Source organism: Pelecanus crispus, chromosome 7 (genome assembly GCF_030463565.1).
Source record: "Pelecanus crispus isolate bPelCri1 chromosome 7, bPelCri1.pri, whole genome shotgun sequence".
NCBI lineage: Eukaryota > Metazoa > Chordata > Aves > Pelecaniformes > Pelecanidae > Pelecanus > Pelecanus crispus.
The window spans coordinates 25,877,867-25,948,340 of NC_134649.1; the positions used below are offsets into that span (position 1 = coordinate 25,877,867).

The window sequence follows — 70,474 nt, forward strand, 5'->3', positions numbered from 1 at the left end:
CTTGCCTGTTGAGTTCACTCAAGATGAACCTCTCCATAATCTTTCCCGGCACCGAGGTCAGGCTGACAGGTCTGTAGTTCCCCGGGTCCTCCTTCCAGCCCTTCTTGTAGATGGGCGTGACATTGGCAAGCCTCCAGTCATCAGGGCCCTCCCCTGTTAACCAGGACTGCTGATAGATGATGGAAAGTGGCTTGGCATGCTCCTCTGCCAGCTCCCTCAGTACTCTCAGGTGGATCCCATCTGGCCCCATAGACTTGTGAGCGTCCCAGGTGTCATAGCAGGTCATTAACTGCTTCCTCCTGGACTATGAGGGCTCCATTCTGGTCCCCGTCCGTGTCTTCCAGCTCAGGGGGCTGAGTACCCTGGGGATGACCGGTCTGGCTATTAAGGACAGAGGCAAAGAAGGCGTTAAGTACCTCAGCCTTTTCCTTGTCCTCGGTGACAATGTTCCCCCCCACATCCAGCAAAGGACGGAGATCCTCCTTGGCTCTCCTTTTACTTGTACTTGTAAAAGCATTTTTTATTATATTTTACAGCACTGGCCAGATTGAGTTCTAGCTGGGCTTTTGCCTTTCTAGTTTCCTCCCTGCAGGACCTAACAAGATCCCTGTACTCCTCGTGAGTTGCCCGCCCCTTCTTCCAAAGGCGGTACACTCTCCTTTTTTCCCTGAGTCCCCGCAAAAGCTCCCTATTCAGCCAGGCCGGTCGTTTTCCCCGCCGGTTGGTCTTACGGCATGCGGGGAGAGCCCGCTCCTGTGCCCTTAAGACTTCCTTCTTGAAGAACACCCAGCCTTCCGGGACCCCTTTGCCTTTCAGGACTGCCTCCCAAGGGACTTTCCCAAGCAGCATCCTGAACAGGCCAAACTCTGCCCTCTGGAAGTCCATGGTAACAGTTTTGCTGCCCCTCCTCTTTACATGGCCAAGAATCGAGAACTCTTATCATATCGTGGTTGCTAAGCCCAAGACAGCCTCCGACCACGACATCTGCCGCAAGCCCTTCTCTGTTAGTAAACAGCAGGTCAGGTGAGGCACCTCCCCTGGTAGGCTCGCTTACTAGCTGCATCAGAAAGTTATCCTCCACACACTCTAGGAACTTCCTAGACTGTTGCCTCTCTGCTGTGTTGTATTTCCACCAGATGTCTGGCAAGTTGAAGTCCCCCACGAGAACAAGGGCTAGCAATTGCGAGACTTCTGCCAGCTGCTTGTAGAACGCTTCATCTATCTCTGCATCCTGGTTGGGTGGTCTACAGCAGACTCCCAACAGAACATCCGCCTTGCTGGCCTTGCCTCATCCTTAGCCATAAGCACCTGACCTAGTCGTCACCACTGTCAAGCTCCATACAGTCAAAACACTCCCTAACATACAGAGCCACCCCGCCGCCTCTCCTTCCCTGCCTATCCCTTCTGAAGAGCTTATAGCCATCCAGTATGCCTCTCTATGTGCAGGACTTTGCATTTCTCTTCACTGAACTTCATGAGGTTCCTGTCCGCCTAGTTCTCTGTCCTGTTGAGATTCTTCTGAACGGTAGCACAACAACTGCTCCCAGTTTTGTACCATGTGCAAGCTCACTGAAGGTGCACTCTGCCCCATCATCAAAGTTATTCATAAAGATGTGAAACCACATCAGACCCATTCTTGAACCCTGAGGTAGTAATGGCCTCCAGCTGGATTTTATGCTGCTGACACATCTTTGAGACCAGCAGTTCAGACAGTTTTCAGTCCCACTCATTGTCCATTCATCTAGCCCATACGTAATCAGTTTGTCTATGAGCATATGGTGGGAGACAGCATTGAAAGATTTCCTAAGATCAAGATAAACAACATCCACTGCTTTTCTCTCCTCCACCAAGCCAGTCATCTCATTGCAGAAGGCTATCACATTGGTTAAACACATTTTTTTCCTTCTTATATCCATGCTGACTACTCCCAATCATCTTGTCCTTCATACATGTGAAATGTTTCCCTGGATCCTTTTTAACGTCATCTTCTCAGGGACTGAGGTGAGGCTGACCAGCTTGTCATTCCCCATATCCTGCTTCTTGCCCTTCTTGAAGATGAGTGACATTTACTTTTTACAGTTCTCATGAACTTGCCCGAGTCCCCATCAACTTGCAAAGATAATCAAGAGCGGCCTCTTAAGACATTGCTCAGCTCCTTCAGCACTTGTGGGTGCATCCTGTCAGGTCAGAAGGACTTGTGTGTGTTCGGTTTGTTTTAAAGTTCTTTCAACCTGATCCTCATCAGCTGAGGAGGACCTTGGTCTTCCTTGCTCTGGACTTTCCCACTGACCTCAGGGGCCTGGAATTCTGACGGTAAATATTATTAATAAAGAATCCAACAAAGGTGGCATCGAGTACTTTCAGCCTTTTCTGTGCCCAGATTCATCCCTAGGTGGGCTTTGGCTTTCCTATCCCCATGCCTGCATGCTTTGACAGAGCCTTGTCTTCAGAACAGTCTTTCATGGTTTATTGGGCATAAATTTCAGGGTTTCGCTAGCAAGGTGCTGCAGGGGTGTCCTTTGCGGAAGGAGGCCATGTACTGCTCTGAGCCTGTCACAACTGGTTCCAGCTGGCACTGAAACAGATAAAACCAACCCGCCAGGTGTTAGAAACGCAACCAGTCAGAGAAGCATATGGCATCTGTGCTCAAATATATTTAAGAGAGGTTGCTAGCTGTTAGCTTGCTGGGCAGGGCTACCTTGACATGCATTGAATTGTTCTTGGCCTCCTTTCTCTATTCTTTCTTTGGTTCTGTTGTTGTGCTTGGTCTGTGTGGCTATATTTCTTTGTGGCCAACCAGAAAAATTAAATTTTTTGAGGGATGGGTCATATCCTGCATCCCCATCTCAATAAATGACACACAACCAGTTCAGGGTTTTTCCGGGGCATTCCCTGTACCAGTTTCCTCCAAACCTTGAGTTGTGAAGTTTTCCTATACCAGGCCGGACACCATCAGCTATAACTGCAAGATGGCATCTTTGGAAAAAGAGTCAAGAAACCATTCTGACCACTGGAGGTGAACAGACAATGTGTGTTTGTGTGTGTGTGTGTGTAGTCAGGAAGACAGAACTTTTCCCCGGTATTCCCCCAGCCTCTGCTTCCCTTTTCAGGCTGGGGAGGAGGAGGCAGGGGAAGGGAATAATGGACACGTCCCCAGTCATTGGAAATAGATGGCAGATACTCCTAAGCAGCTTATCCTACACCTTTCAGGACTGCCTCCCAAGGGACTTTCCCAACCAGGGTTCTGAAGAGGCCAAAGTCTGCCCTCCGGAAGTCCATAGTAACAGTTTTGCTGCCCCTCCGCTTGGCATCACCCAGAATTGAGAACTTTATCATATCATGGTCGCTAAGCCCGAGACAGCCTCTGACCTTGACATTTCCCACAAGCCCTTCTCTGTTAGTAAGCAGCAGGTCAAGCGAGGCACCTCCCCCGGTAGGCTCGCTTACCAGCTGCGTCAGAAAGTTGTCCCCCACATGCTCTAGGAACTTTTGAGACTGCTGCCTCTCTGCCGTATGGTATTTCCAGCAGATGTCTGGCAAGTTGAAGTCCCCCACGAGAACAAGGGCTAGCAATTGCGAGACTTCTGCCAGCTGCTTGTAGAACGCTTCATCTATCTCTACATCCTGGTTGGGTGGTCTATAGCAGACTCCCAACAGGACATCCGCCTTGCTGGCCTTCCCCCTCATACCTACCCATAAGCACTCTACCTTGTCATCACCACTGTCGAGCTCTATACAGTCAAAACACTCCCTAACATACAGAGCCACCCCACCACCTCTCCTTCCTTGCCTATCCCTTCTGAAGAGCTTATAGCCCTCCAGTGCAGCACTCCAGTCATGAGAGTCGTCCCACCACGTTTCTGTGACGGCGACTATGTCATAGCCATCCTGCTGCACAAGGGCTTCCAGCTCCTCCTGTTTGTTGCCCATGCTACGTGCATTGGTGTAGATGCACTTGAGCTGGGCTATCGATTTCACCCCCAATGTTGCCATGCTGCCCCTGGGCTCCTCACTAGCGGGCCCGTTTATATCCCCATCCCCTTCCCCTTCCCCCTTCAAACCTAGTTTAAAGCCCTCTCAATGAGTCCCGCCAACTCATGGGCGAGAATCCTTTTCCCCTTTGGAGACAGCCGATCTCCATCAGCTGCCAGCAGGCTCGGTGCCGTGTAAACCTCCCCGTGATCGAAAAACCCAAAGTTCCACCAATGGCACCAGGCTCTGAGCCACCTGTTAATCAGGTGAGTTTTCCCATTCCTTTCAGCACTCCTAGCTGCCATTAACGGGATTGAGGAAAACACTACCTGCGCTCCCGATCCTGCAACCAATCGCCCCAGTGCCCTGAAGTCCCTCTTCATTGCCTTAGGACTTCTATGTGCAATCTCATCACTGCCAACCTGTACAACCAGCAACGGGTAATAATCGGAGGGCCTCACGAGGTCAGGGAGTTTTCTAGTGACATCCCTAACCCGGGCCCCAGGGAGGCAGCAGACTTCCCTGTGGGATGGGTCCGGGCGGCAGATCGGGCCCTCAGTTCCCCGCAGGAGGGAATCACCCACCACAATTACCCTCCTTTTTTTCTTAACAGGGGCAGTCGTAATCCATGGGGTTGACTGACTGGCCCTCGGCAACCCCCTGGCTGGACCTTCGCCTTCACCTCCCTCCCCGCTTGCCTGGCCCTCGACTTCCAGAGCCCCGTATCTGTTGTGTAAGGGCAGCTGGGAAGGTGAGGGAGGCCGGGAGGGGATTCGCCTGCCACCCCGGGCAGGGAGCTGTTTCCATTCCCCCCCATCTCTTGGATCCCCTCCTTCTGCTTGCTGGCAAGAGGGCAGGGGATCCTCCGCTCCTTGTGGGGCCTCCGCCTGCTGCCCTGGGCCCAGAGACGGCAGGGTGTGGCTCCACCAGTCTGTCTCCCTCTCGCGCTCCCTGATACTCCTTAGCCTTTCCACCTCCTCCTTCAGCTCTGCCACCAGGCCGAGCAGATCATCTACCTGCTCACAGCAAAGACATTTGCCGTCTCCACTGCCCTGCGGTACAAGCGACAGGCTCAGGCACTCCCCGCAGCCGGCGACCTGGACGGCTGCGTGTTTGTGCGGGAGCTCCGTCTGGGTCGCCACATTCCTTCTGGCAGCGGCTTTCGGGCGGGTGGTAACCATAGCTGACAGGTGTTCTCCTGGGCGGACGATGACTACTGCCTGAGTTTCCCTTTGGAACTAGGAGGGGAGGACTCGGCCCTCCCCACGCGCCCTGCTCGCGCGAACTGACGCGCCACGCCCTGCTTACTCGTCCTGGTCGCTCGGGCTCCCTGGGGGCTGCTTTTATAAGTGGGAGGGTTTTAAACTGCCGCCGTCACTCCTGGCCCCGCCCACGCTGCGTCAGAGCTGCTGCACGTCAGCAGCTCGCCCTTTTCCGCTCTAGGCTGGGGGCTGGGCAGCCCGCTCTCGCCCTGCGCTTTTTGCCGCCTTAGCAAGGGTGCCCCGGTACGAGCGTCCGCTCCGGAGCCCTTCGCCTCGGTGACTGCGAGAGGAAAGGGATTAGAGCACCTGTGATTGACTGAGAAAAACAGGCAGAATCAGAGGAGGTTACGGAACACACCTTAACGGAGTAATGCCTTTCTGCAGATGGATTTCAATGAGGTGGGATTCGGTGCCTAAAGGTGGCAAATAACGTTTAAGAAACTGAAGCATTTGTATTTCATAGATAATTGCATCTATATTTCTTCAAATGCAGGTGACTGACTTAAATTTTGATGTCTATAATATTATCAAATCTAATTTTTCCAGTAGAGCTTGTTCAAAGATCAGACTAAAAGTATTTTCAGAGAAATATGATCGGTTTTTTAGAGTGGACACATATGTGCGTAAATTACTCACGCTCATGTTCTTTTACTATGAAATCAGTTTAGAAGTTTTCTGTTTGTTTATTGTTTTCATGCTGAAGTAATAAGCTAAAGAAGTATGGGAAAAAGAGTGACTGGGTGGAGACTTTCAAAAATCACCTGTTTTCAGTAAAAGTATACAGTACAATGGAATGGACAAGAAAGGCTATGAAATGCATCTATATGTGTTTTAACCTCTTTACAAGAAATATTTTGGAAATAATTATTTTTTCATTAGTTGTATTCATCCATATCAATCATCACTGCACTGAACGTACAGAGAAAACTACTTGTCTTGTAGAATTTGCAGTCTATATTGTAAGCTAGAAATACCTGTGCCTACCTGCCCTAGTAAAATAATCTCAGGACTTTGTTCTTTATTGTATATGGTTGAGACTGACCCATAGTGGTAAACAAACTTACCTGAAACAGAAAAAAAAAGTGAGAGCTTGTGCTTACTCATTTGCACTTTAGAAGACCAACGATACTGGCAGAACTGATCATATTGTCTCAGCGGGGCAGTACGATCAGCTTTCAAGTGGGATGAGCCAATTTGTCTGGAACCTGCACCAGCTAACTCGGCTCCTGCAAATTCAGTCTTGCTCCGTCACAGTACGTAGGAGATGAGGTGCTGGCTTTTGTCCCATTCATCTGCTGCTGCTCAACAAGAAGATATTCTTTAGGTAAAGTATACAGTCCAATAACAAAAACAGTTTGTGATCACATGCTAAAACACCCTCTTCCTTTATTCTCAGCAACATACAAAAGAAATGCTGATGGTTGTATGGTACCTTGGAGCACCTTCTGGTGGCTGTTGATAAAAAAATGGAAACTGCAATTTTTAAGATCAAAGAACTGTCTGGACAAGATGGTAAACATTAGAAATGTGAAAGTTGAAACTGGCTTAATGTAGTGTAGGCACAACAGTAGAAAGAAAGCATCGGGGGGGATTCGCATTAAGAGTTAGAAGCTTTATTGATGAGATCAAAGGTTGTAGCAGGAAGTTACAGATGAGCAGAACTGAAATATGAATGTAGCTGAAGGTGAAGAAGCAGCAATGTTTACATCTTACATATTCTGCTGTTCTGCATAGGTGGAAGCTTTTATTTTAATACTTTCCTCTCTGTAATATTTTACTCTTCTCTTTGTTCTAGACAGAAAGTAGCAGACTACATGAAAGTTATTTTTGCCCATGTCAATTTCTTGAGTTTCTATGCAGCTTTTATGTTTAATTACATGTGTTAAGTTTTGCTCTTTTCTGCATTTTTTTGTATTGAAATAGCACAGAAACAAATGAGTTTTGTAATGCTATTACTCCTCACAACTGTGGAACCTTGACATTTTTGCCTTTGCTTCTTATTGATCCGGCAATGCTGAACCAGACAGAGGTCAGCGAGTTCATCTTTTTGGGCCTCACCGATATCCAGGGGCTGCAGCACTTTTTCTTCATCTCCTTTCTGTTGCTCTACTTGACCAGTCTTCTGGGAAATGGTGTCATTTTGACCACGGTGGTATGTGAGCCCCGGCTCCACACGCCAATGTACTTCTTCCTGGGGAACCTGTCCTGCCTGGACATTTTCTACTCCACAGTCACTGTTCCCAAGATGTCAACTGGCTTTCTCTTTGGACATCAGCCCATCTCTTTTGGTGGGTGCTTGGCCCAGCTCCACTTCTTCCACTTGCTGGGCAGTACTGAGGCTTGTGCTCCTGGCCACCATGGCCTATGACCGCTATGTGGCCATTTGCAACCCTTTGCGCTACGCCCTTGTCATGAGCCCACGGACTTGTCTGCTGCTGGCTGTGGCCAGCTGGTCCATTGGTTTTGTACATGCCATGATGCACTCAGTCATGACCTCTCAACTGAGTTTCTGTGGCCACAACCGCATCCATCACTTCTTCTGTGACATCAAGCCACTGTTGCATTTGCCTTGCAGTAGTACCAGCCTCAGCTTGACCCTCCTCAATGTTGTCACCACATCAATTGCTCTAGGCCCCTTCACTCTCATAGTCCTCTCCTACCTCTATATTATCTCCTTCCTCTTCCATAAAGTTTGGTCCCAGGAAGAAAGATGGAAGCCCTTCTCCACCTGTGCCTCCCACCTCACCATTGGGGCACTGCTTCACATACCAGTGCTCTTCAATTATACAACACACTCCTCAGGAAGCTGCCCTAAAAGGGATGTGCAAGTGTCTCTCATGTACAGTGCTGTTGCCGCAGCTCTGAACCCCTTGATCTACACTCTTAGGAACCAGGAGGTGAGATCTGCCCTGAAAAAAATGTTAGGGAGAAAACCCTTTCCTGGAGGAAAGTGACTAAAACAAGGACAAGGCTCAGAATGTGGTTACTCCACCTCTCATATTTATAAGGAAAGAGGTCAAAAGGACACTGTATTGCAAGAGACTGAAAAACTACTGAATATCTCATGTAGTTTAACACATTTAGAAGTTAATTGCGTAGACCTAAATCAGGGGAGATATTCAAGGACTTGATGCTTCTTCCATCATTTTAAGATGCCTTATGGTACCCCATCTGGTCTCCGGCTTCCAACACAGAAGCATGTGTGTCTCTTGCAGGACTTGAGGCATAGCTGACAGCCCCATGCAGTTGTCCTGGATAATGTAAGGTATTAAATAATTACTTGACAACTATGCTTAGGCAGCCGAATGACTCTCCTGTCATCCTTCTGTATAGCTGAAGAGAGCTTGCATGTGTTACATTTTGGGTGGGCATAGCCTGAGAATGATATTGTCAACATCTGACTTGACTCAGCCCTCTGGAGGGATTTGTTTCTTTCCATTAAGTATAAGGGGAACCTTACTAATGAACCTAGATTTAAATGTAAACTTAAAAATGGATGTGACCTTCACCTCTACTAGCTTTAGCAGTGTGGCTTATCTTGCCTACATTTATATACTTAAATGTATTTATGTGTCTAGCTACTTTTCCAGATTCACATTATGGTCAATGATAAATCAATTGATCTGCATTTACACCGACTACTACAGACATGTTAAATGTCCTCAAGTATCCTACCCAGACTTTGCCTGTGGATCCCAAACGGAACAGGTCTGTGGCAGGTCCTTTGTCATACTTCATGCCTGTGAAGTATGGACATTTCTAATAGCACTAGATACCTACTTATATTTAGGTGCTAAATCCTAGTTTTAATGTGGGGTGCGGCGGTTTATAAGTGCTTCATTTTTAGGTGCTGTGGTTCTTTACACAGACATTCACCACCTTCAGTCTTAGCCTGGACTGCAGTTCTGTGTTGAGTTAGATGAAAAACATATGACATTCTCGGACACTAGATGTGCCGTGTCTGCCTTTGGATTACTGAGGACAGAATTAAAGGGTACTCTGAATTGTCTGCACAATGGCCTAGAAGCAGAGATTGGAGGGCAAACTCCTGTCTACAGATATGATTTCTGGAGATGATACCTGGACCCAGTTGGCCATGCATTTGCAATACGCAGATGTTAGAAGGATGTCGTCCTTTCCAGCTTGACAGTTCAGATCCACGCAATAGCATTAAGCATCTGGCAGTGAGAGGCATTTAAAACAATACTCGCTATAAGAGCACGAATGTGATTTGGTTGCCTAAGAAAAGGCATCGATAGGCATCGTGTAAGAGACTTGTGTGTCCTCCACCTGATGCTCTAGAAAGACACGGGAATCTATTTGGTTCTGCTTCATATGTGCCAATCCTGTGGAACATGCAAGGTATCAATATAAGATGTGAACAGACTCCTGGATGTTGGCAACAGACCCTGAAGAGCTCCAGGCTTGGATGTCCCCATGTCAGCTAAGCGTCTAAATTCCATGAGGATACAAATACCTCAGTGTAGGAGCTTGCTGCCAGTTCAGATGCTTAAAGGTATCCTGCACGGCCTTCAAGTTGCCACTTCAAAATGACACGAAGGTCTTCTTGGTCCTTGAACAAACCTACAGACTTGTTCTAAAGGCTTGGGTATAAAAGGGTATCTTTAACGGCATCAAGTGCATATATTCAGACAACTACATCACGTGCCTTGAGCTGAGTTCCACTCGCCTGCCCATCTTACTTAAACCCTGACTGTGTCAAATACTTTCCTCAAGACTTCTAAAGATGGTGACCCCAGCTTCCAAAAAGGGCATTGCAAACAACATAGACATTCTTCCTGTCAGCACAATCCTTTCTCACTGAACAATCAGGCAGCACTTCTGCACCTGAGCACTCACAAGCTCCTTTTTTAAAGGAAACGTCATTGTTTGGAAATTAAAAATACACAAACCTGGTAAACATCAACATTTTTCGTTAATTTTAATCCATTAATTTAGTCACTCAAAAATGTTTTCCTAAAATGTACTGAAATCTGGTAAATATTCCCCATGCTGCTACAATTATATTTTTCATTTGTTGAAAGAAAAAAGTCTGTGTGTGCATGACACTTACTTGTTTTCTTAATGCTTTAGCTAGCTCACTATCCACTAAATTTTCTTCTGCCTTTTTCTCCATTTATGCAAATGCTTATTTGCCTGCCTGTATACCTATCAAATGTTTTTCCCATCAGCTTGAAATTTGTCCCACCTAATATTTGTCTGTTTAATTCTTGGCCAAGTACCATCACTGGATCACCGCCTTTGATCTTCTCTCATCTTACGGTGCTCGCATCTATGTATTGGTTTGTGTGCCTTCTGATCATATGCCTGTCTCTAGTAATGCGGCCAGGGTTAGTAGTGTTGGTATATCTTGTAGTCAAAAGTTAAAGAGTTTGAAAACCCATCTTCAAAATGTTATAAAACGTTATTTCGGTTTTGAATAATTTTATATATGTCATGATTTCTGGTACCTAAATGTATTTTTCATGCTAACTGACTGTGCAGGTAATTTTACAAGAACAGCACCAGAGGGAACTGGAGCTGTCACTAGATTTGCAATGCAGTGTTGTTTCTGAAGGTGGTGAGAGGGCCAATTTTACCATGGACAGCTTTGCCCTTCGTGACTCCTGAGAGAAACAGCTGAAGACACACAGTCCACAAAATGCTTGACCACAATGATAACATTGTTTGGTTTTCTTTGACAGCATCAACCTCTATTGGAAAATGATGTTTATTAAGTTCATTTGGAGTATATTAATTTGACACCATCAGGCTTGAATAAGAAACAAGAAATCCTCTGTTGCATCGTATGCTCATTAAAAACTTGAAGTCTAGCAAAACTCTTTGTCAAAGACTTTCTCCTATTAGACATCTCATGACTGTACAGAGAATTAGCAGCAACAAAAATAAAAATAAAAATAAAGGAGGGAATAAGTGCTTTCACCAAGCAGCCCCTTTGTGTCCTGTCAAAGAAAGGGGACAGGTGCTGATCCCCAGCAGGACCTTTTCAGGCTTTGCCTGCCTCAGGCTTCTTTCCGGTCAGTGTGGGGCATGCAGAGGAGACACCCAGGCTCCTGGGACGCTGCAGCAGCTGCACAACAAAGGTACCTGGGCAAAGGCATATCAGACTGGACCACACATCACTGTTACCCCAGAGGTTGCCCTCCTCCCCTGTGTGCTTCAGGCCCAAGTGCTGCTGCTCAGTCCTGAAACACAGTCCTCACCACGTCACTTTTCCTGATACCCCTCTGGCCAAGCTTGCAGGTCCCTGGCAGCCCAGCCGCATAGAGGTGGTACCCAGCTTCTCTACTCAGAGTACCTCCTGCCGCAGACCAGATCTCCACCCCACCAGACACCACTGCTTCAGTGGTGCCTCATAGACTGCCCCTGCAACCCCTGAACTTCCACTCTCTGCAGACCATTCCCCTAGCTTTCCAGAAATGGATGGGTGCTCTTCAGCCATGAAGAACATCTTCTCTCTGGTGGTGACAGCTTACAGGTCCCAGTTGTCCCAGCCCTGCCCTCCAGCCCTGTTCACTGGGTGCCCAAGTTCCCACTCTCAGCGGCATCCCCTCTTCCCCATCCCAAAGCCTTGAGCAGTTCCCTGAAATACTGTCCTCTCCAACCTCCCCCATCTTTGCAATACTCATCCAGCTCACCCATTGTCCCTCACTGAACTGCCATCACTCTTCTACAAGTGTCCCCAGTGGGATGTTCAATGGAAATGATTCTGTCAAAGTGTCATTGTAAAGGTTTTATGTGTCTGAGATCAAGGTATGAGTTCCTCTCTACTGAACAGAGTTGTTTTAACAGTAAAATGGACATGTACTCATGATGTGGGTGCTCAAAAACTACAGTTCGAACTTGGAGCACTGCTATTGACAGAGTGGGAGTCTGTAAATACTGTGCTAACACAAACCCCACATAGAACCCCAGTGCCCAGAACGGTTTTTGACTGTCAGCAGAGCAAAGCAACCCTGGAATCAGGGGCACGAGAAACTTCACCCCCTTCCAGTAGAGGGTCTAGCTGAGAGAGACTCCTTGTGTTTCCCTTGCCCCTACAGGCCATAAGCTGCAAGAGAAATAAGGGTGGCTTACTTCTTAGTTACCAGGAACGTTGCTACACCCAATTCCAGTAAACTTCAGGTTGTCCCTGCAATGCTGGAGCCTGGACAGGGTAGGTCAGTGTCTCCAGGATGACTTCAGACCAGACCAACAGGCCTTTGAGCCTTTACATAAAGAACAGGCCTCCTCCCACCACGCTCCAAAATTCATAGCTGCCCTCATGCGGCATAGTCCGTCCCTTGACAGCCACCTCGGCATTACTGGTCTTCATTTGTACCCTGCCACAGGAGCATGCTTTTGCTGAGAGTGGCAGCTAGCAGCACCAGCAGTTCCAGGACTAAAAATGCCTCTCTCCGGACTCCTGTCCCAGCACCGCAGTCAGAAGGCCAGCCTGCAGCCCTGACAGCAGACAGAAAGCACTGGCCTCAAGCCGGTCTCAAGGCAGTGGGGAGGTGAGGGGAGCTGCCTGAAATCCCAGGAGAAAGCTGGGTGGTATCTGAGGAGGAGAGGCTACCTGCAGAAGGTACAAGGCACCCTGGAGCCAGGCTGGAGAGACCTTTATCAGCATTGGCCACGAATCGAAGCCAGATCAACTACTCAGAACATAGCTCTTCCACCAAAACAAGCTCTCTCCTGCCTCCCCCCAAGTCATCCACACCTCCCATTCATTCTCCCTTTGCCCCTCCACGCTTCTCCTCGGGCAGGCTCCACCTTGCCCTTTCCATAGATCTCTCCCACTCTCGCAGACCGTTCCCTCTACACACCAACGACCTGCGTGGCAGATGGTCTCTAACCAAATGGCCAGGTGCATCCAGCGCCTTCTTCAATGCAGCAATGCTCCTTCTGGAGATGGGGTACGAGAAGTCTTTCCACAGGTGCTTTAAATCCACTGTGCTGGGTCCGGTCCCAAAAGTGGGATGCGCTGTGCAGCTCAGAGGGCACAAGGAGGGCTGTGGGAGCTGTGGGCACAGTGCCTGTTCTTAAAAGAAAGAGTGTCCACTGGGAGAGCTAGGGAAAAGAAAGAGAGACTGATACTGAGGTTTGTGCTCCCTGCCTGCTCTGTGTTTCAGCTTTGCCTCCCTCACCGAGAGATGTCTTGCTTCAGACCTTGTCTCCTCTCCCACACCCTTGTGGCCCCTCTGGCCCAACCCCACTTGCAAGCAGCTGCAGCGAGCCCTGTGTCGCCCGCTGCGCTGACTCGACAGTGGCCATCGAGGTGGCCACAGGTGACCCTGCCGGGCCCCATCCTCACCTCTTTCCCTCAGAGCACAGCCGTGGGATCCTCCCTGTCAGCTGCTGTTGGGAGCTCCCTCAGCGTCGGCGGGGTTCCCATCTCTTCTGGGGGCTCCGCTGGTCTGGCAGGGTCAGGGCTTTGTCTGCCTCTCCCCTGCTGCCGTCTGAACTGCTGAGCACTCCCACCACACTCCAAAATTGCATAGCTGGCCTCATGCAGCACAGTCCGTCCCTCGACGGCCACCTAGGCATTATTGATCTTCATTTGTACCCTGCCACAGGAGCATGCTTTCCTTGCCACGTGCAACCAGCCGCAGCAGCAGCAGGACCAGCTAGCTCTGTGCCAGGCCAAAGAAGCCTGTCTTTTGGCTCCTGTACCAGCACTGCAATGAGGAGTCAAGCCTGGAGCCCTCCCAACAGGAAGAAAGCAATGGTCTCACTTTGTCTTTAAGCCGTAGGGAGGCGAGGGGAGTGGCTTGAAACCCCAGCAGAAAGCTGGGCATTTTTTGAGCAGAAGAGCCTACATGCAGAACATATAAGACGCCCACCCTGGAGACAGGCTGAAGAGGCATTTGTCAGCATTGGCCAGGAGCTGAAGCCAGATCAGCTGCTTGGAAGGCAGCTATGCTCACCACTATACCCACCCGCATCGCACCTGTGGGCAGTGCTGCCTCCTGCTCCTCCCCTTCACAGAGTGGCTGGCCTCCTCCCTCCAGCCCCCTGCACACACACTTCCTCGAGCCGCTCCTCATGCTCACCCTCTCGACTGCAACCACCTCCCACCCTTGCTCTGCATGCAGACAGGCACTGCCAGATGCACCACCTCCACACTTACTCCTCAAAACTACTTTCCAAATATTCCTGCTCCAGAGCCAAAAGGGAATCGGAGCTACTTTCATCTCGTGATGGAAATGATGGCTTTTGTGGATCACTTAACATTTTGGTCCATGCTCAGGAACTGGACAATGCTTGCCAGTGCTGGAAAAAAGCTCTGGTCTTACCTATTCCACCAAAACAAGCTCTCTCCTGTCTCCCCCCAAGTCATCCACACCTCCCATTCATTCTCCCTTTGCCCCTCCACGCTTCTCCTCAGACAGGCTCCACCTTGCCCTTTCCGTAGATCTCTCCCACTCTCGCAAACCGTTCCCTCTACACACCAACAACCTGCGGGGCAGTCGTGGTCTTTGCTCAAGGGTTGACACCACCCTACGTCCCCAAGAGGCTGGAGGTGCTGCCGGGACGTCACCATCTTTGCTGCAGGAGCGTCCCCACCCTAGTGGTCACAGCAGCCTTGGAGTCCCCCTCAGATAAATTTGAGAAGCAAAGCGCGGTCTAATATACCGCCCCACAACTGCCACCATCCCTGGTTGTCTCCACGCAGCTGCCTTCCCTTCTTCCCCGGAAGCAGTTGAGACCAGCTGGGGAGCAAAACCATCCCCCCCGTGGCAGGATATCCCAGATGCCCGGCTGAGGACAAGGCGCTGGGAGCTGCAGCTGTAGCCCCTGCGGTTATGCCTCTCAAGGCCTCTGGAAGCCTGGCACCAGGTGCCTGTCATACTCAGCGGAGGTCTCAACTGCAGGAGTGAATGCTGGCCCTGAAACTCCCAGGGAGTGAGGTGTCATTGCACAGGGCACGTGATCAGCAGGGCAGAGAGGGCTGGAGCAGGTAGTTGTGGCCGAGTGGTGAAGGCGATGGACTAGAAATCCATTGGGGTTTTCCCTGCGCAGGTTCGAATCCTGTCAACTACGAGGAGCAGTCCCCTTTTGGGCTCCCTGCAATTAACCAGGCTGCAGCTGTGGGATTCGGCTCCATACTGTACCTGGTGCCCAGGGAGACAGTAGAACCCAATTGCCTTGCAGCACTTGTCCTCGTGTCCCCCCCAGCTCCCTGCCCCCTCCCCTCCCCGGCCGCACGCACACCCCCCCCCCCACCACCCCCCCAAAGCTCCTGGATGCATGGGAAATCCTACTCCCTTTGACAGGGTAGGCAAGTTGGCAGAAGAGAATGGACCAGTGCTGAGTAGGAGCCATGAAAAGAAGTCTACTGTTGTTGCTCGTTGAGCAGAACTTAAAGAGACTGACCTCGCCACACATCCCAAGCAGCACAGCCCCATCAGCTGTCTTCCCTACACCTGAGACTACAGCAGCTTGTCTCCGACGACAGCTTCCGCAGGATGGCTGTCATTGCTAAAGATGAAGGGAAGACACCGCATGGATCTGGGATCTTGCACTCACAAAGTGCCCCTCAGTTTAGGTCTCACAAAGGCAAACTGGTGTGGAGTAAGAGGCAAGTCGGGGGAAGAGAAGGCACCAGCTTCACCAGGTGGTGACTGTGCCATCAGGAGGCCATTCCCTGCCATCACAGCCCCTGATGGGTGGGATAGAAAAGAGCTGGAGGCTTCCCAGAGGGCTTCTTTCAGTTCCATGCCCAGCTGCTCCCAAGAGAGCGGCAGCAGAGAAGGGGCTGCTGGTAGCCTGCCTGGGTGTTGCAGCACCTTAAGGAAAAGGGAAGCCCTGAGGGGCCCATTCAGAGAGAGCCCAGAGAAAGAGAAGGAGAGAAAAGCCCGTTGCTGGTGCATGGTCTGATCCCCGCCGCAGCCATGCCACTGAGGGTGGCGGAAGCAGCGCAAGGTCAAAAGGTGCTCAGAGAGGTTGGAGGCATGGATGAAGAAGGAAAGGGGCAATGGAGAGAGCAGCTGGAGCTGAGCCAGGGACCTTTTGATCTGCAGCCCAATTCTCTGCCCCTGTGGCAGGCAAGGCTGCAGCCACACTCCCCACGCTCATACCTGCACCCACACCCCATCCCGCTTCTGCTTTTGTCTCGTCTGCCTGGTTGTTGCATGCTCTGACCTGTGGATGGGAGAGGGAACCAGCAAACACAAGCCCAGAAATGCAGGCGTCAGCAGTGCCACCTCATCCCTCGCCCTCACCAACAGGGTCTAAAACCTCAGGCTGCCCAGAGCCTTCCTGGGATGCCTTGCAGCATTTAAGACTGGCCAGCACCCAGTCCGGCTGGGCCAGCCCTGCCCTAGGCTGACTGGGAACCACCTCCACCCGCAGCAGTGTTGGGCAGGAAAGGAATGGCAGCAGGCACGGAGAGGCGGGGTTTCTCTGGCTCTTTGGCACCCCGCATGGTGGCGGGGGCAGCCCTCGGCTGGCGGGGAGCAGCAAGGGCAGGGCTGCGCCAGGAGGGAGCTGTGGGGGAGCGCAGCGCAGCGCAGCGCAGCGCAGCACGGGCAGGGCAATGCCCTCCGAGCCGGCGTGAAATGCAAGGCACTAACTGCTAAACAACTTGGCTAGAAGAACGAGCACTGCCTAGGACTATGCACTTTTGCCTCAGGGTCAATGTGACCCAAAGACCAAACCCAAACCGGTTCTCACTGGCCGAGAACATCCCATACAGATGACAAAACAGTAAAGAGATTTGTCTTCAAGAAACCCCCAGCCATATAACCACGGCCAGAACAGCAATTGACCTGAATCTAGTATAAACTCTCTCCACCTGCCCGGGACATTGGTTTAGAGCAATGGAGATAAACACCCCAGTGACCATACGTCCACACCACCTGCCGGGGAGAAGCACATACTGATTTTGCGAGCAATGGTAACTGATTAGCCCGCCCCTTAAGGTGAGTAATTTGATCCGTTGACACAACTGTGTTGTGAACATATATAAACCCTGCCATCCTCTAGATCGGGCTCCTCCATGCATTGGGCTGGGGCACCGCTATGCGCACAGCTACAATGGGAGAATTATTTCCATTGGCAATTCTATGCTGAGCGTCCTTGTCTCCCTCCTTGGCCAGCAAAGAACTGACTTGTATGCCAGACACAGTCGCGCAGCTCCCCCTGGGAGCTGGACTTCCGAGCTGGGTCGCAGCCCTCACGAGCTGGCTGGAGAGCAGCTCCTCTCCTCTCTGCCCCGCAAAGCAACAAGGCTGCCCCCGCGCTCCGGGGTTTCCTGAATTCAGCGCCTGCAGAGCCAGCTCGGGTGACCAAAGAGAAAGTCCCGATCCAGGGTTATGGGCAGGAGACGTGGGGAGAGGGACAAAGCAAGGCCCTTGCGCTTCGCGCCCCAGGCCCACTGCCACTGAGCTTTCCAGGGAGACATTTTTCCTGCCTGGGCAAGGGCACAGGATAGAGGAAGGGAAAGAGTCGTGAGCACGAGCGCTGGTGCTGGCAGGGCCAGGGAGCATCAGGCAGGGCTGTGGGAGGTCCCAGCAGAGGTGCTGGGGGGAGCAGAGTGGCGCAGCGGAAGCGTGCTGGGCCCATAACCCAGAGGTCGATGGATCGAAACCATCCTCTGCTAGTGCCATTTCCTTTTTCCGCCTCCCCTCCGCCTTTTCTCTTTTTTTTTTTTCCCCCTTCCCCCCTGCTCCTGACAGCTGCTGCCTCTCCCAGCAAGTTTTAACCCACACTGCTCTAGGTGTTGGGAGTGGAGGGGAGAGGGGGTGCTGCAGGGTGGCCTCTGTGAGAAGAGCTAAGAGGCTGTCCTGTGCCAGACACAGCTGGTTCCAGCTGCCTCCACATCACTGAGCCATCTGTGAAGTTTGTGGCATGGAGAGCAGCCATGATGGAGCTCCAGAATGAGCTGCTCCTTCCCTCGCCAGGCCGCGACATTTCAGTTGCCATGGCCCTTCAAAAACAATCGAGAGTGCCCTCTTCCAGAAGTCCTCTGTGTCTGAGCGCTTCCGTGGGCTGGCAGCAGGAAGACGGCATGGGTATCTGCAGGTGAGCTCCCGGCTACCTGAGTACCTGACGGGCCAGAAGCCAGAAGATGGCTTGGATGTTGACTGTGAGGTCACCTCTGGCTCTGCAGGCGATGGGCCATCCACAGGAATATTGCTTATGCTAGGTGCCCGTCTTCATTCCACAGTGGATACCGCTGCATGGTATATCTTTTATATCCAAAAACTTCTTGGTCCAAAGGAAGTGGAAAATCCATCAGAGGGAGATCTCTGTTTTCAACATGCAGGCGTGACGGCATCAAAAATGGCCGTCAGGCAATCACAAAGCAATATGGGAACCCATGGGGAACGGTGCTGTCAAAAGTTGCCTCTTCCCGTGTTTAGTGAGTGGGGGCTTCCTTGGCCTGATGTGCTTCTGGGTACACGGGTAGGGTTGGCTGGTCCTGGCAGGCAGCCACAGGTCTGCCTGAGAGCAGGTGGGTATGACGGGGTCAAGAAATGGCTGTCAGCCAATCACAGAGCAGTATGAAAACATCTTGCTTATGGTGTTTGATAAGAAAATGGCAGCTGAAAGACAATGGTGCCCCCTGTGTATGTACGGGAAGGTACGTCCTGGTCAGACGTACGTCATCATTCATCCGTGCTGGCGCGGGGATTCACCAAAGCAATCATCCACCACCCAAACCAGTAGCAGCACAGGGCAGATTTTAGCCCACGAACCGGCAGTGGGTAGAGTCCTGCAAGACAAATTACTTACGGGCATGCAGCATGGAACGTGGCAGATGCTGATATCCGACCAAGTTACGTAGAGCAAGAAACCTGGGCTAGAAATGATCCACCTGGCCTATTTGCACATTATACAATAGGAATAATAATCGTTACCCTAGCATTGCCTGCTTTTCACTCTCCGATTGCTGAGCTAATACTAGACAAGTGTACAAGTACATGGACAATATCCAGTGCCTAAGAAGAAATGCAGGCTGGTTGCTGGGCCTTTTTAATTCAACCAAAGGGCACATCATGCAACCACACGTTAGCCGGGACAGAGTGAATGTGCCGCCGTCTGGGGCAGGTGGAGACCTGTGTTAGCTCAGTGTTACGCCCTATGGTATTCCCAGTGGGCACTGCGTCGGCTACGTATCGCAAGGTTTTGGTAGTGGAGGGGTTAGGGGGTGCTGCAGGGTGGCCTCTGTGAGAAGAGGTAAGGAGCTGCCCTGTGTCAGACACAGCCAGTTCCAGCTCCACGGTGCGCTCACCGCACGACACAGCCGAGCCATCATCAAAGTTTGCAGCCCCTCTGTGAAAACATGTTCCAGAAAGGGCAGAAGACACCAGACGGAGAGAGGAGGAAGGAAGAAACCGAGTGGGAAAGAGCAGAGGGAAGAGGCATCCCGCTTGGGCGGGTAAGGGAGTCTGGTGTGAAGGAGCAAAGTTGAGCCTGCACACAGGGGAGAGGAAAGGCGCCGTTTTATGTTTGTCTTTTTGTTTCTCACTGCGTCAATCTGTTTTAATTGGCAAAAAATGTATTTCCCCCAGGTCGAGCCTGTTCTGCCCGCAACCGTTTTTGCTAAGCCCTGTCCCTGTGTTTATCTTGACACGCAAGCTTTGTCATCCTGTTTTCTATGCCTCACATACCACTGAAGGTGGGGAAAGGAGTGAGCAGCTGGGTGGGTGTTTGGCTGTTAGCTATGCTTACACCATCACAGGTACATACACACAAACGCACGTACGCTTGCATAGCACGCGCACAGCTGGCACAGGTATGAACGCAGGTGGGGAGCAGTGCCGTTGTGAGCACCCTCAGAACCACCACCAGCACTCACGCAGGCATGAAATAAGAGAGACGGCCTGATCCTTTTCTTCCTCTCTGGCTGCTTGGGAGTGGAGATCAGTGTTGGACACACAGATGTCCTCCCTCCCTCCCTCCCTCCCTCCCATAAGCACACCAGCAGGTCCCTCGAACCCCGCGCCATACCACCGGTCTGCGCAGAGTCCACGCCCGGAGCTCCGTCCCGGTTTGTCCAGTGTCCTGCTCCAACCCTGGGCAGTCCTGGATGCTGATCTGCCCCAGTCGGCAGCTAGTGCAGCTTGAGATTCCCCGGCCAACCTGTTACACACACAGAAAACACACACGGCCTAGCAGCTTGAGGTCATGTGTGTGAGGTTGTTCAGGGGGCTGGAAGGAGGTGGCTGGCCAGTCTGTGAAGTGGAGGAGCAGGAGGAAAAGCTGGCCACAGGTGTGTTGGTGGTATAGTGGTGAGCATAGCTGCCTTCCAAGCAGCTGCCCCGGGTTCGATTCCTGGCCAACGCAGGCAAGCTTTTCTTCAGCTGGCCTCCGCAGTGCCTTGCCCCTCCTGCTCCAAAGGAACCCAGCTTCCCTCAGCAAGTTCAGCTCCCACAGGGCGGGTGCGCCACTCCCCTTGACTCCCCCTGCAGCCTTGCCTCATGGCCAGGCCTCTGGGCACCTCCTAGCCCCGCAGAACACAGGCCTGCCTTTTAGCAAGGCCAGCCTTGGCAAAAGCAGAGTGCGGGGGCTGCTTTGGGCCATTCAGAGATTCTCAGGGAGTGCTGAAGCCCCGGTGCGGGCGCCCAGAGAACTTTGGCATTCTCCATGCCTGGGTATCGCGCTCAGGTTTCAGTGGGGCTCAGGCACTGAGCAGCCTGCTCTAGCTTCGGGACTAGCTATGCCTGTTCTGAGCAGGCATACTTGGACCAGTGACCTCCTGAGATGCCTTGCAGTCTAGCTCCTTCCATGAAGCAACAAGTCCCGCAGAGAGCTGTGTCCTCCTTCCCCTGTACCATGGGCCGTAAGTGAGCCTCTTGCCTGCAGGAACTGGAGCTTCAGTCATTGCTCGGCACCTGGCGCATCTCCTGTCCTTTCTCCTTGACTCTCCAGCCCCTTTCCCACACACTGACTCCCTGAGACTGGCACAGCATTCCCCCAGGGGCTGGTGTGGCAGAGCCCTCCTTGCCCAGCCTTCCCTGCCCGGAGCGGGGAAGAAGGAAGCAGCCTTGTTGCCCCAGGAACCATCCACGAGGAAGCACTGTGGGCCAAGTGCTTGGCTTGCCATATGGTGAGGCTCTGGAGGGAATGGAGGACGTCATGGGAAAGGTGGACGTGTGCCTGGAGCGTTTCAGGGAGTGAGAGTGCATCTGCCTGCATTGCATCCTCAAGCAGGCTCACACCAAATGATCAATGCTTTGTCCTTTTGGGTCCTAGGGATCCTCTGCCGAACTTGCTCCGGTTTATCGTCGCCTTTCCTTGGTTCTTCCCCTTTCTTGGAGACTGGGGCAACTTTCCCCTCTCATTAGTCACCAGGGAGATCCCCTGCCCTCTGCTCCTCAAGCTGGAGAGCCCCTGAGATGCATCCTTCCCTCTTTCGGGCCCAGTGGCACGTTCTACAGGTGCCGATCCAGGATGTGGCGTTGACCAGCAGGATTTCAAGCCAGAAAGTTTCCCTGAACTGCCAGTTCCTCACCAGCAAACATGGACAGCACCAGTGGGAAGAGGGGCGGGTGGGAGTAAAGGCCCACCAGTAAGAGGCCAGCAGGCACATCGCATCGCTCCAACACTGCTGACGCCATCCCAGCACAGGTTGCATGAGCGCTGGTGGCATTTTTCAGAAGCTCCACGGTCAGGAAGTGTGAGCCACAGAAGAGGTTTTCCCGTGGACACAGGAAGGGGAAGAGGGGACACGCACAAGGTGGTATCAGAGCATGCCGGAGCACGTGGTGATTGAGGGAGATGCTGTGGGAGCTGGGTTTGTTCAGCCTGGAGAAGAGAATGTGAGGGGGCACCCGAGTGCAGTCCTCCGCTGTGTGAAGGTGGCTCTCTGGCTTGCCAAGGCCTACCCTCAGCCAGAAAGACCTCGGGAGCGCAGGACCCAGGAGTGGCCTGGCCTCCTGTGTGGGCCAGCCTGGCCTGAGCTGCAGCTCCCAGGTGCTGGGGAGCTCTGGGACATCTCTGGCTCCCAGTGAAGCCTGTAAGGCGGGCGCAAAGCATCCTCCCCGCAGTGTCCCGCAGGGAGGAGCAGCATCGGAGGCTCCTGTGGTACGAGCAGTTACCATGACCTTGGGGAAGCAAAGAGGTCGGGGGCAAAAGCAGACCCAGCCAGGGCAGTGCTGCCAGGAAGGAAACCAAGGACAAAATGCCCTGAGCAAGGAAGCTGCCTGCACTGGCCCAGAATCCTTTCTCCTCAAGTGCTGGGTGAGACCAGCAGAGCCCCAGGAGCACCCTCCATTGCTTGGAGAGACGCTGTCTCAGCCCCAGAAGGGACATCCGTCCTCCTGCAGCGCCACAGCATCTGCATGGGAAAGGGCTGCCCCTTTTCCTCTGCTCAAGCCCCAGCACGGGGGTCCCTCCACCTCGCTGCAAGACCTTCAGCTCTTGCCGCTCCCAGACGCTCCTCCCACCCTGCTGGGTCCTGCAGATCCCAGGGATGGATGAGGAAAGCCCTCAGCAATGCTGCTTCTCCGGGACACGCTTTCAGAGTTGTGACTCTGTAGAGATCTAACCCTTCTCCAGCGACTGGGTGTTGTTTCTCATGCCCTCTCTGAATGTAACCTACCATTTGGCATCTTAGGCTTGCGCATGGCACCATGGTCTGTCCGGTGGGTTCAGAAGTACCGGATGCCAGCCCCGTGCTTCAGGCAATCCAAAGGTTCCAGGTGGCTGTGTCCTCAGTGTCCCGGGCTAAGTCTGCGATCCCGTAGGGTGTCCCCACGTATGTTTCCTCCCGTCAGGCTGCTGGGAGGAAGGGCCCTGCTCTCAACACACAGACTCAAACCTTGGCACAGGGAGGATAGCAGCAGTGCAGCTTTTCCCCGCCGTGTGCGTGGACCCTTCTTGGGCAGGCAGTGTGGCGGTCCCAGGGCATGAGGGAAAGCTCCCTCAGGCCACCAGTGAAATGTAGCTCTCTGAGTTTGGAGCAGCCTCGGGAGAGAAAACGGCGTTCTCACTGAGGCGGTGAGCCCCGCTTTGGGGCAGAAGGGGCCAGCGTGTCCTGGAAGAAAGGACACGGGTTGGAGGTCAGCCAGGACTGTCCCAGCAGAGGAAGGCAGTCCAGCTCGTGCAACCCATAACAAGCTGCTTTGGGTCCTTCTGCCAGCTCTTCCCTCTGTTGAACGTCTGGGTAAGTGTGTCTGGGTAAAGGCTGCTTAGTATGAGCTACAAGGTGAGAAACAGGAGAGGCAATAACTTACCCAGGCAGATTGACAGGCTGTCCAACACAGGGGTGAAGGGAGGCAGCAGCAGAGACCACAAGTGCAAGCATCGAACCACCGATGGCTGGGTCGTGAATGTACTCTGTGAGGTGCAGTGCTGAAGACGTTCTGCTGGAAACTTCATAACCAGGTCTAAGTATGCGAAAGCAAGATTCTCACAAGTTATCAGCCTGGGTCTTGTAAGAGAGGGCATGCCCTGCTTGTGCAAAGAGCTCTGCCACTCCCTTGAAAGTCCCTTTGAGTAGAGAGTGCCCGCTGGACCCGGAGGAAGGCTGCACATGGTGACGGCCAAGGAGACGGAGAGAGTGCCAGGCTCAGCCGGGAGCATATGGCTCGGCAAGGGTGGCCACAGGGGAAAGGCAGCATCTGTCCAGCAGGTCCCATGGTGTAATGGTGAGCACCCTGGACTCTGAATCCAGTGATCTGAGTTCAAATCTCAGTGGGACCTCCAGCTTTTGGCTCCCTCCGGGCTTTCCTCAGCATGTTTACACGGTAACAGCCTTGCTCTTGGGTCAACTGTTTAATGCACGCCGATCTTCCTTCCTTTCCTGCGCTCCCAGCCCTGGGACTGGCAACCGTTTCCCATCTTTGAACGGCACTCACAGAAAAACAGGGTTACCGTGTGTGCGCCATTGCCTTTATTTCCACCCCTGACCATTGCTCTCTCCATTTCTCTGAGGATTTTCTGTCTCTCTTTTGCCCGCTCGTTCATTTTTGATCCTCTGCTGTCACCTAGGGAGCTCGACCCACAGCCGGCAGTGCTCCATGCTTGTGGGTACAATTCATGCCATGGGAGAGGGCTCATTCTCCCTCTTCCTTGCAGAGCACGTGGCCAGCTGAGGGGGGAGGAGGAGAACAAACCACCACAAGTCTCCAGCTATGCTGCACAAAGTCTTTAATGAGAAGGAGGAAATGCGGTGGCGCAGAACAGAGACCAAGAAACTCATCTGCAGGGTTCAGGGAGGCACAGAGCATGGCCCATTTCCCAACAACGAGCTCCACACAAAGCGCTTGCCTTTTCCCATTCTGCTCTACCTGGTGGCAATCCCAGCCCACCAAGAGCAGTCCCTAACTCCGGCACCCTGCCCGCATCAGCAGGAGGTTCAGCAAAGCAGCAGAGAACGAGCCCTTTCTCGAGCAGTGCAGAGCAGAGCCAGAGGAGGCATGGCGAGGCCTGCTGTACAGCGAGGAGCAGTGTGCACAGGTGCCTCCCGCCAGGTGGGAAGAGGACACCCAGCCCGTCTGGAGCAGTAGGCACGCTCCTGCTGCAAAGTCCCCGTCTTCCTTTCTGCTCCAAAGGGGATGATCCGCCGGCTTCAGCAGTTGAGGCTGCAGCGCGGGGGAGGCAGACACAGCCCTGCCCCCCCCAGACCAAGGGAGCCCCCAGAAGAGATGGGAACCCCGCCGACGCTGAGGGAGCTCCCAACAGCAGCTGACAGGGAGGATCCCACGGCTGTGCTCTGAGGGAAAGAGGTGAGGATGGGGCCCGGCAGGGTCACCACCACCGGGGAGGCCTCGATGGCCACTGTCGAGTCAGCGCAGCGGGCGACACAGGGCTCGCTGCAGCTGCTTGCAAGTGGGGTTGGGCCAGAGGGGCCACAGGGGCGTGGAAGACAGGGTCTGAAGCAAGACATCTCTCGGTGAGGGAGGCAAAGCTGAAACACAGAGCAGGCAGGGAGCACAAACCTCAGTATCAGTCTCTCTTTCTTTTCCTCAGCTCTCCCAGTGGACACTCTTTCTTTTAAGAACAGGCACTGTGCCCACAGCTCCCACAGCCCTCCTTGTGCCCTCTGAGCTGCACAGCGCAGGAAGGCTGACCCACTTTTGGGACAGGACCCAGCACAGTGGATTTAAAGCACCTGTGGAAAGACCGATCATACCCCCATCTCCAGAAGGAGCATTGCTGCATTGAAGAAGGCGCTGGATGCACTTGGCCATTTGGTTAGAGACCATCTGCCTAAAGCAGCAATTCTGGTGGCAGACCTCCTTGCAGCTGAGCCCCATTGATCCCCTTCTGCTTGAAAGAACCTCCCTCTTCCCAGCTCTCCCCAGCCACCATGTTCAAATGGGAAAGAGGTGACAGCCCTTGAACATTTCCATTGCAGGGCCAAGCTGAGGCAGCCCAAGTATCAACCTGAGTAGCCACCGTGACAGCAGTTCAGCCCACAGGGAGAGATGGAGCGGACTCAGGCTTACCTCGTTCCTCGAGGAAAGGGAAGCAAGAGAGGGCGATACAGAGCCTGGAGCCACGCAGGCTTTTATACTGTGTCCCAGAGCCCTGGGGGGGGCCACAAGCATTCCTTGCTCATAAAGCATCTAAACACCTAGTAGCTGCCGCTTGCCAAGGCCTCGCTGGCAATTAAGCCTTTGCCTCTTTCATCTGAAATGTTGTACTCCCTTTTCAATACTATCGAACGTTGAAATGATTCATCTATGTCCCAGTTTCAAAAGGCCAAGTAACTCCGAGGTCTCAGGCTAGCTGTGCAGAGATTTTAAGTAGGTTTTCCACTGTATGGATTGCCTTTGTCACTTTGCCCTCTTCACGGTGAGCTTGTCCATGAATCATGGTGACATTCAACCATGAAGGGCACCTCAAGTCAGCTCTCAAGAGCTTTCAGCACAGGTCCTCAGGCTAACCCGGAGAGACATTTCTCCCCACGGGTAGTCATAGACACACACAAGACTGTGGGTAAGTTCAGGCAGAAGGTCAAGACTGCACAATCCCATATGGGAGAAGAGACGCAACTCTCCAGGGATGTGGCCAAGCTCAGTGGCAAGGAGAGACCATGGTGGGCTGGAGGGAAGCCCCCTGCAGGCAGGAGTGATGGCCACAAGGACCTTGCTTATTCTCATCAGGCTCTACCACAGTCTGGTTTTGTGACCAAAGAGATGCCCGCATCCTTACCTGAAAGAGACCCACACCCAAACTGGCCTGTTTTGCTCAGCAAGTTCATCTCAGACGCCAGAGGCGTGGATGCCCTGCTTTTCACGAGAGGTGCAGGGAAGGGAGCCAGAAGTTCACGGCCTTTTTTCCTGGCTCAGGGATGGGGTGGCCCATTCCATGCATTTCAAGCTACAAAGGGACGTTGGATCAGTCTCCCAGAGAACCTGGGAGTCATCATGATGCGGAAGAGTTGGGAAAAACCCTGAACTCCAGGCAAACATGAGTCATCGTGCTGTGGACTTCAGTGGACACGGTGCCCTGGTCTCAGGCGTGCCACGGATAACAGAGCTCATAGCCCCGATGTGCCGCTTTCCTCAAGGGCATTTCCACAGGTCTTTCCTCAGCTACCATTCCCGAAACAGCTGGTACTTCTGTGCAATCTCGTGCCGCTGCTGCCTTCCAAGGCCTTGCCTTTCAGTGGCTCCTCAGGGGCCCATGAGACCCAGTGCGCCCCAGAATAATGTGGGATGGCTGGTACTGCTGGAGGTTCTCTGGGCCAACCTCCTGCTCCGAGCAGACCAAGCTTCCCAGTTGCCTCAGAAGGCTCCTGTCGACTTCTGAACACTGCCACTGTCGGAGAGGTCCCTGTCTCTTGAGCAGCTCGTCCAGGTCCACACCGTGCCCCCGTCACTTCTTTTCCCACCACAATTTCCCTTGCTGCAACTTGTGATTGTTGCCTCTTGCCCTTTTGCAGTGCACCTCTCAGGAGAGTCTGGCTCCATCTGCCTGTGTCCTAGCACAGCTTGGCCACTGCAAATCCCGCAGGCAGCCTTCACTCCTAATCCTGCTGTTTACCTCCCGTCCACCTCCAGAGCTTAACCCATAACCCTGGAATCTTCTCACCAGTGCTGGCACTCTCACTGTCCTCTCCTGGGAGGCTCAGCTGTGAGAGCTCCTGGCTGGTTGGGTGGGGACCAGGCCTCAAGCCCCTGCTCAGGTGAAAGCATGCCTGTTTGGTGGATACATGCTTAGAGTGGGTCATCTTGAAAGCTCCTTTCCAACACAAGCTCACTGATGAAAGGTGAGGGGAAAGGACTGTTGCCCTTCCCTTGGCACTGCAGACGCCACACCTGGATTGGTGTGCCCCATTTTGGTTTGATGCAAGCTGAAGTTTCCTGGCCAGCAGCTCACACACACAGACACAGACACACACACAAACGCACAGCCCCGCAAAAAGAGGAGAGCACAGTCACACAGAAATGGGCTAGGAAAGAGTGTAATGAAAAAAAGCATCACCTTCTTGTTCCTCATTTGTCTGGAAAGGGTTTCCAGGATGGGTTGCTCCTTCCCCTTCCCAGGGATCAAGGTGAGGCTGGCCAGCCTGCAGTTCCCCAGGTCCTGCTTCATGCCCTTCTGGAAGAGACGAGTGACGTTGACTTCCTCCAGGCCTCAGGAACCTCTGCCAGTTGCCGTCACCTTTCAAAGACAATCCAGAGTTTCCTCTTCCAGAAGCCCTCCTTGTCCGAGTGCTTCACGAGCTGGCAGCAGGAAGACGGCATGGGTATCTGCAGGTGAGCTCCCTGCTACCTGAGTACCTGACTGGCCAGATGGCTTGGATGTTGACTGTGAGGTCGCGTCTGGCTCCACAGGCCATCTGCAGGAACACGGCTTGCGCTCGGCGCTTGTGTTCCTGATGAGCAGCAGCACGCACATTTTGGGCTATGTGCTTGTGAGTTCCCTTCTACCCCATTGCCTGCTGGGCCAGCAGCAGGCGTGTGGCTTGCATTTTGATTTTAAGGTCACTTCTGTCTCTGTAGCTGCTGGGCCGGAGTAGGCTCCTGGCAGCACTAGGTGCTTGTGAGGTCACTTGTGCCTGAACACCTGGTAGGAAAGAAGGAGGCACGTGGCTTGTTTGATGATTGCAAGGTCACTGGTACCAGGGTGGCAGATGGGCCAGTGAGAGGAAAATTCCAGGCAAGTGAAGAACTGCAGTCTCCCAACAGCTGCAGGAGGTTGTGGCAGGATGGAGCCAGACCCTCCGGAGAGGTGCACCGCGAAAGGGCAAGACCAACACTAACAAGTTGCAACAAGAGAAATGCCGGCCGCCTTTGTGGGAGAAGTGACAGGGAGCACGGTGCAGCCCTGGAAAAGCTGCCCAAGAAACAGTGACCTCTCCGACAGTGGATGGGGCAAGGCCCAGAGCTTCCTGAGGCGTCTGGGACGTTTAGTCTGCCTGGAGCAGGAAGTCATCCCTGAGGACCTCCACAGGTCCCTTCTCAAGAGGTGACCCTTCATTATTCTGGGGTGCACTGAGTCTCATGGCCCTTGATCGGCCACTGGAAGGCAGCAGCAGCACGAAATTCCATAGAAGCACACCAGTTGTCTCGGGAATGGTGCTACAATGCGCCCTTGAAAAACGCAGCACTCTGGGAGGAATGAGGCTATGAGCTCTGTTATCCCTGGCACGCCTGAGGCTGGGGCACCGTGTCCACTGAAGTCCACAGCACGATGACTCATGCTTGCCTGGAGGTCCGGGTTTTTCCCAACTCTTCCACAACACAATGACTCCTAGGTGCTCTGGGAGGCTGATCCAATGGCAAAGGCTTAATCACGATGCCTTGGCAAGCGGCAATTACTAGGTGTTTAGATGCTTCATGAGCAAGGAATGCTTGTGGCCTCCCCGGGGCTCAGGGATACAGCATAAAAGCCTGTGAAGCTCCACACTCTGCATCCTCGTCCTCTTGCCTCCGTTTTCTTCAGGAACGAGGTAAGCCTGAGTCCGCTCCATCTCTCCCTGCGGGCTGAACTGCTGTCATGGTGGCTACTCAGGTTGATACTTGGGCTGCCTCAGCTTGGCCCTGCAATGGAAATGTTCAAGGGCTGTCACCTCTTTCCCATTTGAACATGGCGGCTGGGGAGAGCTGGGAAGAGGGGGACTCTCTGAAGCAGAAAGAGGTCAATGGGGCTCAGCTGCAAGGAGGTCTGCCACCAGAATTGCTGCCTTAGGCAGATGGTCTCTAACCAAATGGCCAAGTGCATCCAGTGCCGCCTTCAATGCAGCAATGCTCCTTCTGGAGATGGGGGTATGATCGGTCTTTCCACAGGTGCTTTAAATCCACTGTGCTGGGTCCTGTCCCAAAAGTGGGTCAGCCTTCCTGCGCTGTGCAGCTCAGAGGGCACAAGGAGGGCTGTGGGAGCTGTGGGCACAGTGCCTGTTCTTAAAAGAGAGTGTCCACTGGGAGAGCTGAGGAAAAGAAAGAGAGACTGATACTGAGGTTTGTGCTCCCTGCCTGCTCTGTGTTTCAGCTTTGCCTCCCTCACCGAGAGATGTCTTGCTTCAGACCCTGTCTTCCACGCCCCTGTGGCCCCTCTGGCCCAACCCCACTTGCAAGCAGCTGCAGCGAGCCCTGTGTCGCCCGCTGCGCTGACTCGACAGTGGCCATCGAGGCCTCCCCGGTGGTGGTGACCCTGCCGGGCCCCATCCTCACCTCTTTCCCTCAGAGCACAGCCGTGGGATCCTCCCTGTCAGCTGCTGTTGGGAGCTCTCTCAGCGTCGGCGGGGTTCCCATCTCTTCTGGGGGCTCCCTTGGTCTGGGGGGGGCAGGGCTGTGTCTGCCTCCCCCGCACTGCAGCCTCAACTGCTGAAGCCGGCGGATCATCCCCTTTGGAGCAGAAAGGAAGACGGGGACTTTGCAGCAGGAGCGTGCCTACTGCTCCAGACGGGCTGGGTGTCCTCTTCCCACCTGGCGGGAGGCACCTGTGCACACTGCTCCTCGCTGTACAGCAGGCCTCGCCATGCCTCCTCTGGCTCTGCTCTGCACTGCTCGAGAAAGGGCTCGTTCTCTGCTGCTTTGCTGAACCTCCTGCTGATGCGGGCAGGGTGCCGGAGTTAGGGACTGCTCTTGGTGGGCTGGGATTGCCACCAGGTAGAGCAGAATGGGAAAAGGCAAGCGCTTTGTGTGGAGCTCGTTGTTGGGAAATGGGCCATGCTCTGTGCCTCCCTGAACCCTGCAGATGAGTTTCTTGGTCTCTGTTCTGCGCCACCGCATTTCCTCCTTCTCATTAAAGACTTTGTGCAGCATAGCTGGAGACTTGTGGTGGTTTGTTCTCCTCCTCCCCCCTCAGCTGGCCACGTGCTCTGCAAGGAAGAGGGAGAATGAGCCCTCTCCCATGGCATGAATTGTACCCACAAGCATGGAGCACTGCCGGCTGTGGGTCGAGCTCCCTAGGTGACAGCAGAGGATCAAAAATGAACGAGCGGGCAAAAGAGAGACAGAAAATCCTCAGAGAAATGGAGAGAGCAATGGTCAGGGGTGGAAATAAAGGCAATGGCGCACACACGGTAACCCTGTTTTTCTGTGAGTGCCGTTCAAAGATGGGAAACGGTTGCCAGTCCCAGGGCTGGGAGCGCAGGAAAGGAAGGAAGATCGGCGTGCATTAAACAGTTGACCCAAGAGCAAGGCTGTTACCGTGTAAACATGCTGAGGAAAGCCCGGAGGGAGCCAAAAGCTGGAGGTCCCACTGAGATTTGAACTCAGATCACTGGATTCAGAGTCCAGGGTGCTCACCATTACACCATGGGACCTGCTGGACAGATGCTGCCTTTCCCCTGTGGCCACCCTTGCCGAGCCATATGCTCCCGGCTGAGCCTGGCACTCTCTCCGTCTCCTTGGCCGTCACCATGTGCAGCCTTCCTCCGGGTCCAGCGGGCACTCTCTACTCAAAGGGACTTTCAAGGGAGTGGCAGAGCTCTTTGCACAAGCAGGGCATGCCCTCTCTTACAAGACCCAGGCTGATAACTTGTGAGAATCTTGCTTTCGCATACTTAGACCTGGTTATGAAGTTTCCAGCAGAACGTCTTCAGCACTGCACCTCACAGAGTACATTCACGACCCAGCCATCGGTGGTTCGATGCTTGCACTTGTGGTCTCTGCTGCTGCCTCCCTTCACCCCTGTGTTGGACAGCCTGTCAATCTGCCTGGGTAAGTTATTGCCTCTCCTGTTTCTCACCTTGTAGCTCATACTAAGCAGCCTTTACCCAGACACACTTACCCAGACGTTCAACAGAGGGAAGAGCTGGCAGAAGGACCCAAAGCAGCTTGTTATGGGTTGCACGAGCTGGACTGCCTTCCTCTGCTGGGACAGTCCTGGCTGACCTCCAACCCGTGTCCTTTCTTCCAGGACACGCTGGCCCCTTCTGCCCCAAAGCGGGGCTCACCGCCTCAGTGAGAACGCCGTTTTCTCTCCCGAGGCTGCTCCAAACTCAGAGAGCTACATTTCACTGGTGGCCTGAGGGAGCTTTCCCTCATGCCCTGGGACCGCCACACTGCCTGCCCAAGAAGGGTCCACGCACACGGCGGGGAAAAGCTGCACTGCTGCTATCCTCCCTGTGCCAAGGTTTGAGTCTGTGTGTTGAGAGCAGGGCCCTTCCTCCCAGCAGCCTGACGGGAGGAAACATACGTGGGGACACCCTACGGGATCGCAGACTTAGCCCGGGACACTGAGGACACAGCCACCTGGAACCTTTGGATTGCCTGAAGCACGGGGCTGGCATCCGGTACTTCTGAACCCACCGGACAGACCATGGTGCCATGCGCAAGCCTAAGATGCCAAATGGTAGGTTACATTCAGAGAGGGCATGAGAAACAACACCCAGTCGCTGGAGAAGGGTTAGATCTCTACAGAGTCACAACTCTGAAAGCGTGTCCCGGAGAAGCAGCATTGCTGAGGGCTTTCCTCATCCATCCCTGGGATCTGCAGGACCCAGCAGGGTGGGAGGAGCGTCTGGGAGCGGCAAGAGCTGAAGGTCTTGCAGCGAGGTGGAGGGACCCCCGTGCTGGGGCTTGAGCAGAGGAAAAGGGGCAGCCCTTTCCCATGCAGATGCTGTGGCGCTGCAGGAGGACGGATGTCCCTTCTGGGGCTGAGACAGCGTCTCTCCAAGCAATGGAGGGTGCTCCTGGGGCTCTGCTGGTCTCACCCAGCACTTGAGGAGAAAGGATTCTGGGCCAGTGCAGGCAGCTTCCTTGCTCAGGGCATTTTGTCCTTGGTTTCCTTCCTGGCAGCACTGCCCTGGCTGGGTCTGCTTTTGCCCCCGACCTCTTTGCTTCCCCAAGGTCATGGTAACTGCTCGTACCACAGGAGCCTCCGATGCTGCTCCTCCCTGCGGGACACTGCGGGGAGGATGCTTTGCGCCCGCCTTACAGGCTTCACTGGGAGCCAGAGATGTCCCAGAGCTCCCCAGCACCTGGGAGCTGCAGCTCAGGCCAGGCTGGCCCACACAGGAGGCCAGGCCACTCCTGGGTCCTGCGCTCCCGAGGTCTTTCTGGCTGAGGGTAGGCCTTGGCAAGCCAGAGAGCCACCTTCACACAGCGGAGGACTGCACTCGGGTGCCCCCTCACATTCTCTTCTCCAGGCTGAACAAACCCAGCTCCCACAGCATCTCCCTCAATCACCACGTGCTCCGGCATGCTCTGATACCACCTTGTGCGTGTCCCCTCTTCCCCTTCCTGTGTCCACGGGAAAACCTCTTCTGTGGCTCACACTTCCTGACCGTGGAGCTTCTGAAAAATGCCACCAGCGCTCATGCAACCTGTGCTGGGATGGCGTCAGCAGTGTTGGAGCGATGCGATGTGCCTGCTGGCCTCTTACTGGTGGGCCTTTACTCCCACCCGCCCCTCTTCCCACTGGTGCTGTCCATGTTTGCTGGTGAGGAACTGGCAGTTCAGGGAAACTTTCTGGCTTGAAATCCTGCTGGTCAACGCCACATCCTGGATCGGCACCTGTAGAACGTGCCACTGGGCCCGAAAGAGGGAAGGATGCATCTCAGGGGCTCTCCAGCTTGAGGAGCAGAGGGCAGGGGATCTCCCTGGTGACTAATGAGAGGGGAAAGTTGCCCCAGTCTCCAAGAAAGGGGAAGAACCAAGGAAAGGCGACGATAAACCGGAGCAAGTTCGGCAGAGGATCCCTAGGATCCCTGGTCAGGGGCCAGGGGCTTTGGCCTCATGAGGAGAGCCTGGGGACACAAGGCTTGCTTAGGTGGGAGAAGACAATGCTTTGCGGGCATCTCATAGAGGCCTCCCAGTGCCCACAAGGCCATTCCCGCAATGGCCGGAGGATGAGAGCTGGTGGTCAGAAATTGAACAGGCAGCTTGTGACCGGCTACACGGGTAAAAAGGATCGCCCTGAGGGTGCGTAAGCATGGGAACAGGGCTCCAGAGAGGCTGTGAAGTGCCTGTCCTCAAGGTATTTTAGGACCCAAAAGGACAAAGCACTGATCATTTGGTGTGAGCCTGCTTGATGATGCAATGCAGGCGGAGGCACTCTCACTCCCTGAAATGCCTTCAAAGCGGAAGGTGGTTCTGGAAGCAGGGAGAGAGGACTTTGCTGGCGAATGTTTGAAGGAAGTCCAAAGAGCAACATTTTTTAGGCAAGAGGCATGCAGAGCGTGAGCTTTGTCCTCGTTGACAGGAACTGGGACTTACAACAAGACCTGGTCAGCAGGCGGAGGAGTGACCCCAGAGGGGCAAGGGGCCTCCACCTAAGAGGGGGAAGGAGGCCAAGAGAGAGAAGCCATGCAGGAGGCCACCAAGAGAGAGGTGGCCTGTCAGGAGTGGGACTCGAACCCACGTCTCCCAGGGAGACTGCAACCTGAATGCAGCGCCTTAGACCGCTCGGCCATCCTGACCTCCTCCTCCTGCTGCTGCTGCTGCCGCCACTGCTGCTGCTGCTGCTGCCGCCAGCCTCCTCCTGGCGCTGCTGCAGGGGGAGCTGGCTCCTGGGAGCACCCTTGCCCTGATCCCACCACGGGCTGCTGACAGGCGACCACAGCACGTCCGGGCACATCAGACCACCCACTACCCAGCACACGGGCAGCATCTCGCAAGGCCAAGGCACTCCTTCATGGCGGCAAGCAAAGGAACCGTCAGCAAATGGTGGCTCTGCACATGCCAACATCCCGTCAAGGGCAAAGCAATGGTTTTCAGCTCTGGACGTAGGCAGTGTGACAGCAAGATGGTGTCAGGGTGGGCATTTCAGTAGGGAACAGAGCATGCGCGGTCACCATCCCCCTCTTCCTAACTCCACCAGCTTGGAGCACAGCTATTGACAGAGTGGGAGTCTGTAAATACTGTGCTAACACAAACCCCACATAGAACCCCAGTGCCCAGAACGGTAGGAGAAAGCAGAAGAGAGCAGAAAGGACAAGAACCAAGGAAAGGTGACGATAAACTGGAGCAAGTTCAGCAGAGGATCCCTAGGATGCCTAGTCAGGGGCCAGGGGCTCTGGCCTTGTGAGGAGAGCCAGACTGGTCATCCCCAGAGTACTCAGCCCCCTGAGCTAGAGGACAGGGACGGGGACCAGAATGGAGCCCTCATAGTCCAGGAGGAAGCAGTTAATGACCTGCTATGACACCTGGAACGCTCACAAGTCTATGGGGCCAGATGTGATCCACCCAAGAGTACTGAGAGAGCTGGCAGAGGAGCATGCCAAGCCACTTTCCATCATCTATCAGCAGTCCTGGTTAACAGGGGAGGGCCCTGATGACTGGAGGCTTGCCAATGTCACGCCCATCTACAAGAAGGGCCGGAAGGAGGATCCGGGGCACTACAGGCCTGTCAGCCTGACCTCGGTGCCGGGAAAGATTATGGAGAGGTTCATATTGAGTGAACTCAACAGGCAAGTGCAGGTCAACCGGTGGACCGGGCCCAGCCAGCATGGGTTCATGAAAGGCAGGTCCCGCTTGACCAACTTGATCTCCTTCTATGACCTGGTGACCCACCTGGTAGATGATTGAAAGGCTGTGGATGTCATTTACCTGGACTTTAGCAAAGTTTTTGACACTGTCTCCCATAATATTCTCCTTGGGAAGCTGGCAACTCATGGCTTGGACAGTCGTAGTGTTTGCTGGGTAAAAAACTGGTTGGGTGGCCGAGCCCAGAGAGTAGTTGTGAATGGAGTTGAGTCCAGTTGGCAGCCGGTCACGAGCAGTGTTGCCCAGGGCTCAGTTTTGGGGCCAGCCTTGTTTAATATCTTTATCGATGATCTGGATGAGGGGTTTGAGTGCACCGTCAGTAAGTTTGCAGACGACACCAAACTGGGTGGGAGTGTTGATCTGCTGGAGGGTAGGATGGCCCTGCAGAGGGACCTGGACAGGCTGGATTGATGGGCCGAGGCCAACTGTATGAGGTTCAACAAGGCCAAGTGCCGGGTCCTGCCCTTGGGTCAAAACAACCCCATGCAACGCTACAGGCTTGGGGAAGAGTGGCTGGAAAGCTGCCTGGCCGAAAAGGACCTGGGGGTGTTGGTAGACAGCCGCCTGAACATGAGCCAGCAGTGTGCCCAGGTGGCCAAGGCGGCCAACAGCATCCTGGCTTGTATCAGGAATGGTGTGGCCAGCAGGAGCAGGGAGGTGATTGTCCCCCTGTACTTGGTGCTGGTGAGCTTGAATACTGTGTCCAGTTTTGGGCCTGTCACTACAAGAAAGACATTGAGGTGCTGGAGCGAGTTCAGAGAAGGGCAACAAGGCTGGTGAAGGGTCTGGAGCAGAGGCCTTATGAGGAGCGGCTGAGGGAACTGGGATTGTTTAGCTTAGAGAAGAGGAGGCTGAGGGGAGACCTTAGCGCTCTCTACAACTACCTGAAAGGATGTTGTAGTGAGGTGGGTGTTGGTCTCTTCTCCCATGTAGTTAGCAATAGGATGAGAGGAAATGGGCTCAAGCTGCACCAGGGGAGTTTTACATTAGATATTAGGAAAAATTTCTTCATGGAAAGGGTAGTCAAGCATTGGAACAGGCTGTCCAGAGAGGTTGGTGGAGTCACCATCCCTGGAAGTGTTCAAAAAATGGGTAGATGTGGCCCTTTGGGACATGGTTTAGTTTAGTCTACCCTTGACTGCTTTAGTGTGGACTTGGTAGTGTAGGTTAATGGTTGGACTGGATGATCTTAAAGGTCTTTTCCAACCTAAATGATTGTATGATTCTATGATTCTATGAAAGATCAGCGCAAACCTGGACCATGGTGACTAGCCAGGGCTGGAAACAAAAGGCATGAAGGGCCAGGCCTGGGGGTGACATTTGGGCTATTGGCCAGCAAATGGGGTGGAGGAGACTGTCTGTAGGACATGTGTTAGGCAGAGGGACTGAGGGACAGCAGGAAACTCACCTGGCTGCTGGGTCATGCTTCTTTCAGTGCAAAACATGACACAGGGTCCCAGACTCCCTCTACACGAAACCCTTCAGGAGGAATGATGGCACTAAGTGTAAGGAGTGGGGGTCGCCAGGCTTCTTCAGCCACTTCACAAGCCTGGTGGAGCACCAGACCAGCAAGGACTTCTGGCTCTGCACCATGAGCATGCTTTAGTGTACCCACAGTCCAGATGTTGCCTTGGATTAGCTGAATACCAGTATTTTTCTATTTGAAGTGATTTCTAGAACAGGTCAACCCCCATCTGATCTATCCCCATCCATCCTCTGATTTGGGTGGACATTCCTGGACCTCTCTGGATATTCCTCATATGGCCCCAAGCTGGATGGGGATCACTGCTGCTAATCCCCCTTCCCAGGAGGTCTGTGGATATGGCAGGTGGTTTAAGGGACTATGGTGTACTTCTAAGGACACTAGACGTGTTCAGCCATTGCCTAAGGGTGAACATAAATCACTCTCCAGCCTCCCTTCCTTGGGCATGCTGGGTGCCCACTGCCTCCTCTGGGATTGCAGAGTCCGTATTTCCTTGCAGATACCTGCGTTTAGCACTTTCCCTTTGGGTGACTCCACCACTTTGCGGAGCTTCATTCACTGCCCGCCCCAGACACACACAGTACGTGGAGATCTCCTGGGCTCTCCAGGCAGCTCCAGATTCCCCTGCTTAAGGACATGATCCAGGTCACATGTGAGACAGCCCTGGGTATGTACTTCAGTGAACATTCACCATCTCCACTGTCACCAGACACCAACAGCTGAGCCCTGAATCCAACCCTTGATCTTTAACAGGTCACACGATGACAATGAGCTGCTTTCTCCTGAACCCAGGGAGCAACAGGCCTTTTTGGGGTGCAGTTGCTCATGCCGATTCTTGGCACCAGCCTTGGAAGTCAAGTTGAGTCTCCAGGCACTGTGCTTGGGAGATCCATTTTTATTACAGAGACGCTAGGAGAGAGTCAGCTCTGACCCATTGTTGGACATCATACATTTATATAGTCTCCAGGCAAGACAGAGCAGGTTAATTCCCCAAAAGAAGTGAGATGAATCCAAACATTTATGTAGGAACATAATATCCAAAAATTACCACAAAATGAGAATGATAACAATTATGATAATGATAATTAGCAGAATAATAATGCTAATGCTGATGATGACAATGATAATTAAAACCAGCAAAGCATAGGCCTAGAATGGGAGTCATTTGTAGAGAGTGATGGGAAGTTCATCATGACTGAGAAACTTCATGAAATCACCTTCCTAATGGCATGCTTGAGCTCCTTGTTCCTCACGCTGTAGATGAAGGGGTGCACTCTTGGAGGTACCACCCTGTGCAGATCCACCACCACCAGATCCATGGATGGGGAGGAGACAGAAGGGTGCTTCAGGTAGGTGAACATGCCAGTGCTGATAAACAGGGAGACCACAGCCAGGTGAGAGAGGCATGTGGAAAAGGCTTTGTGCTGTCCCTGCTCAGAGGGGATCCACAGCACAGCCCTGAAGATCTGCAAGTAGGACAGCATGATGAAAGCAAAACACCCTAAAGCTACAGAAAGATTAACCACAAGAAGCCCAACTTCCCGAGGTAGGAGTCTGAGCAGGAGAGTTTGAGAATCTGGGGGATTTCATAGAAGAACTGGTCCACAGCATTGCCTTGGCAGAGAGGTAGTAAAAAATGTGTCAGCAGTGTGAAGCACAGCATTGAGAAAAACACTGCCCCAGGCAGCTGCTGCCATTTTGGCACAGGCACTGCTGCCCAGGAGGGTCCCGTAGTGCAGGGATTTGCAGATGGCAACATAGTGGTTGTAGGCCATGACAGTGAGAAGAGAAAACTCCCCTGCAATTAACAAGAGAAAGCAAAAGACCTGGGCAGCACATCCTGAGTAAGAGATGGCTCTTGTTTCCCAGATGGAACTGGCCATGGGTGTGGGGACAATGGTGGAGATGGAGCCCACATTGAGAAGGGAGAGGCTGAGGAGGAAGGAGTACATGGGGGTATGGAAGCAGTTGTAACAGGCTATGGCTGTGATGATGAGGCCATTGCTGAGGAGGGCAGCCAGGTAGATGCCCAGGAAAAGCCAGAAGTGTGAGAACTGCAGCTCCCATGTGTCTGCAAATGCCAGGAGGAGGAACTGGGTGATGGAGCTGCTGTTGGACATCTGCTGCCTCTGGGCATGCAGCACTGTTCAAGATGGAAAAGACATTAAATAGTTAGGAGAGATGTGTCTGAGCAAAATCAAAGCCATTTCACAAAGACATTCCCCCTGCTACACACACACACTTTTCCTTTTCTAGACCTTCCTTCATCTCCATGGCTGAGTGTGCCGTGAGGAGCAACACCTCTGCCTGCTCCCTCCAGAGGAGTCAGCCCTGCTCTGCAGCAGTGGGTTCATGGGAATGGTGGGGGTAGGGGCCAGTCCTGATGTTTAAATTTTTCAGATGAAACCACTCCTAATGCAGAAGAGCTTGTCAGCATCTGTATTTCCATTGCTAAGGAACAGGGATTGCAAAAGGAAGTTTAGAGTGTGGGTTTTTTTTACCGCTGCCCTCCATATCACTTGGGGAGTGTTCATGCCTGTCAGAAATGCTCAACATTTCTGCTGCAGTCAGGGAGAACAGAGCGAGTCCTGCCAAGCAAGAGGATGGCCTGTGAAAGGCTCCACAAGATCAGTGTTTGATGCTGCAGATGAAACTCCCACCCCCAGAGAGCCTGGCAACAAGAATAAGATAACTGTACCAATAACACTAAGTGGGTTAACAAGGAAAAATATGTTAACAGTCTAGCTGGGAGAGGAGAGGAGAGGAGAGGAGAGGAGAGGAGAGGAGAGGAGAGGAGAGGAGAGGAGAGGAGAGGAGAGGAGAGGAGAGGAGAGGAGAGGAGAGGAGAGGAGAGGAGAGGAGAGGAGAGGAGAGGAGAGGAGAGGAGAGGCACACAGGAAAGAGTTCTTACCCAGCTGCATATGCTACCTCCCAGACATCAACATTGCGAGGCAGTTGCACTCAGCCCCTTTGCAGACAGAAATGGGCACATGACTGGAGAGATGCACCACTGATCTTCTGGAGCTCTGGCTGCAGAGGAGGTGGTTCAAGCCTTGAACCTCACAGCCCTGAGGGCGGACAGAGGCTTTGCTGGGTGGGAAAGGAGGCAAGGAAGGTTGCTCGGAGGAAGCTGTGTGCATTGAAACGGATCAGTCAGAGTTTTCCGAATTCTCCCTCCCACAACATTTCTGGTTTTAAGTTTCCTTTCATTCTCTGATCATATCCCTGCTGCCGGGAGATTTTCCTTCTGGGAGGTGTTTCCCTCTCCCATGTCTTTTCCCTGTCAGTGCTCACAGACGCCATCCCAAACTTTGTGCACTCAGCCCTATAGAAATCTTCCTTTTTGCAGGGCACTGGCTAGGCACATGTTCATGTTTGCAGGTGTGATAGGGTAGGTCAGAACAATCCTGAAGGGTCCAGCAAAAGTGATGCTAATGCTGTCCACAGGCAGAGGAGTGGCTGAAGGAAGTTTACAAGGCTCCTAGCAGACCTGCTAACCACTTAAAGTTAAAAACAAGGCATCTCAGTGACTTGTTCAAACTTGAGAGCTCCTTTTCCATCTCTCACTTCCCCATACCCCACCACCCCTAAAGAAGGAAAATGAAAACACAAGTAAGATCCTTATCTTTACAGTAATCCCTGCATTGAGCTACCTCTTGAAAAGTCTCTGCTAGAGATGCCCTGGGGGTGATCTTGATGTGTGAGCAGCCCTGAGCCACACAGCACCCTCCCAAAAGCAGGACCTGCCCTGCAGGAAGATCTATCTCCTCTGAGCCTACTTTCCTGCAGGCTAAACAACCTCTCAGTCCCCTCAGCCGCTCCTCACAGGACTTGTTCTCTAGACCCTTCACCAGCTTTGTTGCCCTTCTCTGGACATGCTCCAGCACCTCAATGTCTTTCTTGTAGTGACGGGCCCAAAACTGGACACAGTATTCCAGGTGCGGCCTCACCAGCGCTGAGTACAGGAGGACGATCACTTCCCTACTCCTGCTGGCCACATTATTCCTGATACAAGCCAGGATGCTGTTGGCCGCCTTGGCCACCTGGGCACACTGTTGGCTCATGTTCAGCCAGCTGTCGACCAACAACCCCAGGTCCTTTTCCACTGGGCAGCTTTCCAGCCACTCTTCCCCAAGCCTGTAGCGTTGCATGGGGTTGTTTTGACCCAAGGGCAGGACCCGGCACTTGGCCTTGTTGAACCTCATACAACTGGCCTCAGCCCAACGATGCAGCCTGTCCAGATCCCTCTGTAGAGCCTTCCTACTCCCAAGCAGATCAACACTCCCACACAACCTGGTGATGATATAAAGAAAAAACATGCCACTGATGTCCACAGTATGGCTGGATCACAGGCTTACCTCACCCAGGGACTTTCTCAGTGGTACCTCATGTTCCTGAAAATTGTCACAAGGTGCTGCAGAAGTCACCTTGGGCAGCAAACTCCTTTTGCAAGGGCTGCACAGCCCAGGCCTGATTTCTTCTGGCCTTGGAGACTGCAGGGTTTGTTGTCTTCATTGGACATCTTGTTTCATCAGCATATTACCACCTGTGATCCATTCCAGCATGTCTTTGCTCTGAAGTAAAGCCTTTGCATTCATGGGGTGCTTGGTTCCAATTTTCCCCATGAGAAGACTTTGCTGAGCTGCTGCCACCCAGGTATGCACCAATACCCTCATCCTCAGACAAGGGCAGAAGGACCTGGAGCACCTCATGCCAACACTGCTGTGTTGCCATGGCTGTGACAGCTTGCACAGCTTTGGGTGCTGTGATGGATAGATACAAGCTTTTTAGGAGCTTTAGCTAAGCTTTTTAGCTTTATGGGGGGGGGAGTGAGAGAATGAAGCTGAGGGATACCCTCTGTGAGCTGGGGAAGCTCAAATGTATGGAGCTCTCCATGGGACAGATGACAGGTTGAGTGAGCATTTGTGGGCAAGATATACAGGAAACACCACTGAAGGTGACATTGTGGTGGGAGTTAGAACCACTCACTCGGGGTGAGGAAATGGACAAAGCCTCCTGTAAGCAACCTGAGGAAGTCTCCAGCACCCTTGCACTCACTAGATGGGCAAAGCAACTGTGTGTAATCAGAGAATCACAGGATCACAGAACCATAGAATCACAGAATGGTTGAGGTTGGAAGGGACCTCTGGAGGCCATCTGGTCCAACCCCCCTGCTAAAGCAGGGCCACCTAGAGCCAGTTGCCAAGGACTGTGTTCAGACAGCTTTTGAATATCTCCACAGAGGGAGACTCCACAACCTTTCTGGGCAGTCCGTTCCAGTGCTTGGTCACACTCACAGTAAAAAAGTGTATCCTGATGTTTAGATGGAGCGTCCTGTGTCACAGCTTGTGCCCACTGCCTCTTGTCCTGTCACTGGGCACCACTAGAAACAGCCTGGCTCTGTCTTCTTTGCACCCTCCCTTCAGGTATTTGTAGACATGAATAGGATCCCCCCCTGAGCCTCTTCTCTGGGCTAAGCAGTCCCAGCTCTCTTAGCCTTTCCTTACATGAGAGATACTCCAGTCCCTTCACCTTCTTTGTGACCCTTCATTGGACTGTCTCCAATATGTCCATGTCTCTCTTGTACTGAGGAGCCCAGCACTGGTCACAGCTCTCCAGGTGTGGTCTCACCAGTGCTGAGCAGAGGGGAAGGATCCCCTCCCTTGACCTGCTGGCAGCATTCTTTGCAGCCAGGGCACATTGCTGGCTTATGCTCAGCCTAATGTCCACCAGGACTCCCAAGTCCTTTTCTGCAAAGCTGCTTTCCAGCAGCCCCTATCATGTACTGGTGCCTGGGGTTGTTCCTCCTCAGTTGCAGAACTTTGCATTTCTCCTTGTTGAACTTCATGAGGTTCCTGTTGGCCCATTTCTCCAGCCTCTCGATGTCTCTCTGGGTGCCAGCAAGACCGTCTGGCCTATCAGCCACTCCTCCCAGTTTGATGGTGTTAGCAAACTTGCTGAGAGTACACTCTGCCTCAGCATCCAGATTGTTAATGAAGATGTTAAACAGGACTGGACCCATTACTGACCCTTGGGGAACACCACTAGTCCTTGGCCTCCAACTAAACTTTGCACCACGCATCACCACGCTCTGGGTCCAGAGATTCAGACAGTTTTCAATCCACCTCCTTGTCTTCCTTTCCAGTCCATATTTCACCAGCTTCTCTATGGCAATCTTACAGGAGACAGTGTCAAAAGCTTTGCTGAAGTCAAGGCAGATGATAGCCACGGCTTTTCCCTCATCTACCAGGCCTGTCATTCAATTGTAGAAGTTTATCAAGTGGATCAAGCGTGACTTCTTTTTATTGAAGTCATGCTAAGTACTCCTGCTGATTTTCTTGTCCATCGTGTGCCTGGAAAATGTTTTCAGGATTAGCTGCTCCATCACCTCCCAGGGATCAAGGTGAGGCTGACCAGCCTGTAGTTCCCTGGGTCATCCTTCTTGCCCTTCAAGCAGTGATATTTGCTTTCCTCAGCTGTGCTCTGGGCTTCTTGATGCAGCTGTGCTCCGAGCCTCTGTGTATTGGCGGGGTCTGACACTTGGGCCATGGTATTATGCCATTGTACATCCCATAAAGATTTGACCAGCTCAAATCCAGGGATGATATGAGGGAAGTGCTAGCAGTTGTGGTCATTGCTTTATGGCAAAGAAATAATAGGGTGATCTATCCAACTCCTTCACATTTCATTGCTTCCAGCTCTGTTTAGATATGAAACATAGGCTATTCAAAATAGCACATTTAATTCACTTTGTCTCTTCACTTCCCTCTATGAATCAAGGGAGCTCGCAACTTCAGCATGTGACTCACTGTGTGCAAAGAGGATATCAATAAATAGAGTCCAGTGTAGGGAGTGCTTTGGGGGGTCTTGGGATCTGTTCTTGACAAAAAAAAGGTATTTTCCATTGGTCCAAGGTTATCCACTGTGGAATGTAGACTTCAGTGGAGGTAACATGGACTTATTATACAGCTGAGGAATGTCTTTGGAACTATGCCTTCCTTTGTTTTTGTTTGTTGGCAATTACAAAACACCATTCTGTGACTGTGGTAATTGGTGACAACAGGCTGAATCATGCAGCTACAGACCTCAGTAGAGAAAGCCTCAGCTATGAACAAGGCTGGTATAAGTCCCCAGTGGCTGATTAGAGAAATGGTGGGGTTGCAGGACAACAAGGTGCTCATCCCTGGGGACTGGTGAAGCAGGAAGTCAGAGGCACTGGTTAGGGTGGAAAATCAAATGTGGAGGTGGCTCTGAAAGCACTTAATATGTTTCACTAACCAGTATGTCCAAGCCCTGCCCCCCCATCCCCTCGGAAAGGGGGTCCTTTCACTCACGGGATGCTCAGGGCTTTTTCTGGGGGAAGTGTTACGTGAGAGTTGTGCAATGCTGAGTGAACGACCGTGGTAGGACTTGAGGCAGGGGGGAGGGTGAGGAAGCAGCGAGGCCCTGGGGCCTCATTGAATGAATTCGTGTCCTCTCGTGGGCCTCAGTGGAAGAGACAACAGCCATAGCCAAGAGGACAAGGTCCTCAGTTTTGCTGGGGGGATGGACAACTGCCCTACCAAGGCCTTTGGTTGTGTCCGCCCTACCGCGCTGTCCTACACTGTCCTATGCCTGTGCCTGTTTCCTTGCAGACTTTAACCACCCCACCCCCTGCTTCCCCACCTCACCCTGACACCATGATGTCCCAGGTTTTACTGATGTTCTTCCATCCTCACTGGCTGTTGCTGCAAACACAAAGCTATGGTTTTCTGAGGATTTGCCAATGCCTATGAGTTCCCCACAACTTGTCCAGCTTATTTCAAAGTGCTGCTAATCCTCTATCACCCAAGATGTCCCAGCCCCAGAATTGCTTGAATCCTCACTCCATATCCCAGCAAAGAAATACACATCCTTCTTGTGCTGACTCAGAATAAAAACTCAATCTATTTCATTTCAGCATGACCATCCTGTCATGTTCTTTCAGGTTGTCTTTCTGCCTTTAACACACTCACTGCTATGCACACACCACTCTCTCCCTGCACTCACATGTGTCTCACAAACATTTCCCTCTTTTCCTGCAGTGATGGGACCTCACTCCAGGAGGTTCATGTGCTTTTCAGGCTGACGGGTGTTTTCTTATATCAAGGCAAGTGTGGGGAGTGAAGGAGTAGAGAAGAGCAAGGTCAGCTCATGGAGCATGATAAGCTGTGTCCAATCACCCCCCAGAAGCAGGCATTTGCCATCTCCCAGGATGAGGCATAAATGCAGGATGGAAACATCTCCATCATCTCTGATTTTCAGAGGGGCCTTCAGCCCTGACATATTCCCAGCAGTCACCTCCTCCACCCACAGATATCAACTGCTTTTCATTTCTGGGCTGAAACATAACTGGAAGGATTTGCTGAAGCCCTCATGAACCATGCTGTTTCTCACTGCCATCTCTTGACACTCTCTCCCAGCCCTGTACACGTGCCCAGCAGTGCCTCTCAGGTGGAACCCAATCACCTGTCAGAACAAGCCTTGGGATTCCTGAATTTTTGTGATGCCTACTATAACCTTCCTGGCTCTCTGCAGAGCTCTTGGGGAGCATTATTGTCTATAGCAGGGTCTTTATGATCATCTTTTATGATTTTTTTTTGTCTTTCTTTGATTCTTCTGTGCAGGAACAGGAGTCACAGAAAAGCACCACATACTGGAGTGAGTCCAGTTCAGGGCCACAGAGATATTTTAAGGACTGGAGCACCATTCATATGAGGAGAGGCTGAGAGCGCCTCTTAATGTGTATAGATACCTGCTGGGAGGGAGGGAAGAGGGAGACAGACTCTTGTCAGTGGTGTCCAGTGACAGGACATGAGGTGATGGTCACACATTGGAACACGAGATTTCATTTGAACACAAGAAAATATTTGTCCATGTTTCAGCTGGGATAGAGTTAATCTTCTTCCTAGTAGCTGGTATGGTGGTGTGTTTTAGATTTATTGTGAGAATAATGTTGATAACACACTGATGTTTTAGTTCTTGCTAAGTCGTGTTTATACTAGTCGAGGACTTTTTAGCTTCCTGTGGTCTGCCAGGTTCACAGGAAGCTGGGAGGGGGCACGGCCAGGACAGCTGACCCAAACTGATCAAAGGAATATTCCATACCGTATGACGTCATGCTCAGTATATAAACTGGGGGGAGTTGGCCGGGGGACAGCTGGGCATCAGTCACCAGGTGGTGAGCGATTGCATGGTGCATCACTTGTTTTGTATATTCTTTTATCATCATTATTATTACTTTCTCTTCCTCTGCTGTCCTATTAAACTGCCTTTATCTCAAGCCACAGGTTCTACTTCTTTTTTTCACCCTGATTCCCTCCCATCCTACTGCTGGGGGGGGAGGGTGAGCAAGCTGTGTGGTGCTTAGTTGCCGACTGAAGTTAAACCACAACAACAGTCCTTTGCTGTGAGGCAGGCCAAGCACTGGAACACATGGCCCAGAGAGACTGTGGAGTCTCCATCCATGAAATATTCATCAGCAGGCTGGACACAGTTATGGCCAACTGGCTCTAGCTGACCCCACTTAAGCAGGGGGGCTGGACTAGGTGATTTCTAGAGGTCTCTTCCCAACTCAGTGGCTCTGTGATTCTGTGCTGAGCTGATAGAGAAAAGCTAGATGACAAGCTTCAATGAAATGTTCTGGTTTTGGATGGCCAGATTTGCACTAATCTGATCATATCCCTGTTGTCTGTGTAATCTGTCTTTCTATATGAGTATGTATATATATGTGTGTATGTGCAGGTGTAGGTAAAGGCATAGGTATACATATATATGGTTACTCGACAAAATACATTTCCTACTGACACTTGGAGAAATTTTGTTCTGAGGAACTACTTACTATATTTATATTGACGTTTCATACCTTGTCTTCTGCCTCACTGTCTTTTCTTCTTCCTCTGCCTATTCTGTCTTTACAGAGCTCTTCAGGACAGATTCATTAACTCCCTGAGTAACTCGGAATGGAAAAGACCTCTGGACATTATCAGGAGCTCAACGCTAGAAGGAACCAGAGGAGACTTCTCAGGAGCACACCTCCAACTTGGCATCACTCACAAACATGCTATGAAAGGGCTCCGTTCCTTTGTCCAGGCCATTAATAAAGATATCAAACTGTGTCGTGCCACGTGTTGGATCACTCAGGGATGCCACTAGTAACCAGCTACCAGGTGTACTTTGTACCACTGATCACAGCATTTTGGCCTAATGGACCAGCCAAGTTTCCACCCGCCTATGGCTGATTCATTTAGTGAATAGCTCACCAATTTAGCTGTAAGAAAACTGTAGGTGAGGTGTCCCACCTATGCCCTAGGTAAAGTGAAGAAAATACCCTGCTTTCCCCTTTTGCCCACAGCCAAGCCTGTCAGGGATGATCTCCATTTCCCTTCAGTGGCTCTTCCAAATCTCATCTTTCCTGTGAAAGGAAATTACTTCCATGAGGATTTGCTCTATCACCTTCCCAGGGACTGAGGTGACACTAACCAGCCAGTCATTCCCCAGATTCCCTTTCTGACCTGCTTGAAATCAGATGTGCTGTCAGCCTTTTCCCAATCATCAGAAATCCCCAACTGCCATGACATTGCCGTCTCTTGATGATCAAGAGCAGCCTTGCAATGATACCAGTCAGCTCCCCCAGCACCCTTGGTTGCATTCCATTTGGTCCCATGGTGTGTGTCCAGATGGCATCACTGATCCCTAGTGGCATCTTCTTCTACCATGGGTGAAGCTTCACTACCATAGACACCACGAGAAGATTTCGGGACCAGGGAGGCCTCTGGGCAGATCTTACCCAGAAAACACAAGGTCAATGAATTCCTTCACCTTTTCCTTGCCCCACTGGGCACAAGAACCAAGTTCCCCTTAGCTGCTTTCCTTGCGCTGATAGTGCACTTACAGAAGCCTTACTGGTTACCCTCCCCATCCCTGGCTAGTTCCAGCTACAGCCGAGCATTAGTTTTCCTGAGCCACCCCTGCACTCACAGGCCATGTCCCTATCTGATTCCCAGAGCCTGTTCCCCCTCCACTTTCTCTGCACTTCCTTCCCGTGTTTGAATTCCAAAGTCAGCGGGTCCCTGTTCATCCTCAATGACCTCCTGCCAGGCCCTGCTAGACTCACGGCACACTGGGCTGGTGTGTTTCTGGGCTTTGAGGATGTTGTCCCTGAAGATCCAAGAATAACCCACAGCCCCTTTGCCCTCCAGGACAGTCCAAGCAGATCCTTAACTACATAAAAACATCCCCCTGCAGTCCTGTGCTGCGATTCTGCCAGTTGTCCTACTTCTCTACCATCTCATAGACTATTGCAGCAGTAGCTGCCCTCAACACTCACAGCTGCATCCAGATCCCCCTTGTCTATCAGTAAGAGAGCAAGCCTAGTCAGCTCATCAACTGCCTGTGTCAAAATGTCTTCAACACCCTCCAGAAATCTCCTGGGTTGCTTGTGGCCAAACCCTGTGCCTGATCACTGTGGTCTGTCTTGCCTTCTTATTAAAGTCTGTTCCAGGCTATTTGCTCTGAGTGTGTTCACTATTGTGTATGTGTTTGGGGGTGAATATATGTACACACTGTGCTGGCCGACTCTAAGTAGGGCTGGCTGGAGGAGGATACCAGGATGTGGACAGACCCAGGGTTGGAGCTGCCCAGTGGGTAATAGCCCCAAGTCTGGGCAGGGCACCTGGGCAGACCCAAAGCTCAGGCATGCACAGGAAGGACTGCAGGTGTGTGTGCCTGTGGCTGTGTGCTACAGGAGATGCAGGACCACTTGTGACCTTCACACCCGATCAGCCTGAGGGGAGAACAGCATGGGGACAGTTGTGTTGGTCATGTTTGCATACGTGCTGCTGGTGGTGTAGTGGCTGTAAAGGTACTGCTCCATAGTGGCACTGATCTATGTATGGTCAGCTGTGTCTATCCTATGTGTGCATGGCTGTGTGAGTGTATAAGATCGTGTGTTCATGTGTTTGTGTATGCACATGTGTGCATTTGCCTGTTTCCACTGGAGTGTTTGGAATATTAGGCAATTTCTCCTGACTGCTGGTGCAACAAGAAGCTAGGTTGGATCTTAGGATTTAGGGATGCTTCTTGAGAGCCCCATCAGCATGGGGATGGTGTACAGGGTGTCAGGATGTCCTCAACATGTTTCCTTTTCCATGGGGGCTCACAGAGGCTTCCAGCCACGCAGAGGACTCATCTTCCTGTGGTCGCAACTTGAATCCAGTCCTGCAACTGGTCTACAGCCGAGGAGCCTTGTCTCAGGGTAACTGTTGGGGTAAGGGCTGGCAGACGTGTGTTGAGGGAGACTGTCTCAAGGATGTTTGCTGGGAAAAGAGACTGAGGGACAGATGAAAACTCACATGGCCTCATGGGTCATGCTTCCTTCAGCACAAGTCCTGACACAGGGTTCTATCCTTGCTTTTTATCTAGGAAGGATTATGGCATTAAGAGATGGGGAGTGGGGGTCACCAGTCCTTCTTCAGCCACTTCCCAGATCTGGTGGAGCACCAGGAAAGCAGGAACTTGTGGCTCTGCACCATGAGAATGCTTTGGGGTACCCACAGGCTGGGTATTGTCTTGGGTTACCTGAACATTGGCATTTTCCTCTCTGAGGAAACTTCCAGCTTAGGTCACCTCCCTTCTGATATCTCTCCATTCCTCCTCTGATCTGTCTGGCCATTCCTGGACCCCTCCCAATGCTCCCTGCTGGATGGTGAGCTGGCAATGTTATTTAGCAGACCAAGCAGGCTGTGGTACCCACACTGGCCGTGCTGGTTGGAGTGGGAAGTCGAGCCAGCTAGGTTGGGACCACTGCTGCTAAATCCCCTCCCCAGAGGTCTGTGGAGGTGGCAGGTGCTTGGAGAGTCTATTGAGCATTTCCAAAGGCACTAGAGGTGTCCAGGTGTGTCTCTAGATCCAGTTGGTGGTAATTTATTCAGAGTGACATTAATCACTCCTCAGGCTTCCTTCCTTGTGCCTGCTGGGCCCCCACTGAATCCCTTGGGGATTGCAGACCTTATTTGTCTGAGGATACCTTGATTTGGCAACGTACCTTTGGGTCACTCTACCTTGGGCAATCTACCCCGACCCGGTGGGGCTCCATTCACTGCTCACCCCAGGCATATGCTGTTCATGGAGATGCCCCAGGCTCTCCAGGTAGCTCCAGCTTCCTCTACTGGATGACATTGTCTGCCCTGTCACATGTAGGACAGCCTGGGTATGTATCTCTGTGGTGGGTAGACCTTGGCTGGCTGCCAGGTGCCCACCAAGCCACTCTCTCATCCCTTCTCCTCAGCAGGAAAGGGAGAGAAAATAAGATGAAAAACTCATGGATCGACATAAAGGCAGTTTAATGAAAGAAAGCAAAGGCTGCACATGGAAGCAAAACTTGGACTAGATGATCATTGTAGGTCCCTTCCAACTTAACTAAACTAAACCTATTCTTTCTATTCTATTCTATTCTAAAAAAAAAGAGATTTATTCCCTACTTCCCATCAGCAGGAGATGTCCAGCCACTTCCTGGGAAGCAGGGCCTCAGTGTGCACAGCATTTGCTTCACAAGACAAGCACCTTAATAATGAATGCCTCACCCCCCTCCTCCTTTCTCTTAGCTTTTATTGCTGAGCATGACACCATATGCTATAGAATATCCCTCTGGTCAGTTTGGGTCAGCTGTCCCGGCTACACCCCTCCCCGCTTCTTGCCCACCCCCAGCCAACTGGCCTTTGGAGGCAGGGGTTGGATAGACAGCCTTCCTGTTTGTTCAGCAAATGTTTTCCTTGTAGGCTGACTGGAGCTCCACAACACTTAGTATTGCTGCATTTAACCTGGCAAACAACACTAAGTGCATCTGCACTGTGAATAAAATGACTTCTTGATGTTCATCCACTCCTTCCCACTCACTCTCCAGCTGCAAGGTTCCATCCTGACTTTGACACTGGGATCTTCCCCTTGGCTTTCTCCTTCTCAGATATTGCCCTGAGCCCTACTTGACTCAGTCTCCTCTGCTTGAGTCCTCAGACCTGGAGGTACAGAATGTACAGCAGCTTGGCCTTAGTACCTCCTTTTGCTCTAGCAGGTGTCACATGTAAATGCAGCCAGGGGAGCATAGAGAAAGGCTCCAGAGTTTATCTTTCTCTCTTGTGAAGTTCAGGCTTCCAGTCTACTGAATGTAACTCAGAAGTGGGGCACTCAGTAGGGGGTCTTCAGTGTTAGCTGCTGGTGTGAGGCACAAAAGCTACCACAGCTATCCCAAAGGTTGTTCCTCACCTCCAGGGCCACAGATACAGCCCGGCTCCTCATGCGTCTTTACAGCAGCCCTGAGACTCAAGGATGCTAGGGGTCTGATTGCCAGAGAGCAAGGGTGGGGGTGAAGGCAGGCTTACTTTTGACCAAAAGGTTCAACTGCTGCTCATGAGGCCAGTGGACCCCCAAGGCCTCCAGACACCAGGCCCAGGCTGGACCCTGCTTGCTCTGGGGTGGGGGTGCTGCTTCTCTAGCAGTCCTGCTCCAGCCAGAGACAAAAGTGAAATTCTAGTACTGCATCTGAGACTGACTCCAGCTCAGCACTGGCACCTGCCTGCTCTCCCCATTATTCCTCCACCACGTTTCCAGCCTCCTCCTTGGCAGCTGCAGGGAGATGCCCCAGTGCAGTATATGAGGCAATTTCTCTCCCTGTCCTGGACTAGGATGGACTGGCTTTTCTTGCTACCGTTCCTGGGCCACAGTGAGTACCTGGGTGCTGGTGGGTGGCTAGCACACAATGTGTCCTCCTGAGTCAGGGTAGTGGTCTCGCCAGTCCCCTATGCCTTGCCTGATGGTGCCAGTAGGATAAGCTGCTTAGGAGTATCTGCCATCGATTTCCAATGACTGGGGACGTGTCCATTGTTCCCTTCCCCTGCCTCCTCCTCCCCGGCCTGAAAAGGGAAGCAGAGGCTGGGGGAATACCGGGGAAAAGTTCTGTCTTCCTGACTACACACACACACACACAGAGGTGTCTGTTCACCTCCAGTGGTCAGAATGGTTTCTTGACTCTTTTTCCAAAGATGCCATCTTGCAGTTATAGCTGATGGTGTCCAGCCTGGTATAGGAAAACTTCACAACTCAAGGTTTGGAGGAAACTGGTACAGGGAATGCCCCGGAAAAACCCTGAACTGGTTGTGTGTCATTTATTGAGATGGGGATGCAGGATATGACCCATCCCTCAAAAAATTTAATTTTTCTGGTTGGCCACAAAGAAATATAGCCACACAGACCAAGCACAACAACAGAACCAAAGAAAGAATAGAGAAAGGAGGCCAAGAACAATTCAATGCATGTCAAGGTAGCCCTGCCCAGCAAGCTAACAGCTAGCAACCTCTCTTAAATATATTTGAGCACAGATGCCATATGCTTCTCTGACTGGTTGCGTTTCTAACACCTGGCGGGTTGGTTTTATCTGTTTCAGCGCCAGCTGGAACCAGTTGTGACAGGCTCAGAGCAGTACATGGCCTCCTTCCGCAAAGGACACCCCTGCAGCACCTTGCTAGTGAAACCCTGAAATTTATGCCCAATAAACCATGAAAGACTGTTCTGAAGACAAGGCTCTGTCAAAGCATGCAGGCATGGGGATAGGAAAGCCAAAGCCCACCTAGGGATGAATCTGGGCACAGAAAAGGCTGAAAGTACTCGATGCCACCTTTGTTGGATTCTTTATTAATAATATTTACCGTCAGAATTCCAGGCCTCTGAGGTCAGTGGGAAAGTCCAGAGCAAGGAAGACCAAGGTCCTCCTCAGCTGATGAGGATCAGGTTGAAAGAACTTTAAAACAAACCGAACACACACAAGTCCTTCTGACCTGACAGGATGCACCCACAAGTGCTGAAGGAGCTGAGCAATGTCTTAAGAGGCCGCTCTTGATTATCTTTGCAAGTTGATGGGGACTCGGGCAAGTTCATGAGAACTGTAAAAAGTAAATGTCACTCATCTTCAAGAAGGGCAAGAAGCAGGATATGGGGAATGACAAGCTGGTCAGCCTCACCTCAGTCCCTGAGAAGATGACGTTAAAAAGGATCCAGGGAAACATTTCACATGTATGAAGGACAAGATGATTGGGAGTAGTCAGCATGGATATAAGAAGGAAAAAAATGTGTTTAACCAATGTGATAGCCTTCTGCAATGAGATGACTGGCGTGGTGGAGGAGAGAAAAGCAGTGGATGTTGTTTATCTTGATCTTAGGAAATCTTTCAATGCTGTCTCCCACCATATGCTCATAGACAAACTGATTACGTATGGGCTAGATGAATGGACAATGAGTGGGACTGAAAACTGTCTGAACTGCTGGTCTCAAAGATGTGTCAGCAGCATAAAATCCAGGTGGAGGCCATTACTACCTCAGGGTTCAAGAATGGGTCTGATGTGGTTTCACATCTTTATGAATAACTTTGATGATGGGGCAGAGTGCACCTTCAGTGAGCTTGCACATGGTACAAAACTGGGAGCAGTTGTTGTGCTACCGTTCAGAAGAATCTCAACAGGACAGAGAACTAGGCGGACAGGAACCTCATGAAGTTCAGTGAAGAGAAATGCAAAGTCCTGCACATAGAGAGGCATACTGGATGGCTATAAGCTCTTCAGAAGGGATAGGCAGGGAAGGAGAGGCGGCGGGGTGGCTCTGTATGTTAGGGAGTGTTTTGACTGTATGGAGCTTGACAGTGGTGACGACTAGGTCAAGTGCTTATGGCTAAGGATGAGGCAAGGCCAGCAAGGCGGATGTTCTGTTGGGAGTCTGCTGTAGACCACCCAACCAGGATGCAGAGATAGATGAAGCGTTCTACAAGCAGCTGGCAGAAGTCTCGCAATTGCTAGCCCTTGTTCTCGTGGGGGACTTCAACTTGCCAGACATCTGGTGGAAATACAACACAGCAGAGAGGCAACAGTCTAGGAAGTTCCTAGAGTGTGTGGAGGATAACTTTCTGATGCAGCTAGTAAGCGAGCCTACCAGGGGAGGTGCCTCACCTGACCTGCTGTTTACTAACAGAGAAGGGCTTGCGGCAGATGTCGTGGTCGGAGGCTGTCTTGGGCTTAGCAACCACGATATGATAAGAGTTCTCGATTCTTGGCCATGTAAAGGGGAGGGGCAGCAAAACTGTTACCATGGACTTCCAGAGGGCAGAGTTTGGCCTGTTCAGGATGCTGCTTGGGAAAGTCCCTTGGGAGGCAGTCCTGAAAGGCAAAGGGGTCCCGGAAGGCTGGGTGTTCTTCAAGAAGGAAGCCTTAAGGGCGCAGAAGTGGCCTGTCCCCATGTGCCGTCAGATGAACCAGTGGGGAAGACGACTGCCCTGGCTGAATAGGGAGCTTTTGCTGGGAGTCAGGGAAAAAAAGAGAGTCTACCACCTTTGGAAGAAGGGGCGGGCAACTCAGGAAGAGTACCAGGATCTTGTTAGGTCCTGCAGGGAGGAAACTAGAAAGGCAAAAGCCCAGCTAGAACTCAATTTGGCCACTGTTGTAAAAGATAACAAAAAATGTTTTTATACGTACATCAACAATAAAAGGAGAGCCAAGGAGAATCTCCATCCTTTGCTAGATGTCGGGGGGAACACTGTCACCAAGGACAAGGAAAAGGCTGAGGTACTTAACGCCTTCTTTGCCTCTGTCCTGAATAGCCAGACCAGTCATCCCCAGGGTACTCAGCCCCATGAGCTGGAAGACAGGGACGGGAAGCAGAATAGAGACCCCATAGTCCAGGAGGAAGCAGTTAATGACCTGCTACACCACCTGGACTCTCACAAGTCTATGGGGCCGGATGGGATCCACTCGAGAGTACTGAGGGAGCTGGCAGAGGAGCTCACCAAGCCACTTTCCATTATCTATCAGCAGTCCTGGTTAACAGGGGAGGTCCCTGGTAACTGGAGGCTTGCCAATGTCACACCCATCTACAAGAAGGGCCGGAAGGAGGATCCGGGGGACTACAGGCCTGTCAGCCTGACCTCGGTGCCGGGAAAGATTATGGAGAGGTCCATATTGAGTGAACTCAACAGGCAAGTGCAGGTCAACCAGGGGATCAGGCCCAGCCAGCATGGGTTCATGAAAGGCAGGTCCCGCTTGACCAACTTGATCTCCTTCTATGACCTGGTGACCCACCTGGTAGATGATTGAAAGGCTGTGGACGTCATCTACCTGGACTTCACCTTTGAAGTGCCTTTGACACCATCTCCCATAGCATTCTCCTTGGGAAGCTGGCAGCTTTGGTTTGGATGGGTGTAGTCTTTGCTGGGTAAAAAACTGGTTGGGTGGCCGAGCCCAGAGAGTAGTTGTGAATGGAGTTAAGTCCAGCTGGCGCCCGGTCACGAGCGGTGTTGCCCAGGGCTCTGTTTTGGGGCCAGCCTTGTTTAATATCTTTATCAATGATCTGGATGAGGGGATTGAGTACGCCCTCAGTAACTTTACAGATGACACCAAACAGGGTGGGAGTGTCGAACTGCTGGAGGGTAGGATGGCCCTGCAGAGGGACCTGGACAGGCTGGATTGATGGGCCGAGGCCAACTGTATGAGGTTCAACAAGGCCAAGTGCCGGGTCCTGCCCTTGGGTCAAAACAACCCCATGCAACGCTACAGGCTTGGGGAAGAGTGGCTGGAAAGCTGCCTGGCCGAAAAGGACCTGGGGGTGTTGGTAGACAGCCGCCTGAACATGAGCCAGCAGTGTGCCCAGGTGGCCAAGGAGGCCAACAGCATCCTGGCTTGTATCAGGAATGGTGTGGCCAGCAGGAGCAGGGAGGTGATTGTCCCCCTGTACTTGGTGCTGGTGAGCTTGAATACTGTGTCCAGTTTTGGGCCTGTCACTACAAGAAAGACATTGAGGTGCTGGAGCGAGTTCAGAGAAGGGCAACAAGGCTGGTGAAGGGTCTGGAGCAGAGGCCTTATGAGGAGCGGCTGAGGGAACTGGGATTGTTTAGCTTAGAGAAGAGGAGGCTGAGGGGAGACCTTAGCGCTCTCTACAGCTACCTGAAAGGAGGTTGTAGTGAGGTGGGTGTTGGTCTCTTCTCCCATGTAGTTAGCAATAGGACGAGAGGAAATGGGCTCAAGCTGCGCCAGGGGAGTTTTGCATTAGATATTAGGAAAAATTTCTTCATGGAAAGGGTAGTCAAGCATTGGAACAGGCTGTCCAGAGAGGTTGGTGGAGTCACCATCCCTGGAAGTGTTCAAAAAACAGGTAGACTTGGAACTTTGGGACACATTTTAGTGGACATGGTGGTGTTGGGTTGATGATTGGAATGATGATCTTAGGGTCCTTTCCAATCTTAATCATTCCTAGTTTTTACTTTCATTAAAAAACAATCCAGCCACCAAGCCAGGAAACATGAAATTTCTACTCTACCCTTAATTGCTTTAGTGATGCACTTGGTAATGTTAGGTTAATGGTTGGACCGGATGATCTTAAACGTCTTTTCCAACCTAAATGATTCTACGGTTCTATGAGATTGTGTCAGCAGTCACCTAAATGACCAGGAAGACCAATGGCAAGAGGAGAGTCATGCAATTCCAGGTGTAAGGAGGCAGCGCCCTGGGGTCCTTTGTGTTTCAGGCTTCCACAGGGGATTGAAATCTGATGTCTCTCTATTTATGAAGGTTCTCGTACATATTTTCTAGGAACTGTGAAAAAGGATACAAAAGTGCCAGTAACCAAAATTCCTTCACCTTTTCCTTTCTCCTGTTGGAGTTTAGCCGCAGTGGCTCTTTGGTTGATCTGTTCAAGCACGTAGATAGCTACATCCACAGCAAGGTTAGCTCCATGGTGGTCACACATGTAGTCTGCAAGTTTAACTGGATTGTTGGCTTTCTTGAGCAAATACTTGGATAGATTAGCCATCTCATCATAATCAATATATGATAATTTATACTTAAAGGTCTCAAAAATATGCAGAGTAAGGTCCTCCAGTACTTCCAAAAGGAAGTCCTTGGTATTCTTCTCTTGCCATCGTAGTATGCTAAAGGTACCCTGGAAAACAGCAGCGGTTCAACAACAAATTGTCTGACAGCCACCAGGCACATCCTGGGAGGAGATTCACTGACTGTTGCAGGGCAGTGGCTGCAACCTGTATGCTGCTGGAGCTAATCCCCATGCCAGCAGAGGCACTGATAGCTCTCCTGTGTTAATTCTTCCAGGAATCTGTTAGTCCACAGAGCGTGGATCACTACACCTTTCATTTTACCCACTTTCTTGGCCGCAGATGCAGGAGGGTAAAGTGCTCTTAGATCAGGGTAGCGAATGGGGCTTTCTCCAAGTGACATGCTAGTATATGGATAAAGTGGATTCCTCAGCCATTCCTTTTTGAACGATTACCAAAACCCTGGGAGGAGTTTCCACACGCAGCCAGAAAGGGGCTTATTGAAAAGTGGAATATGACCTGTGCGTTGGCCACAAACACACTGTCCAAAGGGGATGTTCCTTCACCCTTTCTTGTGTATGGCTTTTTCAGCGGCAAACCGTGAAGGCTCCAGGATTCACCAGGGAAAGATTGAGCATGAGGATGTAGTCCCCACACCTGCACAGCAAATATGTCAACCAAACATTGAGAGTGATGATACGGTATTATACTGGAGAAAAAGGGGTCATCCCCGCCATCATTTCTATATACACTTCACCCTCCACTTACACTGGTTTTAGAGTTACTTTCTGTTGGCTGGACGCATTTTGTGTGGCAAGTATGGCTGAACCCAGTCTTGTACAGTCCAACTCTGTTATACAAATGTCATACAACCCTTGAAGCATCCATTGGGTCTGTTCTGATAATATTACTGATGGCTTAATTTTCACTGGTTTAAAACCCTGCTGCTTTTTTTTCACTTATAACTATAGCGTGCAACTGCTTTCTGCACTGTTCCTGAAAACTTGTGAGTACACACAAGTATACTTTCGCTGGTTTGTACTCTTTCAAAACTAAAAATGCAAACAGCTTTTATGAGATAAAGTGGATGATCAGGGAAAGTGTATGAAGGGATATTCTTTAGGATATAGAAGTATGGTTTTGGCTTGCAACAAGCTTACCCGAGGTTCTTCAAAACTATTCAGCAATTGGAAGAGGAGGAAGAGGATCTATTTCTTGGGGCGGGGGGATGAGGGGGTGGGCGAGAGGGTGGGAGAGAGGCTCAGTTCCTTATATGTATGAAGCAGAAATATCCCATGCAGGAAAAAGTCTAAGGGAAGTTGTGATCCAAACCTCACTGCAGGTGCCTTATGTCCTGACGCAGCCAGACAGCATCAAATCTCACACCCCTGCTCCACCTGGCAGCCAAATATAAGCACCATGATCAGGCTGCGAAGCCTTGCAGGGGACTGAGCACTCACTTGTCATCCTGGGCCTAACATTACAGGTCCCTCAAGCAGCCCTGCTCCAGGGCAGCCTCAATTCCTCCAAAACATTTGTTCACAACAAGAGCATCTCCTTAACCCCTCTGGCTGTGCAGGAAAGACAGAAATCCAGAGCCAGGAACAAAACAGGAGTGAAGTGCTCATGGTCAGACAGCTGAGTGACGGACTCCTTACACTCTTCTACAGGGATCACCATGCTGAGGCCTCATCTCATGTCCGGGAAGAGCTGCATTAATCTCTCAGAGGGGCCATTTCTAAGGCACTGGTTGATCTGTGCCATGAAACAGGAGATGCTACATTCCTCAGAATCACCCCTCTGACAAATAGGGACAGGGTTTGGGCTGACTCTCAGACACTGAGCAATGCAGGCAATGCCCAGCTCTGCAGCCGGGGCCCAGGACCCCCTGCACACCCTGGCCCCAGAGACAAGAGGTGCTCCTCTTGTCAGTACAGGGCAGTGGGCAAAGTCCTGAAGTGCCTGGCCATGAGGTGCTCACCGTGTAGCGCTACAGAACAGGTCCAGCAGAAGGTGGAGATCAGAGGGTCTGTTCCAAAAGAGCAACAGGGTCAGGGAGCTGCAGAAATTCTCTGGTCCCTGCCCAAGCAGAGTTTCCCTTTTGACAGGCAACTCAGCATCTGCCCTCCCTCCTTCCTTCCTCACTGGGCTCCACTCCCCCCCTTGCCTGCAGGGCCAACATCTCAGAGCGGCTGGGCACGGGTCCAGCTGCACCCGGCACTGGATAAGGCAAACATGTTTTCTGTGAGGGACAAGTTTGAAAGGATTCACTCCTCCATCCCTGGGAACTGTCTTTGAAAGAGTAGGTGAATTGGCCAAAACAGAAACGCTAAGTCAATGACGAGACAAAACACTCCCTAACATAAAGAGCCACCCCACCGCCTCTCCTTCCCTGCCTATCCCTTCTGAAGAGCTTATAGCCATCCAGTGCAGCACTCCAGTCATGAGAGTCGTCCCACCATGTTTCTGTGAGGGCGACTATGTCATAGCTATCCTGCTGCACAAGGGCTTCCAGCTCCTCCTGTTTGTTGCCCATGCTACGCGCATTGGTGTAGATGCACTTGAGCTGGGCTATCGATTTCGCCCCCAATGTTGCCATGCCGCCCCTGGGCTCCTCACTAGCGGGCCCGTTTATATCCCCTTCCCCCAGCAAATCTAGTCTAAAGCCCTCTCAATGAGTCCCGCCAACTCATGGGCGAGAATCCTTTTCCCCTTTGGAGACAGCTGTTCTCCATCAGCTGCCAGCAGGCCCAGTGCCATGTAAACCTCCCCATCATCAAAAAACCCAAAAGTCTACCGATGGCACCAGGCTCTGAGCCACCTGTTAATCAGGTGAGTTTTCCCATTCCTTTCAGCGCTCCTAGCTGCCATTAACGGGATTGAGGAAAACACTACCTGCGCTCCCGATCTTGCGACCAGTCGCCCCAGTGCCCTGAAGTCCCTCTTCATTGCTTTAGGACTTCTCTCTGTAATCTCATCACTGCCAACCTGTACAACCAGCAGCGGGTAATAATGGGAGGGCCTTACGAGATCGGGGAGTTTCCTAGTAACATCCCTAACCCAGGGCCCAGGGAGGCAGCAGACTTCCCTGTGGGATGGGTCCGGGCGGTAGATCGGGCCCTCAGTTCCCCGCAGGAGGGAATCGCCTACCACAATTGCCCTCCTTTTTTTCTTAACAGGGGCAGTCGTAATCCATGGGGTTGACTGACTGGCCCTCGGCAACCCCCTGGCTGGACCTTCGCCTTCACCTCCCTCCCCACTTGCCTGGCCCTCGACTTCCAGAGCTCCATATCTGTTGTGTAAGGGCAGCTGGGAAGGTGAGGGAGGCCGGGAGGGGATTTGCCTGCCTCCCCAGGCAGGGAGCTGTTTCCATTCCCCCCCATCTCTTGGATCCCCTCCTTCTGCTTGCTGGCAAGAGGGCAGGGGATCCTCCGCTCCTTGTGGGGCCTCTGCCTGCTGCCTTGGCCCCAGGGATGGTAGGGTGTGGCTCCACCAGTCTATTTCTCTCTCGCACTCCCTGATACTCCTCAGCCTTTCCACCTCCTCCTTCAGCTCTGCCACCACGCCGAGCAGATCATCTACCTGGTCACACCGAAGACATTTGCCATCGCTGCTGCCCTCCGGTGCAAGTGACAGGCTCAGGCACTCCCCGCAGCCGGGGACCTGGACGGCTGCGTGTTTGTGTGGGAGCTCCATCTGGGTGGCCACATTCCTTCTGGCAGAGGCTTTTGGGCGAGTGGTAACCATAGCTGCCAGGTATTCTCCTGGGAGGACAATGACCACTGCCTGAGTTTCCCTTTGGAACTAGGAGGGGGAGCACTCAGCCTTCCCCACGCGCCCTGCCCGCGCGAACTGCAGCGCAAACTGATGCGCCATGCCCTTCTGACATGCCACGCCCTGTTTGCCTGTCCTGTTCGCTGAGCTCCTGGTCGCTCGCGCTCCCTGGGGGCTGCTTTTATAGGTGGGGGGTTTGGCCGCTGTCTCTCCTGGAGCTGCCCACGCTGCGTTAGAGCTGCCGCACGGCAGCAGCTTGCCCTTCCTCCTCTTTCCCAGTCTGGGCAGGGGGCTGGGCTTCCTGCTCTCTCCCTGCACTTTTTGCTGCCTTAGCATGGGTGCCCTGGCATAAGCGTCCACTCCGGAGCCCTTTGCCTCAGACACTGCGCTCAAGTGGCAGTTACACCAGGTTTTAAACTGCCACCGTCACTCCTGGCCCCGCCCATGCTGTGTCAGAGCTGTGGCACATCAGCAGCTCGCCCTTTCCCGCTCTTTCCCACTCTAGGCAGGGGGCTGGGCTGCCCGCTCTCTCCCTGCGTTTTTTGCCACCTTAGCGTGGTGTGGTGGTACATCTTCCCCCCCCCTTTTTCTGTTCTGTTTTTCCCCTTTACATCGGCTGCTTTACAATCTCAGGAATTCGAGGCCACAGCTTTTGTGTAGCGAGTTGGTCAGTTAAGCACCCCTTAATTGTACTAGAAACTCCTACATCGCTGGAGCAGAGAGCGGCTCTGTTCTTATCAAGATTCATATTATGGCTAACGAGAGGAACGAGAACAAACGGCTACCCCAGACAGCCTTGAAACAGAGTGGTATCATCACTGCTGGAATTCCAGCAACAAGCTGACCTGAACTGGGGCGCGGATGGAAATTTAGTGGTGATTAAAGTCAATCATCTCACAATCCTATAAACGGCAGTCCTAAGTGAGGCCCTTTGAGCTCTCCTGGACTGCCATGGGCCGCAGCAGCATCTCCCTCTGATCAAAATGTCTCTCAGAGTCAGCGAAAACTAGCAGATTCCGAAAGTCTGCTGCTACCAGAACTCCATTGCCGGAGATTGACAACGGAGCCTGGGCTGCTGATATTCTTCACTCCTCGAGACTCTACTCTCGCCCGTTGAGAAATGCCAAGGCATTAGACGTGAGTATTTCACTAAACTCGAGGGGAATTTTTAACAGGTATACTACTTTCATATATGCATTTATAGTTGTAAGTGTGCATGCATGAATCAAGGAGTTTTATATTGCTGTACTATTCTTATAGCATTACTCTCCTAAACTGTTGACCAAGTCTGAGACTGAGTGGGCCCAGCCGCACGTAGACTCCTCTCTGAGAAGGAGTTTAGAAAGCAAGGGGGTCCATTCTGAACCTCGTGACTCAACGGGAGGGCCCCCCCCGCCCCTTGCCTTTATTCCATATATACACAATCCTTTTATAAATCATTTTAACTCATTGTGATTTAATTCTCTTTTATGTGCTTCTATGTAGTAATAGAGTGAACCTTGCCATCTTCGAATCTGTAACTAAGTCACCGTTTTGATCAATTTTGTCTAATCACTTTATTAATCATTGATGATTGAGTGCTATTGAAAATACTGTAATAAAATTCTGCAATTCGCTACAAGTAAATTATTTTACTAAATCAAACTGTGTAAAGTCACTCATTCATAGTGAATTGACATAATCAGCAGAATTCACAAATCTGCATTCATGACACGTGGGTGCCCCAGCACGAGCGTCCACTCCAGAGCCCTTCGCCTCGGAGACTGCTGCCCTGGTTTCAGCTGGGATAGAGTTAATTTTTTTCGTATTAGCTGGTATAGTGCTGTGTTTTGGATTTAGCATGAGAATAATGCTGATAACACACTGATGTTTTAGTTCTTGCTAAGTAGTGTTTACACTAAGTTAAGGACTTTTCAACTTCCCATGCTCTGCCAGGTGAACAAGAAGCTGGGAGGGAGCATAGCCAGGACAGCTGACCCAAACTGGCCAAAGGGATATGCCATGCTATATGACATTATGCTCAGTGTATAAGCTGGGGAGAGTTGGCTGGAGGACAGTGATCACTGCTTGGGGACTGGCTGGGCATCAGTCAGTGGGTGGTGGGCAATTGCATTTTATATTGTTATTATTATTACTACTACTACTACTATTTTACTTTATTTTATTTCAATTATTAAACTGTTCTTATCTCAACCCACAAGTTTTCTTACTTTTAGTCTTCTGATTCTCTCCCCCATCCCACTGGGTCAAGGGGAGTGAGCGAGCAGCTGTGTGGTGCTTAGTTGCGGGCTAGGGTTAAACCATGACAACTGCCTACCACTCAAAGGCAGCTCCTATGGGCAGATGCTTTTAGCTGCATCTTACAGCCCACAACCCTCTGAGTGTGCACCTGCCCCACAGAAGCAAAAAGGATCAGTGTTTGCCCTTGTGAGAAAGAGTCATGAGGAGAAGCTGCCTATGGGATGAGGTACGTAACATCTGCACCATGCAAAGACCCTGCTGCAGAGCTCCTCGGGCTCTAGTGAAAACCCAGGGATGCTGCAGGTCAGCTCTCTGCTTCTGCAGGCTCCATGTCACATGGACCAGTTTGGTCTGGGGCTGCCCCACTTGCAGGAGGATCTTAGCTGCTGTGGACAGCACCATGCTTGGGGACAGAAGGGGACCAGAGTGCTGGGCAGTACCTAGAGGGAAATTAACTCAGGGTCAGCAGACAGAGTGGAAAGGAAGCAATACAGTAGAAGCTGGGTTCTGCGAGAGCAGTCTAGTCTGGTCTGGTTGTATGATTGAGTCACTAAGACTGCACAAGTGGAGTATGGCCTGCTTAACTGGGACAGGAAGGAGGCTGTTTCAAGGGACATTTATAGTCTAGCTGGCTCCACGTGTCCATCTGGCCCTTGGGATGCCTATGAAACAAAAAAATGACCACCATGGTTTTCTACAATAAGTGTGTGCTCCTGGGACAAAAATTACACAAAAATTACACGACAAAAATTACACAAAACATACCTATAGCTCTTTTTCCCAGCAGTAGGTAAGCAGTACTGGAAAATCAGATGGCAGGTCATTAATTCTAAGATTAACTTGAAGAGAAAAATTAGCTTTCTACATGTTATTGCAGACCCCACCCCCCAGGATTGCTGAGTTTTATTTTCTCTCCCTTTTAAAATGAACTTTACCATAGGAAAAGGACAATTTAAAAAGTGATGAAAAAATAACCAAAATATTGGGGGTGGGGGTGTGTGGTAGAATTCACATGTCCTTTTTTTATTTTGTGTTTTCATAAAAGTTATTTCAAGCTTTCTTCTAGCAGGCATGTGTACTCATGTCCCTTGAACTATTTTGCCTTAGATAAAGGTAGTGTTGCAAATAGTAGAGGGGATTTTGTGGGGAGAAGAAATAGGCTGGTTTTTTGGGGTTGGTTTGTTGGGTTTTTGTTTGTTTGTTTGTTTTTTCTTTTTTATTTTTTGGGAAGAAAACTCCAGATGCTTAAATAGTTGAATTAAGGTATGTCATGTATGCTAGGTGCTTTTGGATATCTCATCTTCACCTAACTAAGCACCTAAATATCTTACTGACTGTAATTACTTGTTCCTGCTAGGTTCTCAAAGGGCAAGAAAAAAATCTTGGAAGATGCATCTTCCAGAATCATGTTTGGACCACAACACTGTACCTAGCAGAATTATGCTGACTGTAGTCTTGTTCCCCTTATGCACAGCCTTGCAGGGCACCTCTGCGTCTGGTCCCACTCCAGCTACCTTCATGGTAGTGTAAATCCCGTCAGATGTGACAAGAGGTGTCTTCAGATCATATACAGTGTCACTCTTGGGCACATAAGCCTGATATTCTTAGGGTAGGAAGTTGTTGCCAAATAGGACATGTTCAGTTTGTTGTCATATTGTTTGAGTTCCTTTGATTTAAGCACAATGACTTCTGGGGCAGATTCTTCTTGACTCTCTGAGAAAGAAGCATCATTTTGGGATGACTTTATTTTCTGCATACTTTTCTGAGACCTAAATCATCTATAGTTCAGATATAGTTCAGTCACATCAGCCCCCTGACAGCTGACAGTCTTTCTGTGTTTATTTCTTCCTCCTATTTCCCAAAGAGCAGACCAAAGACAGAAAGGGAGTATAAGGGTGGGATTTTCATTGAAGCTTCTAAACCCTTGGGCTCCTAAGCTTGTTTTCACCAGAACTCATATATACATATATGTATATATAAATAAAAAAGTGAATTACTTTTAAGTGAGGGACCTTGAAATGAGGAAGGGAACTTTTAAGAATACAACACAAATGATCATATGAATTTTGAATTCATAACAATTTAGATACTAAGAAAAACATTTACTTCAAGGGTAGCCTTATAGGCTTGTAACATGATACATATTAAAAGATCCTTTTTTTATTACCCAAAAATCCTTTACCTGATGAGGCTAAAAGGCTTAACCATAGTACATAAGGAGAGAAGACAGTTTGTTACTCCACTCTACAATACTGTTCCAGTGAGAGGTATTACTTGCAGATACACAATAAGGTTGCTAAAATAGAAGATGAGGTTAAATCTTTCATTAGTAAATGTTCAGTTCCAAGGAGGTTTTCTTTCCAGATTCTGTTCTTTGAAAGTTTCAACTTGGAAGTTGGCCCAGGCATATAAACCTCTCTTAACAAGTGAATACTGTTTTGTGAGCTCTGGAGAGATTTCCAACTTATGAGACCATCTCACTGCATAATGCTGAGCCATCCTGAAGAACAACACTGGGGTGTCTAACAGAGGAATTTAGTGCCGTTCCAAATACACCATTTATTCTGTCTTCTCTCTGGCTGTCCCTTCCAAAAGAAATAGATCTCTTGTAGATCCTTAGGGCATCTTTGTACTGGGGTGGGGAGTGGGGGATGGGTTATATTTGTATTGCACACAAAAAGTAGTTAATATACTTATGCAAACAATCATACTTCTTTTTCCTCTTAATCTTACAAAATCACAGAATTAGCTATATATTCCTCTTGTGGATCTTGACTTCCTCCAATGAGAAGTATACAGGGAAGGAACCAAGTAATTCCTTAGCTCTTACTGAATTCTCAGGAGGAGGGGTCTCAGAAACTGTGTAGTGATTAAAGGATGTTTTCTATGTCTTTTGTGCTTGGAGATTCTCATGAGACCCAGCTCCCACGGTGTTCTTAGCTGTTTTAAGTCCTTTTGAATACCTTCCACAAAAATTTAAAAAAAAAAAAAAAAAAGGCACCACGAAGAGTCAGGATACCAGCATTCTTGAAACCTGGAAAATCTTGTATTGGGAGTAACCAGTAGTTTCTAAAGCCTACTGTTTGGGGAAAGACTTTTTTTCCCTCTTTGCTGAAGAACAGGAGTCATGACACAGCAATTACTGATATACAGTTTGTTTTAAAAAGCATGCAAGATACTTTCTGTATAGAAACTGAACCTTACATTAGGACTGCTCTGTTTGTCTGAAAAGGCAATAACATTACTTAGACTTTCACCCACCAACACCATTTGTTGGTTGTTTGTTCATGGTAGAATACCTTTTGTACTGATAACTGGCAAGTTTATGTTAGTGTAGACTGAGGTTAGGCTGATGGAAGCTGGCAGTATCTTGCTGTCCTACTTTTGCAAATGATGTTTTCAAAATAGTATCTTTGGATTCCCTACTCCCACAGGAACTGGATCTGCATTTAAATACCCCAAAATAGGCATATAAGATGCCCTAAAGATTTAAAGACAGCTGTATAGCTGTATGGGGCTTGCAGATGTGAGCTAGCACCTAAGAGAGTCCCATGCCTGTCTGGGAAGTGTGTGTTCAGGTGGTGGTATAGAACTGAGTGTTTTAGGACAATAAAAATCAACCCAACAAATGCACCCATTTCATGCTGTCACACAAAAGCTGGAGAAGATGGTCTGTCCTTATAAAGACCACATTCAGAAGACTGCCATATAAAAGGCTTGCTCACATTTCAAGCAGTTGCTGCAAAAACTAATATGCCCTGTTTTTCCATGGGAACTACTTTCTCCTGAAACTTTTTACATCTTCTTTTCTCCTTTCCACACAACTTAGTGTTTCACAAAAGAAAGCAAGCAACTACTTTCACCTCATACTGAAGCTGGGCTAAGACACCATCCTCACTGGGTATAAACAACAGTCTTAAATTTAGCAGTGTGGCTACGGGAGGGTGTGAGGATCTGTGGAGTAATGGTGGTGCACATAGCTAGGAAACTATCCTTGTTGTTCCTGAAAAGCTTTGTTAACTAAATAAGAGCTGAGGACTCAAACACCTGGAGAATGCATGTTCAAGAGATCTGAGGCAGCAGAAATTTCTTATTATGCTGTCACATCACACAATCACTTTGTCCACCTGTCGTGGTTTAGCCCCAGCCAGCAACTAAGCACCATGCAGCCGCTCGCTCACTCCCCCTGCCCCGGTGGGATGGGGGAGAGAATCGGAGGACTAAGAGTGAGAAACACTCCTGGGTTGAGATAAGAACAGGTTAATAATTGAAATAAAGTAAAATAGTAATGATAATAATAACAATACAATAATGATAATAATAATAATATACAAAGCAAGTGATGCACAATGCAATTGCTCACCACCCACCAACTGATATCCAGACAGTTCCCGAGCAGCGATCGCTGCTCCCCAGCCAACCCCCGCCCAGTTTATATACTGAGCATGATGTCATATGGTACGGAATAGCCCTTTGGTCAGTTTGGATCAACTATTCTGGCTGTGCCCCCTCCCAGTTTCTTGTGCACCTGGCAGAGCATAGGAAGCTGAAAAGTCCTTGACTAGCATAAGCAGTACTTAGCAACAACTAAAACATCGGTGTGTTATCAACATTCTTCTCATTCTAAATCCAAAACACAGCACTGTGCCTGCTACTAGGAAGAAAATTAACTCTATCCCAGCTGAAACCAGGACACCACCCCACCACAAACTTAAGAAATACAATAGTTGTAAAACAAGTGGAACTTACTTGGCTCAACTGAAGAAGCAATCCCAGTTCCAAATATGAGCTTGTCTGTTGCCACACTGTTTGCACATTGTCATATAAATCCACTTTCCTCACCACACTCTAAAGGTGTATAAAATCAGGGAATAAAATGCCAGCTGTTTGTCCAAAGGATCCATATATGGACTGCTGTGAAAGTGCTCCAAAGTCACCATTGTTTCCAAAATCGTGAGGGGAGAAAAAAATAATTCTCTAGTAGAGTGATTTTGAACAACTTGATCCAGGCCAAAGCTTTTAAAACCCTTTAATATTAGCTCAGTAAGCAATATACTTCTGGAATAAATGCTCGTAGGAATTCTGCAGTTCTCTTCTTCAAGACATTCCCTTTTTCCTTTCTTCCTCAAATTGTATTGTTCCTTTTGTAGTCTCAGGTTTTTGTATGAGACCTTACAGTGTCACTGTGCTACTCCCAGGTTCTCAACACAGTGATATACTTAGTTACAAAAAGTGCCTCTTCCTTCTCTTTTTCTGTACAGTATTTCATATGAGACAGGTAGTCATATACCCTATTATACCACATGAAGAAATCACATAGACTTTAAAAAAAGGACCTGAAGTTGGGCCAAAAGAGGGGATTTGAACCTGCTTGGGACCTGTAGCATTATAATGAAGGATTATAATGTTGCTCTGGGAAGGCTCAGATTTTAGTCTAATGAGAAAGCAAAAGTTGTTTGAGTATTATTCTATAGCATTTAGCAAAACTCTTCAGAGTTGCAGAAGTGTTCTGGTTTTTTTTTTTTTTTTCACTTTGAACTATTTTTTGTTGTCCAGGAAGAAGAGGAATACACTCAATTTGGGGTTCTAGAGTTGTTATCTTTCTGGATGGGCCAGTGCTGAGGGTCATTTGGAGCCTCAGGAAGTCTTTATCATGCTTTTGGTATCTTTAGAAGTGAAAAAGAAATTATTGTTCTTTATTATGTAGAGATATATTCTTCCATGGGAGGAGTTATTAAATAAGGAATTTGGCCTGGATGGTGCACAGTGGATTGATCAAATGCTGCATGATGGACAAGTTCTTATGCTTAGTGCTACCTGCACTTGTGTGAAGCATAATATGCACACGAGGAAAAATTTTGTTTTAATACATCCCTTATGTAGGCTGGACAGCAAAGCAGCTGCTACTTCAGTGATTACTAAGGAAGCAGGGATGTGGTGGTTAGATACAGTCTGACAATGGGAAGAAACTGCAGCTGTTATGGGCAAAGACAAAGAGATCATCATTTGGGCCCTAGAGAAAAATATTAATCATGAAGTTCAAGAGGGAATTAATGCATGATCCCTTAAATCATTGAGCTGAAGAAGAAACAGATGTGGAAAATGGGTGAAAGGGGGGGGGGAGAACTGTAACACTAGATTGAGGTGGTCAATAGAGGGGCATTGTTTGCTGTGAGTTGAGATGGAGATAGAGGGGCCCATTTCAATGATTATGCTCAGTACTAGAGTGTAGGGTCATGATCTGTGTGGCTAGTCAGGGAAAACTGGAGCTGTCTTCCAGCCACATGGTGTTAAGAGTGTTCTTACCTAGCTTCCAGGGACTGCATATGAGGTAGTCATCTGCATGTTGTAGAGAGAGAGTCATGCCCAAGTGCAATTGACTGAGCTATTTTGTCTGTCTAAAATACCTTGGGAAGTGACAAATTTCTTCTTACAACCACTTATTTCTCTGTAATGGATACAAAGGGGACACAATGAGTAACTTAGACTGAAACTAAATTGTGGCAGGTAAAAGCCTATCTGCTGAACTGGTGTTGATAATTGTATGTTCAAAATCAAATGGTCTTGAACCCAACATCCATATTTGGGTGCAAGAAAAATTGGCATGGCATATAGTGATTGTCCCCTAGCTTGAATCACAGTTGGCATCAAATGTGTTCTTCAGGGTGCAGTTGTCTGTGGGAGGACAACTCTGTGAGGCAGTGGAGCATGTTGCACCTTCAGGCTTTTCAGGAAGTCAGTTTGTGTTGAGTGATTCAGTCCCCTTCAACCACTGTGATACCTAGTCCACACACTGATGAATAGTCATACAAAAACATTTGCATTTTCATTTCAGTGTCAGGTGACAGCCCTTCTTTGATGTCTTTTCAAATGCTGCATTTTGTCTTTGCTCTTTTATTGCTGGATAATCAAACCACACAGCAACTGCCATAAATTAAAAATAACATTGCCAGCCTCACTTTTATGGTAGATCAAGGTAACACTATAAGTCTCTTACTGAAACATTGCCCATACATGGTGATGCTGAATATGGATCGATTTAGATTGTAAGAGCCCTTTTAACTCAAATTACCTGATTCCAGATATATTTTTAATAAACTTCTAGAGATCTAAGGTAGGATATTTTCTTAAGAATGTCAAGAACCAGCTGTCCCAAACACATTGTCAGTTTAGCTTTTTCTTACATATCAGGACTTACTCTTAACCTAAAATTATTTATATCTCTAATCATCCTCTAGCAAAATGAGTCTCTGATGCACAAATTCTTCGGAGGTTAATTTTGCTTGGTATCATTGCCTCTTTTTCTGTTTGGATCTGCTAAAACTTGGGGGGTCAGGGGTGGGGGGGTGGCGGTGGGGTTGTCCCAGAAACACAGAATTGCAGAATGGATGAGGATGGAAGGGATTTTAACAGATTGTCAAGTTCCAAACCCCTGCTCAAAGCAGGGTCAGTTAAAGCAGGTCCCTAAGGACCATGTCTAGTTGAGTTTTGAATATGGAGTCCACAGCCTCTGTGGGCAACCTGTTCCTGTGCTCAGTCACTCTCACAGTGAAAAACATATTTTTTATGTTTAAGTGGAATTTCCTGTATTTCAGTTTGTGCCCATTTCCTCTTGTCCTGTGCCTGGGTACCACTAAGAAGAATCTGGCTTAATCCTCTTTACTCCCCTCCATCAGGTATTTATATAGATAAGATCACCCTGAGCCACTTTTCCTCCAGGCTGAACAGTCTGGCTCTCTCAGCCTCTCCTCCTATGACAGACGCTTCAATTCCTTAATGATCTTTGTGGCTCTTCCCTGCACTCTCTCCAGTATGTCCCTGTCTCTCTTGTACTGGGGAGCCTAGAACTGGACACAGCACTATAGTTGTGGCCTCACCAGTGTTGAGCAGAGAAGAAAAAAATCACCTCCCTCAGCCTGCTGGAAACACTCCTTCTAATGCAGTCCAGGAAGCTTTTGGCCTTTTTTTCTACAAGGGCATTTTGCTGGCTCACATTCACCTCATTGTCCATCAGGACCAC

General features: G+C 50.8%; 1 protein-coding gene, 6 non-coding genes and 1 pseudogene across 7 annotated transcripts; 5 read left to right on the forward strand and 3 right to left on the reverse strand.

Annotated features, from left to right (window-relative positions):
* The first annotated feature begins 7,245 nt into the window (after window positions 1–7,245).
* LOC104024845 (olfactory receptor 12D1-like) lies at window positions 7,246–8,188 on the forward strand. Its single transcript, XM_009491955.2, is given in 2 exon segments — window positions 7,246–7,572; window positions 7,574–8,188. Coding segments are annotated over 2 exon segments (942 nt in total).
* A 7,010-nt stretch (window positions 8,189–15,198) lies between these two features.
* Window positions 15,199–15,281, forward strand: TRNAS-AGA (transfer RNA serine (anticodon AGA)). Its single transcript has one exon. It is a non-coding gene; the product is annotated as a tRNA-Ser (tRNA).
* Window positions 15,282–17,769: 2,488 nt separating this feature from the next.
* On the forward strand, window positions 17,770–17,841 carry TRNAM-CAU (transfer RNA methionine (anticodon CAU)). Its single transcript has one exon. It is a non-coding gene; the product is annotated as a tRNA-Met (tRNA).
* Window positions 17,842–20,459: 2,618 nt separating this feature from the next.
* On the forward strand, window positions 20,460–20,531 carry TRNAG-UCC (transfer RNA glycine (anticodon UCC)). Its single transcript has one exon. It is a non-coding gene; the product is annotated as a tRNA-Gly (tRNA).
* Window positions 20,532–23,819: 3,288 nt separating this feature from the next.
* On the forward strand, window positions 23,820–23,891 carry TRNAQ-CUG (transfer RNA glutamine (anticodon CUG)). Its single transcript has one exon. It is a non-coding gene; the product is annotated as a tRNA-Gln (tRNA).
* Window positions 23,892–30,840: 6,949 nt separating this feature from the next.
* On the reverse strand, window positions 30,841–30,912 carry TRNAQ-CUG (transfer RNA glutamine (anticodon CUG)). Its single transcript has one exon. It is a non-coding gene; the product is annotated as a tRNA-Gln (tRNA).
* A 3,016-nt stretch (window positions 30,913–33,928) lies between these two features.
* Window positions 33,929–34,011, reverse strand: TRNAL-CAG (transfer RNA leucine (anticodon CAG)). The gene has a single exon. It is a non-coding gene; the product is annotated as a tRNA-Leu (tRNA).
* Window positions 34,012–37,765: 3,754 nt separating this feature from the next.
* Window positions 37,766–38,335, reverse strand: LOC142593928 (olfactory receptor 14C36-like; annotated as a pseudogene).
* Window positions 38,336–70,474: the final 32,139 nt, after the last annotated feature.